The sequence below is a fragment of the Bombus vancouverensis genome, chromosome 1 (assembly GCF_051014615.1).
Source record: "Bombus vancouverensis nearcticus chromosome 1, iyBomVanc1_principal, whole genome shotgun sequence".
NCBI classification, from domain to species: Eukaryota; Metazoa; Arthropoda; class Insecta; order Hymenoptera; family Apidae; genus Bombus; species Bombus vancouverensis.
Genome location: NC_134911.1, coordinates 1,625,693 through 1,686,599, shown reverse-complemented (window position 1 = coordinate 1,686,599; position 60,907 = coordinate 1,625,693). Strand labels below are relative to the sequence as shown.

Genomic DNA, 60,907 nt, shown 5'->3' with positions numbered 1-60,907 from the left:
AAAATACTCCAACACTTCCAATCGAAAACGCTAAGATCCTTAATAGACGCACCTTGGTATGTTACCAACGAAACCATCCATCGCGACCTCAAGATACCTACAGTCAAAGAGGAAATAGCAAAATATAGCGACAGATATAGCAAAAGAGTCAACAAACACCGAAACCCCCTAATCACTGGACTACTCGATACGACGGACCAGATTCGCAGGCTGAAGAGGCACTACCCGCTAGACCTAAACGTTAGACTCATTTAATTATCCAAATTAAGCATATGCACTTACTTATAATACTTATAAATTATACCTATCTATAATAAGTATTAACTTATTGTAAATAAACAGCCATGTCACTGCGCCACGCCAGAAAAATTACTGTAAATTCTCAACGCGAGAATTGATTGTAATTTCAACAAATAAATAAAAAAAAAAAAAAAAACTTCATAAGGGATGGTGTGAAGTGGCAATTCGTAACAGCTGTTAATTGTTTGGCGAGTTCGTTTTACTTGGCGAGTTTAATTTGCTTAGTGAGTTTTTAGGTTAGTTTTCCTTTTTATGTAATAATTCATAGTAATGAGTGGTTTCGATTGTTCAATATTTTGTATGTTTGGTAGTGTCGATTTTCTTTACTGCATTTCCATGTTTTCTTTTTTATGAATGCAGGTTATGTTAGATCATGGATACTGATGTATCTGAAGTATGTATTATTTTGATTTGTTTTGACTTCATCCTGTTTCATATTGTTGTTCATTTCCTTAAACTTGTGTGTTTTATTTTAGTGTGAGAGGAAGAAAAGAAATAGAGGGAGGCGTAGACCATTCATACCTCCTTTGAAACGTTTAAGAAAACCTGGTCGTCGTGGCGGCGCAAAAGGTCGTAGTCGGATGTTAAAGAGGTTGGGGAAATCATTTTCTATGGAGGGTAGCAATAGTGTGGCTCCAACCCCATTGTCGAGTCTTGAGGATCCTTCCGTTGTCGACCTAACTTTCTCCGATGAGGATACCCTTGAGTTGCCGCCAGGTTCTTCTATGGTCGAAGTGGTCGATACAGATACCTGTGCGAAGGTTCGTTTTCCAGAGGAGATCCCTGATCAAGTGTTGGTGGCTTATCTACGCCACCATTCCTCAGGTCAGGGTGGTACTTGCCTGGACATACTCTCATGGTGTTTAGATAGGTTTCGTGAGATGTATCCGGATGCTCCGTATGTGACTTCTGAGTTTATTTAATAACAGTGCTTTATATGCCTACGTGTATTTTGAACAGGTGTTGTTTTATTAGAGTGATTTTATTTATATGTAATTTTTTTTATAAGGTGTATTTTATTTGTTATTTTCCTCCCTTGCATTGGCGCGTTGTGAGTAGTGTCGACTCTGGATGGTGGTTTGTGCTTCTTGATTGTTACTTTGGTAAATTATAATTACGTAGATTTTGATTTTTATTTCCATTGCCTCCGCTGTTTAGTTTGATTTACTGTTGTAGGTTTCGGTGATTTTGGTATTAGCGTTGGATAATTGTTAAACAATTAGCGTCCTAGTGTGTATCCTATTTGTTTTCTTGTATTTAATTTAATTTTTTCCTTTTTGGTTTATCTTTATTCGCTGCATATGGTGTTTCAGTGCAAGAAGAAGAAGTGTTGTCAAGAATCCGTGAGTGGCCCCAGAAGACGCAGTCATCGTGTGTGAGCAGGAACGAAGAGTCGAGTTTACTGAGGGTGGCGTGTGACATTTGTGTTGTGTTTTGTTGTGTACAATATGTATTTATATATGTCGGGTTTACATTAGAATTAGGGTTAGGGGCGTGAAACGAATCTTCGTTTGGGTTACACGTTGTCATCATGCAATAGAGAAGACATTGACTAGTGCAAATACGATTATTATAGAACCGGACAAGTAACCGTGGTAGTTAGGTACTCGAGAAACTAATGACAATGATCCTAGGTTCAATAACGAATCCGCGGCCGACGGGATGATAGATGAACGTACTCACAAAATCTAAGTCGGACGCGTAATATTCACTGGTCGTAAAGGGTTACTCCTTTCATCGATGAGATCGCGAGCGAGGATGCCTTTCCCGTCCCGATGATGCCACAGAGGAAAACTATAATGGGGTGTGTCTAAGGACACGAGATCATCGGATTCGTCGAGAAAAGCTTTCGTTCAGAAAGTAAGAGAAATTGGCGTTGCTGCTAATTGGTCAATCTCCATATCGGTGGTTAGAAAAAGGTGCTAGCCGCCCTCGAGGGAAAGTTGCTAGTGGGAGACGCCGCTCGTTGAAAAATAGGTCTCCCCTATTTTCCCGTAGTTGGGACAAAGACTGTTTGTCTGTTTGAAGAACTTTAGTTGACTAAATCTTAAGATTTATAACGGGCTCTCGGGCTAGCCGGACATGTACTGCGGAGACGCATCGACATCTAGCAATCATCTTACTCGAAGAATAGGGTCTGCACGTGGCGAGCCACGGGACAGAGACCGTTGGAATGTTTACTGTCGAGTGTTACAACTATTTCCTTTTTAAGGAGAGCTATAGAATTATTCCATGCCTTTGTTAGACAAAGCGTTCATCCCGTGATCGCGGCTACGTTCGGCGACTGGCTGTCGCCTCGAGCCCAAGCTCATTATCACAATTCTCGAATAGTTACAATCGGGTTGAATAACTACAATTGTTTGATTACAGCTATAGTAGACTCTAGGTTACAATGTTGCGAGATTATCCAAAATTCCAAAGGCTCCGGTGTTCTTTTCATCTCCGACATATATATGAGGTGGTATAGTGATAGGTGCGTAAGGAACTACTCTTAGTGTTTTTACGAATTACAGTTTATTAGAACTAATCAACAATCAGAGTTAACAATTAATAATCAACAATTACACTTAACAGACAACAGGTAACAACTAAAATATAATAACATGTGGATTGTGTTATTGTTAATTTTTATAATTTATCAATAGCACTATTTTATTGTTATGTTTCGAGTGGTTTATTTTTATAGAGTGTTCGCTTAATTAATTTAATACTAATATGTGCATAGTGTGTTATTTTAATATAATAGCATGTGGCTTATGTTATTGTTAAATTTTATAATTTATCAATAGCACTGTTTTATTGTTGTGTTACGAGTGGTTTATTTTTATAGAGTGTTCGCTTAATTAATTTGATAGTAATATGTGCATAGTTTGTTATTACCAGTTCTACTGCGTAAAATAACCTTATTTCTCTACGCTAGACTTAATACAATTATGCTATATTAACTTAGTACAATATAATAATTTTTTATCTTAATCGCGTTTGTCGTTGATACTCAGTTAATCAGTTTTAATTAATTCATAACCTATTCCTATATTATTGGCTATTTTCTGTTTCTTTGTTATGAAGTTGTCGTTACCTTGTGCGTGTAATTTGCCGCCTTTACATAGAATTTAGGAGCTAATCTTATACATTGCTAGTTAAAATCTTTATTGTTTATAGGTTCTACAATTCTAATCCTTCATCGCTGTGTCCTTTACTTGGAACGGTTACATGGTGTGCGTTTGGTATCTTCTGATTCTTCGTTACATGTCTAACACTTGTCAAGACTACTTTTACTTATCCTGGAATTGTAAGTATATATATAAATATATATAAAACACTGTATTTTGTAAATATCTGTATAGTAAAATAGTCCGTCCACTATCTTGTTTGCTAAGACCGCGTCGCTAACATCGAATTGTTTTGTTATAATGTCAGAATATTTCCTTGGTTTTCCAGTTTCTTGTTGCTGCCTTGACTGTTTCAGTAGTATCTGGTTCAGTATTCCGTAAGTATTCACTTAAGTTTGGTAGTAGGCTTCTTGTAACTGCGTCGGTTTTAATGTATATCTTCCGATGTGAGTAACGAGCTTTTTATTATTATCAATTCCTATTCCAATATGGTTTACAACATTCTTCCCCTTTTTAGGTTATGATTGGTTACGTCGGTATTTATTACTTTCGATATCTTCATACCGTCGTATATTATGTTTTGCAAAGTTGGATCCGTAGCCAATTCTCGTGGAGTTCCTGCATGCACACTTCCTTCTACGATGATTGGTTGCATACAAATCTCGTTAACTTATAAAGTACCTTTTCTTGTTTGCTAAGACCATTCGGTCGGTGTTGAATCGTTTGTTATGTCACTAATTTTTGACTTTCCTATTTTCTCACGTCTTCTTGATCATTCCAGTAATATCAACTTCGATTCTTCGTACACGTTTACTCCAATTTGGTAGTTGGTTTCTCATAACTGTGTTGACCCTTGTATAAATTTCTTCAATGTGAATAGTAAATTATCGTTGTCACTGACTTAACCTATCCTAGTTATTTCTTAACTCTTCCTGCGCTTACTAATTAATTTTATTTCTTCTTATTAAAGACCGCTATGTCAACGCTGAGTTATTTCATTATAATGTCACTAACTTTCTTGATTTTTTCGGTTTTATTTTCCATTAGCGAACTGTAAGTTTGTTGTCGAGCATCAATTATTGATTGTTGTGCTTCGTTTAGTTTAATTGAAATATAATTGTAAATTTTTAATAGTATTATTTTCTTCCATATATATTAAGGCAATTGAGGTTAATTTATTTATTCGTTTCTGCTGACAGTCATATACTATGTTCTACGGAGTGGGTCCACAACTTGTTTCTGCGAAATTCCTGCATGTACTTTTTACTTCTACGATGATTAATTGTGCACTACGTGCTTTTAACTTTCACTGCTTTTAATTATTTTATTGAATTAACATGTTGTGTATTTAAATGATGGTTAGAACACACACATAATAATTTTCCTTTTTCTTTTACGTTTCTACTATCTGCATGATTCGATAAGCACTGTCACACTTCCTTAGGCACAATATTGTTATAGACATTTAGTAATATTATGTTTTGTATTGAAACAATTGAAGTTAATTCTTCCATTTGTTTCAGTTAGCTGTCATACCTTGTGTTCTACGGATATGGACAAATAACCTGTCTTCGCATATACACTTCCTTCTACGATGAGTAATTGTTCACGAGGTATTTTCCACTTCCTCTGTTTTGTAATTATTTTATTGAATTACACATTTTATATTTAAGTAATAGTTAGAGCACGCATAGTAATTTTCCTTTTTCCTTTTAGGTTACCACTATCTGCAGTATTCGACAAGCAGTGTTGTTCCATATACTACCGTACTACGTTGTCTCTTGAAATCGTTCTTGTGGTCTGTTTCGATTCTGTTAGTTTTAACTTGTTCGAGTGTATTGTTCGTGGAATCCCTTTTACTTTAATCTTGACGTTTCGTGTGTGGATTCTGACAATAGTGCCTGGTTTATTGAAGTGTGTTAATATGCCTAGGTGTTTTATATATTTTATATCTAGTTGTATATAAGATATATTTTGTTTATTGTGGTTTTGTATGTCCATATTTGCTGTATATTAAATTGCTTGATATTTCCTGTTTGTTATAAAGGTGTGTATTCCTATCGTTCCATTCCTTTTTCCTTTCCTTTGAATTATTCATGAAGTTATTACGAGATTTGATTAAATTGTCAAATTGTAGGTTATCCTGATTGAATATAATATTATGTCGTGATTTATTAATTAATTTGCGAGTCACTTTTGGTTAATTGGTTCTTCATAGTTTATCCTTAGTCGAATTATGAAATTATAGGTTATGTTGTACTCTATATTTACTATTTCGTTAGAGTACCTATTTTAACTTTATTATCTCTTATTTGCCCTCGTATACTAATTCTCTATATATGACAACACTTAATTAATCTTTTATTAAAAATTACCATTTCGTTGTATCGTTCGTTTGTTTTTAATATTTGAATTGTCGCTCGCGTTATTTGTATATTGCGGTTTTCCGTTTTTTCGTTACGGCACGTGCGTAGCGCGGGACGTGACACCCTCCCTCTTGGGGTTCAAATTTCCTTCGGAAATTTGACTGATCGCATCCCTGAACTCGGTCGGAGTGGATGTAGTGGCTGTTGGTATTTGGTTTACTGTACTGGTCGGTGTGATTGATATTCCTTGTAATGCTAATAATATCGAATTCATCAATCGTTGGAACGTGCTGGTGCGTTTTTCAATATATCTGTACCCTCCAGCGTCTCGCTTGGAAGATGAAATCTGTCTTGATTTTTCTGTATCGGTGCTTCAACGTTTCTTCTTTCTTTTATGTTTAAATGTTCCAGTCGCAACAATTCCATTATTTTGTCGAACCTTGTTTCTTTAGATACTGAAATATTGTTGCACGTAGTTTGAGAGAGCGAAGTGGGAATTATAAATTCTTTAATTACCATTGTAGGTATGGTAAATTCGTAATCCCTCAATGTGGTATTAATTACTTTTAGATAACCCCGTCCCTTATGGTTTCTCACAACCGCGTTTCCGTAATAGACTCCCTTAATCGGTTCGATTTTGGGAATAAATCCCTCGTTTGCCTCCGGATTTGCAATATTTATTGTACATGGTACTGAACTTCGTTTCGACACTATTATTGTATCGAACGGGATGTAAATACTTCCCATTTAATATTTTTGCTCGTAATGCAGACGAGCTTTGCATCTTGCAAAAATTCGGATCCTAAGATTCCGTCTTGATCGATCAGCAATGATTCATCAACTACATGAAAAGTAACTGAATGGCCCGCAACCTGTATTATTGTCTGCGCTAGGGTGACCAGGCTCGTTGCCGTAATTCCTCGAACTTCAATTGATTTTTGCTCGTTGATGATTGCTGAATCGGGTAAGGCAGGTTTCTTGATGATATTGATTTCTGATCCGGAGTCTAAAAGTAAATTTGTTTTAGTTTTAAAATCTGGGGAGACTATTCGTGCAATTGGAGTATTTGGGGAATCGTTTGGGTTTATATATATTCGTTTCCCTTACAAGCTACTAAACTTTGTAATATTGGCTTCAGGACTTCCATGTATCCAATTACTATTTCCTTCCTTTTCTTCATTTTAGTTTTTATTTTGCGCCAAGACGCAAGTTTAATGACACCGATCCAATTATCCAATTGCTTGCCAATAGCATTCAAAATACAAATTTTTGAAAATGCCGCAGCCATATTAACTCAAAAATATTTTGTATATAGTATAGTGTGATACCATCTATATGTCGGAGATGAAAGAACACCGGAGCCTTTGGAATTTTGGATAATCCCGCAACATTGTAACCTAGAGTCTACTATAGCTGTAATTGAACAATTGTAGTTATTCAATCCGATTGTAATTGTTCGAGAGTTGTGATAATGAGCTTGGGCTCGAGGCGACAGTCAGTCGCCGAACGTAGCCGCGGTCACGGGATGAACGCTTTGTCTAACAAAGGTATGGAGTAATTCTATAGCTCTCCTTAAAAGAAATATTCGTGGCGACACGCGACAGTAAACATTCCAATGGTTTCTGTCCCGTGGCTCGCCACACGCAGACCCTATTCTTCGAGTAAGATGATTGCCAGATGTCGATGCGTCTCCGCAGTACATGTTCAGCTAGCTCGAGGGCCCGTTATAAATCTTAAGATTTAGTCAACTAAAGTCCTTCAAACAGACAAACGGTCTTTGTCCCAACTACGGGAAGATAGGGGAGACCTATTTTTCAACGAGCGGCGTCTCCCACTAGCAACTTTCCCTCGAGGGCGGCTAGCATCTTTTTCTAACCACCGATATGAAGATTGACCAATTAGCAGCAACGCCAATTTCCCTTACTTTCTGAACGAAGGCTTTTCTCGACGAATCCGATGATCTCGTGTCCTTAGACACACCCCGTCATAGTTTTCCTCTGGGGTATCACCGGGACGGAAAGTCATTCTCTCTTGCGGTCTCATCGACAAAAAAAGAGATTAACGCCAGCGACTATTAACACAGAATCTGACTTAGATCTTTGCGAGTGCGTACGGCTACCGTCCCGTTGTCCGCGGGTTCGTTATTGAGCCTAGGATCATTGTCATTAGTTTCTCGAGTATCTAATTACCACAGTTACTTGTCCGGTTCTATAATAATCGTATTTGCACTAGTCAATGTTTTCTCTATTGCATAACGACAACGTGTAACCCAAACGAAGGTTCGTTTCACGCCCCTAACCCTAATTCTAATGTAAACCAGACATATATTTTCCTGGGGGAATCATAAGATTAGCACTACCTACTATGTTACCTATGTCAAAGACTAGATGTAGTAACCAATGAAGTATTTTTAATCCAATTATAATCCAATGGCTAGCGTATTTATTCAAGTTTTTATGTATATCTTCGACTGGTGATTCCCTCTTTTCTCCCTTTTGATTTCTTTGAGCTCGTTGAACTTGCGTTTCTTCAGCTTGAAAATGTTTAGAATCCTTTTCCTTAATTACCCTTTTTTCTTCTTTATTTACTTTATTCACAACACCTTGATTTTTCTCTACCTTTTCAGGATGAATAGTTTCACTGGAAGTGCTTATTATAATTAAATTATTATTTATTTGTATGGAACGTTTAGAAATATTTTCGGTAGATTTAGAATTATTCTTTGAATTTTTATTACAAACCTTTTTGCTTATAGATTCTGTTTTGGATTTAGGGATAGCTATATTTTTATTCTCTATAGTGTGATCTTCCTTGCAATTTAATGATTTGGCTTTGAGTTCGATAAAGTTACCTTCTGATGGTTTTATAGAAGTTTTTGAGTGAGATACATTCGCTATCTCTTTTCCTATTATGGTTGAGTCATTCACGAAATTCGTGGAGTCTTGCTTTTGTATCTTTGCCAAGTCGAACGTGGAGAGGCACTTCGCACTTCCCAGCGGGTCCAATATCTCCGTGATATTAGGCAGTGGATAAGCGTTGCCTATCGTCTCGTCGTTCAATTTCCTAGTTTCTGCTTCATTGTTTAACGTGACATTATCCCTTATCACAGCAACGGAATGGTGTTTGCATTGAAAAGTTGATTGGTTGAAATGATCAGCATCTCTCTTTTGATTTAGATCTCTATCGAGGTATTTATTTATGCATCTTTCTTCCCAGGTTATTGCTCTTGCTTCTTTCCTGACATCTTCTTCTATTCCCGGGTTGTTTAGATATTTCCACGACGGCGGTACAAATCTCCAGTCCTGGCGGTTGTTTCCGATGTAGATATTATTGTATGGTGGATGAACGTTGTTTCGGTTATAATTATTCGAAGGTGTCGGATGTTGGTATCGAATTCTATTGTTCGCTTGTTTTAATTCTCGTGTTGCTTTCACGGCTTGGCGGTACGCATCGTCCAGTCCAAGGATTGGTATCCTGCTATCTTTACTCGTAAATACACCTCGTTTGGGAGCCCCTTAACGAAAGCTTCCCTCGTGTCTCGATCTATCCTATCTTGAAATACGGTGCCGTACTCGTATCTTTCCCCGTTCATTATCGCCAGTCTGAGATCTTTGACGCGATCTATGTAGTCCAAAATATCTTCTCCCGGTCGTTGAAATACTGTAGCTAATTCCCCTTTATATTCGTTAACCGTTTTTCCCGGACCGAACATATCTTTTAATTTATTCCCGAAATCGTTTAAACTTATTACTTCTGTGTCTTCTACGGCGAGAAACGCGTGTCCGCGAAGCTTATTCGTTAATAATTTTACTAACTGAGATTCTTAATGCCTAGGAACCATGTTTCGTGCGCGCTCGCATGCTCTTAAAAATCGAAATACCGAGGGTCGATGTCCGTCGAACACCGGTACTGTCTCTATTGCATCTTTTAACTTAATTGGTTGGGGATTAACTTCTGTCGGTATTGTCGCTTGGGAAATTATCGGCGATGATACGGGTGTCTTGATTTCTTTTTTTGTTTTCAGTGAACGCACATCGTCTTGTAATTTATTCATTTTTGTACTCATGTCGCGAAAATTCGCATCCCATGCTTTAAGTTTTTCCGATAACATCAAGATCATGTCTTTGTCCAATGATTCTAATTTAGTCGCCATTATTTCTTAGGTATATATTTTATCGATAATCGTAACAACTTTAATCCTCCGTGGAACCTATCCCACCGTCTAAACCAACTTTAATCCTCCGTGGAGCGCATCCCATGCTTTAAGTTTTTCCGACAATGTCAAAACCATTTCTTCGTCCAACGATTCCAATTTAGTCGCCATTATTTCTTAAATATATATTTTATCGACAAGCGTGACAACTTTAATCCTCTGTGGAGCGTATTCCACCGCTGCCACCAAAAATTAATCTCTGTTACGTATTTATTTGTTTAAATCGATCAAATTTTAAATTTAAATTTTATTAAATTTATTTTCCGTTTGAGTTGAATTTAATCGGAAGGGAAATATTGAAATGATATGATTGCGTATGAAATATTAATTTAGATTTCTGATTAATACGGTAGTTGCTGCCACCAGAAATAGTCTAAGGACTATTTCGAAAATTTTTTTTATTATTATTATTATTATTATTTTCTTTAAGCTAGAAGTGTTAGTGTGTGATGGGTATTGTTCGTCTGTCGTGTCTTTTGGTAACTACTAGATTGAATTCCCAGGCTGGAAGTGCCTCTGTAAGCACCTTCTTGGCTGTAGGAAAACAAATATTTGTACCTTCGTTTTTTGGTAACTATTAGATTGAATTCCCAGTCTGGAAGTGCCTTTGTAAGCACCTTCTTGGCTGTAGGAAAACAAATCTTTGTACCTTCGTTTTTTGGTAACTATTGGATTGAATTCCCAGTCTGGTGTCACGTCCCGCGCTCCGCGCGTGCCGTAACGAAAAATAGAAAATTGCAATATACAAACAACGCGAGTGACAGTTCGAACACTCCAAAACAAACGCACGGTATAACGAAAATGGAAATTCCTTGATAAAAGACTAATTAAACGTAGTTATATATAGAAAACTAACATACGAGCGTAAATGATAAAATAGAAATAAATACTCTAACGAAGTAATAAATATGAAAAATATAACATAACCTATACCAACTAACAACCCGAGCGAGGTGCGAATCAATCTGGAACAAGAACAATTATATCCGACGACAGGAAAATATACTACAATTAATTAACGAAGATGGAATACGCAAATGCAAAACAAACTATTAAATAAAACCAACTAGTAAATCGAAGGAACAGGTAAAATCTAGAAGTTAAAATAATTATATACCACATAATAGCAAAAGAGAATAAGTGGAAGACACATTTTAATTAATCAACAAGAAAAGGAGAAATTATAAAACAATTAACTAATAAACTGAGTGAACTGCGAACTCACCTGATGAATCCGAAATAAAATAATAACAAGGAAATAATTAGGAAAAGGGACAAGAATACATGTTATATTTTATTAAATAACAAAAGATAAATGGATAAATAAAATAACTAAATAAACCTGTTAACAAACCAAGTAATTATACATAGTTAACATTCTAATAAAAAATTTTTATTATCACATTACAAGTTATATATGTATGTATGAGATCAATATTTTAATAAATAAATAAAAAAAATTTAAAAATGCATTGTTTATCCCATTGGAAGATTACGTCGTGAAAATATATATATGTGTGTTTTACATTATTAATTAAATATTAAAATATACAATATTAAAACTAGTTAACACATCAATAAAATCTAGCGAAACATAACCTATGCCACGAAACATATATGTATATTCCAAACAATATTAAAAAAAAGTAGAATTGCTCATAACTTGGTGCTGGATCATCTGAAGTAAAAAAATCAGGTAGGTAACAGTTTCGCCCAGGTAACGCTAGGAGGGTTTTTCGAAATTTCAATTTTTCACTTTTTTGGAACACTTTGAGTTAGCCGATTTTGCGAAAATTTGCGGCTAATTTTCCCTTCAAAGTGTTCCAAAAAAGTGAAAAATTGAAATTTCGAAAAACCCTCCTAGCGTTACCTGGAGAAAACTATTACCTAACGAATGAACTTTGATTTTTTGATTTCGGATGATCCAGCACCAAGTTATGAGGGGCACGGCAATTATACTTTTTTCCGATACACGTCCTAATAATTGCTGCCATTGCCGTATTTTTTAATATTTTTCCGTGAAAATTTTATACAATATTCTTCGAATGTCATACTTTAATGTACTATTGGTTTTAATAAAGAGATTTTTAACTGTGTCGTCACAAATAATTCACAAAAACATGCCTTTTTTTGTATGAATTAACCTTACCCCCCTTAAAAAAAAAATAATTTTTTTCCATTTTTTTCACATTTTATGTCCTAAACAGGCGCATTAAAATAAAATCAATTGTCACTCGTTGACACGTTTCGACTAGCGTCTAATCCGTCGCTTGTTTAGCTTTGGTTTTTGCGAGCAGATTATTTCGAAGAGAGGCTACGCAGAAACGAGTAGACATTTTAAAGCAAGAATGTGGCATCGGTGAATTGGCGTTATGCTGTCCCATCGCGAAATCGTGAGGGCTGTCATCCAGAATTGGTCCCCTGTTGCACCTTCCAGAGTTTGGATATGGATATTAAATTTCACAGCGGGACCTCTACGTGATGTTTCTATCTTTGACGTTGCACCCTGCTTGCTCGACAAATAGAGGACATAAAGAGAAACTCTTAGGTCCTCATTTTTTTTCTTCTTCTTCTTTTTGCATATTTAATGAACTTTTATCTTTACTTAAGGATAAATATTAAATATGGTGGGAATGGAATACCATGCATATTTTATTACGTTTTATGCTTTCGTTTTATAAGGGAATAATAGTCGCACAATGTTTTTTGTTTTATATTAGTTTATTGAATTGTGCACGAACATAATAATAGGAATAGAACGAAATGGATCATACCTAATTCAATAAAATAATATTTTTATTTATTATTGCTTAGTCCGTGCCTTTCGGCTTTGGACGAACTTTCGGTTTTACATCTCTTATGTCCATTTCTCTTCTTATATTCTATTGTTCCTCCCGTTATTTCGCATTCTTCTATTACATGTCTCAGGTCTTCTTCTTTCCTTCTACATAGTCTGCATCTTTTTTCTCCATTTTCTTTCCAGTATTCCCCTGCTTTATAAAATAATATAAAACAGAAATTGTTGTTCATCTATAATCACCTTATCAAACGAAAGAAACTTTTCGGACAACCTAATGCATGTGTCGGGGTAGCGTTGTGGATAGGGTTGTGGGTGTTTGATGAATCTTTATTGAAATTAGCCATCGTTATGGTATAACAAAGGTACGGTTTATCAACACAAGTATGGATACCACAGACTTGACAATCAACCACGGCGATTAGGCGCTCGCTACACTAGTGACAATGGCCTTAGGTTCGATAACGAATCCGCGGTCAGCGGGATGATAGATGTACGTGCTCACAAAATCTAAGTCTCACTCTTTGTTAATAAAACGCTTAATATTTAGTGATCGTAAGGCGTTACTCTTTTCGTGGATGAGATCGCAAGAGGGAGCGACTTTCCGTGCCGATGATGCCACAGAGGAAAACTATATGGGGTGTGTCTAAGGACACGAGATCCTCGGATTCGTGGAGGAAAGCCTTCGTTCGGAAGGTGAGGGAAATTGACGTTGCTGTCAATTGGTCAATCTCCATATCGGTGATTAGAAAAAGATGCTAGCCGCTCTCGAGGGAAAGCTGCACATGTACTGCGGAAACGCATCGACATCTGGCAATCATCTTACTCGAAGAATAGGGTCAAGCTCACTATCACAAGTCTCGAACAACTACAATCGAATTGAATAACTACAATTGTTTCATTACAGCTATGGTAGACTCTAGATTACAATGTTGCGGGATTATCCAAAATTCCAAAGGCACCGGTGTTCTTTCATCTCCGACATATGTTTAATTACATTTTTTTGTATTTCTATAATATATTCCTTTGCTACTGTTTTATATGTATTTAAATGAATATATTTTTTATTTTTTTAGACATGCTTCGTTATATTAGTTACTCCAATGCTAATCCTCTCTAGTAAATTTGTTTACATTTAGATTGGAAGCAGAATGTTGGAAATCATATACAACGAACAATGTAAAATAATTTATACGTATTTTACATACAATATTCTGCATTTTAATTACTATTTGTGAAATATATTAAAATATTATTAGAAAAAATATTGCAACAAGTTTATTGCGACGGACAACATTTCAAACAAGGATATTTAGAAATACATAAATTATACTTTTTATCGTGTATCTAGTATAAGCATAATATGTACTTCATTTATATCTATTGTAGAAAAAAGTATTAAATTATTCTAATTCAAATATATTTTTCATACTCAATTACTTGAAACTTAACTCAATTACTTGAAATATTTTCATTTTTCTAAACTCAATTTTTATATAATAATCTACGTTAATAAAAAATGGTAAAATTTATTAAACATTGCAAATTGCTAAGGTCTCGTTGAATAAAAGTAATCATATAACGGATAAATTCCCATGACTATTCGTTGAAGAAGATTATTGTTCGGATTTATGGCATGAGTTTACGTCGACATTACGCTACCCTCCATATTGGCATGCAGCCAAATTCACGAACCCAAATTATATTGTCCTAATGCTCGTAAATGCAAGATTAACAGATTAGCTACGCAAATACGTTAAACGGGTGGTATAAAATGTAGGGATAAACTGTATCCTTCAGGACTCTTTTATTTACAAACTTTATTTATTTTCCATATAATCCATAGCTTCATTCATTTTAACAGTATACAATTAAGCAACATTAAATAAATCAATCAAATAAACTATAGAAAATAGAAAATTTATGAAGACAATTATGATTTATGACACCAGCTTTCAGAAACTAGATATTATCTCTGAGTCGAGATATTAGCACTTAGGACGGTTCTAGTAATGTTAACGATGCCTCTAATGCTCCATATGCCCTTTCGCTGGCGTCACAGAACCCGTGTAACTCAATTTCCGCTGCGGGTTTGATTATCGTTTTACGTGGAAACTCCACGTTATTCAATAATGGCAGCTGTGCGTAATATTTGCTCCATTCCGTGTGCACGTCAGCCGGTAGGGATTCGTTCCAATCAATTTTTAGTGTCCAGAGTCGCTGGAGCAGCATCTTAGCTCGAACAATTACTGGTGCCAGCAATCCGAGAGGGTCGTAGATCTTGGCGATTTCGTAGCTGATTGTTCTCTTCGTAATTCGAGAGTCGGCATTATTGATTTTGACGGAGTATAGGATCGAATCGTCGAAGGAATTCCAAACACCCAGTGTCTTGAAGGTTTGCGATTCGCCGAGTAGCAGCTTATCGTTTATGTCCTGCTCGGGAAGTCCTCGTAGCAGCTCCCGGTCGTTCGATGCCCATTTTCGAATGTTTAAGCCGGCTAGCTTGAGCAGTTCTGTGAGCTCCGTTCTCAATGATCGTGCCTCGACCCTTGTATCGACTCCTGTGAGAACATCGTCGACGTAGAAGTCTCGCTGTAAGACCGTCGCCGCTCGTGGATATCGATGCCCCTCGTCGTCCGCCAGTTGCTTGAGGCAGCGGATGGCTAGATAAGGGGCCGCTGAGAGCCCGAATGTCACTGTGTTGAGTTGATAAGTGTCGACTTCTCCATCGGCATTGCGCCACAAAATTTGTTGAAATTTCCGATCCTCCGGGCGCACAAGAAATTGGCGATACATTTTTTCGACATCGCCTGTAATGACGTATTGACGAGATTGAAATCTTAGAAGGATGAAAAATAAATCATCTTGTAGTTTCGGTCCCGTATGAAGTACGTCGTTTAATGAAACTCCGGTGGTGGTTGGGGCCGATCCGTCAAACACGACTCGGAGTTTCGTGGTTTGGCTGGACTCCTTGATCACGCCATGATGTGGCAGAAAATATCCGTCGTTCGTGCAGTGGCCCGTGGTAACTTTCGTCATGTGCCCTAATGCCAAGTATTCCTGTATTACGGCGTGATTATCTCGTTGGAACCGACGGCAGAGAGATGTTAGTCGCTTCATCGCCATGGCTCTGGAGGATCCAAGCGAAGGAGTTGTCTCGTTGAATGGGAGAGCGACCATGTATCGCCCTTCGTGGGTGCGTTGAACGTGATTCCGGAAATGTTCCTCGCACTGTCGTTCCGCTTCCGAAATGTGCGCAGTGGGCGGTCCTTCGTCGATTTCCCAAAAACGGGCGAGATCCGCCTGCAAGGCCGTCGTGGACGCGTGAAATGCGTGTGCGGGTGGTTGCGAGGCTGGGCTCCCCCCGATGACCCATCCGAACCGCGTTTTTTGCAGACGCAAGTCGGGCCCGTTTGCTTGACTGATATCAAGTTGGCCGACACACAGTGACGCTGGTGTTGGCCCGGCGCTCAATAGCACGTCGATCGGAGCAGGTCTGTGGAATCTTGGATCGGCTAGTCGTAGATTTCTGGGTATCTGTATCGTTGACCGATCCACGGGTTGATCTGGGATCGAAGTCGATATGGTCGGTATGATTAGAAATGTCCAGGTGCGTTCGTATGTGCCGTCAACGGAGGAGATTGTGGCCGTGATGTAACGTTTCGAGGTCGTCGACAACGTGTTAAGTGTTCCGATTGGGACCGAACATTTCCGTTGGTTGAGTCTTAACGAATTGGCGAGTCTCCCGGTGATGAAGTTCATGCTAGCGCCGGTGTCTAGCAGAGCTCTACAGCGGAACGGTTGAGTTCTATTGTCCAGTATGTTGACCTGCGCTGTGACTAACAAATCGCGGTGGAGTGGTCCGGAAGGAGGCGAGGTCAATGAGTCTGTTTTCGGTGGTTCGGTCCCTAGCAAAGCCGTTTGAGGACGTCAGGGTTCCCCTAGCTGTTTAGAACTGGGGGAGATATTTGATCCCGATGCCGTCGTTCGCGATGACCGAGATTCGCGTTTTGGGGATGTTCGCGGCGATGTTCGGGGAGACGTTCGGGGAGACGTTCGTGGAGACGCGGATGCGCGTCTCGATCGGTGTGACGACCGCGCGGTCGGTGAACTAGGCGGAGATCGACCGTTGGATGATCGGTCTCTCGACGATCGACCGCTCGATGTGCGGCTTGCACGTGTTCGTAATCTACTGTGACCATGATCTTGATGTAAATAAGTATGGTGTCGCTGTCTACAGATGCGATATGACCCGGCGGAGCATTGATTAAGAGCGTGTCCCTTGCTTAAATAATTCGTACAGAGCGACGCCCGTTTGACAGTGTCGAGGCGCTCCTTGGGCGATTTCGCTTTGAAGACGTCACAATTCCGTAGTTCGTGTTGTCTTTGGCAGTCCGGACATACCAGCATCTTGTGTGTCGTGGTGAATGCATGACTTCGCGGCGCGCTCGGTCGCTGACGGTTGGGTTGTTCGGACGCCCCTTTCGTCGCGATAGATGCTGAACTTGTTCTATCGCCGTTCGTCCGTGTTTGTAAAAAGTCTATTAGGTGCGTGTATGCCGGCATTTTCTTGTCTGGTAATGTGCATTACCATTTGCGAATGATGGCTGGGGGTAGCTTCGATGTAAATAGTTTGATAAGGACGGCGTTTGATGTGATCGGCTCACCGAGGTTCTCTAACGCTTGGAGATTTATCTTGACCGTCTCGAGAAAATCATCTATGGCTTCGGGTGTCTCCTTAACTATTTTTGGATAGTCGAAAATCAAGTCTAGGTGGCGCATGCAGATTTGACGGTGGCAGTCGAATTTTTCCTTAAGCACGTCGACGGCGATTGCATAGTTTGACTCGGTGATGGCTAGCGATTGTATACTTCGCGCGGCCTTTCCGGTCAAAGAGGATCGTAGGTAATGAAATTTCTGCACGGATGTAAGTCGCTCGCTTCGATCGATAGTGGATAAGAAGGAGTCGTAAAATGAGTGCCAATTTTCGATGGCACCGTCGAAAGTAGGCAGGTGAATTTCCGGCAGTTTAACTGATGTCGGCTCGGCGACATTAGATGACTCGGAGCCTTGTGATTTCGACGACGATGCTGGTGTATCACCCAGGAAGGTGTGTATTCGGACTACAAGATCGTAATATGTGTCGGTTACTTTGGAAACGCGCGCGTCGTCTATCTCGCCTAAATCTTCTAATTCCTCTTGTAACAATCGATATTGTTTCCACGCGTCGTCGAGTAGTGTCATATAGGCCGTTAACTGGGTCTTAATCGGTTGTGTAGATTTTTTGTATTCATCGAGTCGTTTCGATAGAGAGGTAAATCGACCGATTTGAAAGCCTCGTCTCCGATGCAAGGAGGTAATTTTCTCTGTGTTTTCCATTGGTATAGCAGGTTGTGAGGAAAATGCAATGAACGAGCTTACCTTGTGGTTGTGAGTTTGAATGTTACTCGTCACCGTGTGTGTCTCGTTTGATGTGTAAGACGTGTTCTTACTGAAGTCGACCCTCCAGTTGTTGGCGTGAGGCTGCGTGGTTGCATTTCAACCACCGAATTATGCCTCTTCAACGGTGACGACCCTTGACGTTACTGACCTCGCTGGGGTGGTAACGCTTCCGCTGCTGGTTATGTTGGATGCACGTGGCACTGTATGATAGTGGGTGGCACTGGTATGCACTTTTCACTTGACGCATGATACGGCTTTGAGAATCGAATGTTTCGACCGGATGCGTGTCAAAATTATCCACTGCCACTGATTATCCGGCTCGAAGGACCAAATGTTACGACCGGATGCGTGTCAAAACTATCCACTGCCACTGATGATCCGGCTCGAAGGACCAAATGTTACGACCGTTCGCGGGGAGACGCGGTCGCGAGGAAAACGCGTCAGCGAGAGGCGTAAATTCTCGCTACGATTCGGTGAATCGACGTCGCGAAGTAGTCGTCGGGCCGCGTTTCGGTTAAGATAACAGAGGTGGTTAAATGAATATGACACAGTAGTAAGTTATATTTCACCGTTTATTCCAACAACTTATAACGAAGGTAGTTACGCTGGTGCGTATGTACGAGATGAATGAGTGACTGATCTGCGGATGTGTATATATCCGGTTAAAGGATGTTGACCGTTCGAAGGATGTAAAATCAGTACTGTCTTGGGAGACGATGCTGTGGCGGAGGAAAGCTAAGGATGGGTGTGTCTAGCGCACGGGACCATCGGATTTGTTCGTGACGATTTGAGTTAGGAGAGTGAGGGAGTAGGCTTCGTCGTTAATTGGTTAGACGAAGGGTCTTAACCGCCCTCAAGAGAAAGTGGTTAGTGGGAGGAAAGTTGCAGCGTACGTGAGAAAAACTAACTTTCCCTTTTTCGCCGTGGTAGACAATAGTCTCTAGAAATTCCTCGGAAACAGATGTTTGTTTGAAGGACCTTTTCTAGGAAATCTATGAGATTTATGGAAGGTACTTGAAACTATGGAGGATACGCTGTGAGTATCCGAAGACATCTGGTTGCCATATTGCCCGCGGTGTGTGGCCTCGGCTAGGTAGAGTGTTACGCGACGTAACAGACTGATCTACGGGTGTGTGTACCCGGTTAAAGGATGTTGACCGTTGGAAGGATGTAAAATCAGTACTGTCTTGGGAGACGATGCTGTCTCGGAGGAAAGCTAAGAATGCGCACCGGAGCATCGGATTTGTTGGTGACGATTTTAGTTAGGAGAGTGAGGGAATAGGCTTCGTTGTTAATTGGTTAAACGAAGGGTCTTAACCGCCCTCGAGAGAAAGTGGTTAGTGGGAGGAAAGTTGCATCATACGTGAGAAAAACTAACTTTCCCTTGTCAAGCCGTGGTAGACAATAGTCTAGAAATTCTTCGGAAACAGACGTTTGTTTGGTTTGAAGGACCTTTACTAGGAAATCTATGAGATTTATGGAAGATACTTGAAACTATCCAGGATACGCTGTGAGTATCCGAAGACATCTGGTTGCCATATTGCCCGCGGTGTGTGGCCTGAGCTAGGTAGAGTGTTACGCGACGTAACAATCACTATTCAGGTTATCATAGGTATCAAGTCCTGTAACCGTGATATATGACAAATAATCAATATTTATTTTCTATAAAAAGTCAAAAGTGCTGTATATATTTTTTTGTATCTGATACCAATAATGTAGGAAACATTCAGATTAAACAGATTATTAATCTCTAAATCATTGATGTAAGAATTGAATATAACCGCGTCAAAGGTGTCAAGCATCTGTAAGGTGCTGACAGTGAAGTCCAGATCGGGTGTGACTGTCAACGCCCTGGCCGCGCTGAATGCACTCGTTCCCGTTAGATTTTCCCGTAAAATTTTCACGGAGAAATATTAAAAAATACGGCAATGACAGCAATTATTCGGACGTGTCTCGGAAAAAAGTATAATTGCCGTGCCCCTCATAACTTGGTGCTGGATCATCTGAAATCAAAAAGTTAAAGTTTATTCGTTAGGTAACAGTTTGCCCCAGGTAACGCTGCGAGGGTTTTTCGAAATTTCAATTTTTCACTTTTTTGGAACACTTTGAAGGGAAAATTAGCCGCAAATTTTCGCAATATCGGCTAACTTAAAGTGTTCCAAAAAAGTGAAAAATTGAAATTTCGAAAAACCCTCCTAGCGTTACCTGGGCGAAACTGTTACCTACCTGATTTTTTTACTTCAGATGATCCAGCACCAAGTTATGAGCAATTCTACTTTTTTCCGAGACACGTCCGAATAATTGCTGCCATTGCCGTATTTTTTAATATTTCTCCGTGAAAATTTTATACAATATTCTTCGAATGTCATAAGTTAATGTACCATTGGTTTTAATAAAGAGATTTTAACTGTGTCGTCACAAATAATTCACAAAAACATGCCTTATTTTGTACGAATTAACCTTACCCCCCCCCCTCTTAATTCTTTTGTCCTAAGCCTCTCCATATTTTCGCCTTCATCTCGATCACGCTTTGTTTTTGGTATGATCCCCGAACCTCGCTTCTCCGTGGACCTTTCACCATTTGCTGACTCTTTGAGATTTGGTTGTCCAGCATTACACGCTCGATTTAGCCTGACAACCAATACTGACCTTGCACCAGATATTGGTAGATTCATGTGCGTAAGCTTGTTTCTTAATTCTTCCAGCGTTAGATTTTCCTCACTTGAAAATTGTTCCTCTTTACAATTTGCCATCTTAGTCTTTTCAATAATGTCCTTTGAATACACACGATATTATTATCAATGGCTAACGATATTGTCTTTTATCCCACCGCTCACCGATAAAAAACAATAAAAAATTTTAGAATAATAGAATAATAGAAATAATAAAAGAATAATAGAAATAGAACAAAATGGATCATACAAAATATGGACAAAACAAAAAATGTTGTGCATCTATTATTTCTTTATAAAACGAAAGAAACTTCTGGGACAACCTAATAACAGAGAATGAAATTTCAGAAAATGGATTCAGAAAATCGAGTAAATAAGTCATTTAAAATTTTATAGTATTTTATTAACAAAGCTTAACAACCAATAAACAAGTGAAGTTTTATAGCGGTAACAAAGATGTATTACAGGGAAATTAAAATCGTACATTCGATATGTACTATAGCATAAAATTCTGTTCAAATCAATGGACTAAGATCGTTTTTAAAACTACTTGTACACGTAACTACTCGCTATTTTCCACCAGGAAACACAGAACGCATAAATAGGAAGATGTAAACACTAGTACAACACTATAACATCTAGCATACATTACATTTTAACTAATCCAGCATGATGTCTATTAGTTAGTCGTGTACTAGTGAACACCAGTTCATACATAAAAGCATTTTCTTTAAATGTTATCTATAAGGGCCAGTCCGTTTAAGGAACGCTATTACAAACACACAATTTCCTTGTAACATTTTACTTGCTTATTAACATACGTCACATTCATCGGATATCTAGTTACATGAATTGCAAACTAATAGTTTTACTTACACACATCAACATCATGCGATTCGTCGGCTATTCTCGTTTTTTCTAACTCTACCTTTTTTCAAGAATCTTAACGTCCTTTACAGTATTAAAAGTTTTTTTTTTTTTTGGAAAAGTAATATATATATATATTAATGTATATATTTAAATGTATATAAATATATATACATTTGTATTAAATGCCATTAATAACTATAATTTTTATTAATAAATATATATATATACGTATATCAATATATTAGAAATAATATATCAAAATTTGACACGCAAAGATTTAATGCAAAATTGTGTTTAAATGAAAAGATTTTTGACTATTTTTTTATAATAGTTTGTATTCTGTACATTAAAGTTTAACAACGATTAGCAGCATTATAATTTGACGTTAAGATTCTGTTTTTTTTAACGAAGCGGTTATTAAAACATCAAAAACTTTAGTTCTCAACACGAAACAGTCAGGACATCGACGTTTTTCTTTAACGAGAAGTAGTATATATATAGTTTGCATTAAACGCATCATTTATGCATATATTGATAATGAACGTTGATTTCCTTAATTCTTTAAACATAATTTGTGTACAGTCAGATATTTCATGTTCATATATTATGATCAGACATAAAGAATTTTAATAGAAATAAAAGCCAGTGTTAAATAAGAACAGACGCGTGTGTGTATAAATTCATCAAGTACATGACATAATTTACAATTGATCAACGTGAGCATTGTACTCTAACTGTACTTCAATAAATTACCATACACATAATAATGGAACTGGTAAAAATCTAAACGATATCATACATGATTATGGTATAGCTATACACTATGCATTCCTAAATAATTCCACTTTGCAATTCTACCATAACGAACATACAAACATCACAACAGCTTATCTCCCTTTTTCATGTTACCACAAGTGATTATATGTATATTATAAATTCTACACGGACTAGCGATTAATGATATCAATGATCGAAGTTCGAGAAACATTTGTGAATTGCTTGCGACGTTGAAACGTACGCGCTTAATGAACTTCACATATTGATCTGAAAATCTATATTTCGTTAACTATTGACTGCGAAGATTGCACGATATAAATCATAACAGACGACCTATGTGTATAATCTTATATGTATAATGTGTTCTCTCAGTCGATCTAGCCTGGTGATTGAGTTATTAATTTACGTGTAGTCTGTTCATTAAATCGCACATTTTACAATGAAGTACACAATGCTGGCTGTACTAATAATACCTTGACATCTCTTGCTCTACGCTAGTATGTATTCTAATAGTGCGTAAAACGAATTATTTTGTTTAGGGCAACTTATCATAGTTATAATATAATTGTGAGTAAAAATACGAAAACCTATGATCACGTACTAATGATTATGAAATTATAAAATACTATATCTTCAAATTCTTTACGACTCCTTTTTGTTTTTTGAGATGGACTGTGACTCCACAATTTCGTTCAGAATACGAAAGTATTTAAAGACATTCACACAATCGGATCTAAAACGTGCGAAATAATTCAATTCGCGGCATCGTACATTATATCAGAAAATATCACGAAGATGTTAAAATTCTTTTATAGGGACATACGATGATCGTTCAATATTGAACGTTCAGCAATGAATCGTTTGCTTGTAAATGTTTGCATCGTTTCACAGCTTGTACGCTAAACGAATAGTCTCAGTGAAGGTCCTCCTCAAGATTTTCGCTAACTTCCTTATGAAGTTCCTGTCAAAATATATATATTTATATTTATTTTTTTTATCCGTAAAAATTTACGTCTATGTAACTTATCGATATGCACCCAGAAGCTTATCGTAATAAAGCGAATATGTATACATACTCTATCCACTTACAGAAATACATCGTTTAGATGCGTACATGAAACGTGTGTCATAGAGCGTACGATTACTGGTTATAGACATACAGATTGGTCGAATTTTCATTGATAGATTCCATAAACATACACTTATCAAGAACGCGAGATAAAGTTTCGAAAATTGAATTCTTACTCAAAGCCATAAATTTCATTTGCCATTCGATTATTGTACACTTATGTATATTGAATCAGTGGATAATGGTCCTTTGATTTCGTAATTGATCTTCATGTACCTTATTGATCTTAAACTTGCCGATGTTATTTTTGGAATAAACTTAGTATTTTTACAATATGACATGTGCTGAACATTTTCAATCATTATGTGCCGATTTGTATAAAAACATGTACATACATAGATTGATGCAAATCTAGTTTCTTTTAGATCGTACAAATTTTATTACTTTACGGCCATATTGCTATTAGAGTAGGAGGGATAAAGATTAAAAAGGTGCTCCTTTGTATATTTATCGTCTTTTATACGTATAGAAATATCGTATCTTTAAAGGTTTAAAGACCTCTCTTAATAGCATTCCATGAGAAACCAAAGCACCATTGAATGTTATATATTTCTATAGGACATTAACACGGTTATTACGTCTACCATGTACACACTCTTAAACACATTAGGTAGATCTCTCGTATCAGACATCCGTATGTGTATGTTCATAGTAATTATACTTATATCATTGATAGTTTTTTTCGCTGGAGTGAGTCCCGGTTTTCGCACACTTCAATAACTTATTTTCAATATCTTTTCCAATAAATAACGAATTTTACTAAATATCTTCATTACTGAAAATAGATTTAATTACTGAAATTAAAATAGATTTTATTTTATACAGGGTGGTTGGTAACTGGTGGTGCAAACGGAAAGAGGGTGATTTTACGCGAAAAAAGAAGTCGAAAATATAGAATAACAATTTTTCGTTTGAGGCTTTGTTTTCGAGAAAATCGACTTTGAATTTTCGCTTGGTACGCGTGCACTTTATCGCGTCTCGTTATAACGGATCTCACTGTAGATCGTTGTCTCGATGGAAAAATTAAAAAAAAAAAAAAAATTAAAAAAAAAATTTTCATTCTATATTTTCGACTTCTTTTTTCGCGTAGAATCACTCCCTTTCCGCTTGTACTACCAGTTACCAACCACCCTGTATACAACAAATAATTTAATTTATATGCATTATGCATAGGTAAAAGTTTCTGTTTTATATAGTCATAAAAAAATTTTACGCACAATTAACGATCAGTCCAGCAAAATAAAACTACGTCAACATTATTACGTACAATACACTATATAAAAATTTTACAGTAACACTCGCAAATATATATGTATACGCCATTGCATAACGTCATATTCGCACTTACGCACACGTATAAACTTTCAAAATCTATTTGGCACTCTCCTAGTTTCATTAAAAAGGCGAGCGCACTTGCTATATTCATCAATTCAAAGACATTGCATCGAGTATAGCTTTACTCCTTCGCTACATGTAGTTCCGCTTTATACTATACCTTAAGTTCTCCTTAATATTATGCGATCATTGGTCTAAGAAGGTATTTTGTTTTACATAAAAGATATGAATTATGTCGCGATTATATTATCTCAAGGTAATCGTAGATGCATCTGAATATACATAGAGTAATTATAAATATAATTTAACCAGTCAACGTTTCAGAAACAAAGTTTAATAATGAACTTGTATAGACTATGTAACGTGTACATTTCGTGGTGATTCTTCAGTTAACTTTGGTCTTTATATTAACGTCAAGAATATAATATAGTCAATTAACATTGCATAAATAATGTTCGCGATTTTTTCTAAATTTTGATCTTTAAGTACTTAGGTTCTTTTTTGATTTATAGCACAAATAAATATTTGATTATGTGCTAATGTATTTGCAAGAATAACTAAATAATTTAAAGAAAGGGTTAAGTATATATGCTAGATAACGAAATTAAGAAATATTAATGGAAAATAAATTGGAAATTATTAAGCTGCAGCGTAGTTTTTTGTGTCGAAATTTCTTCAAATATTGTACGTTTCTTTATACATATACATAGATCATAGAAGAAGATAAATATCTACGACAAAAGCGCTATTCTAGAAACTCAATAGCTACAGTATGTATGTATTCCTCTTTTACGTAGATTTGCTGAATGCAGACAAATAAATTTCAATCCGTCTTCTTTATAGTTTTATACGATATGATCTTGCGCATGATTGATATTTGATATAATTTTTGAAATTTCCATTTCCAATATACCTTAATATTAATATTTGTATAAATTTCATTCGAAGCTTCTCAAGTTTGATTCATTGCAAAATTTCTTGTGCATTTCGGCGAAAAAAAAAGTATATTACAATGCAAAATTATCATGAAATTTGTAAAAATTAAAGTACTGTTCGTGTAAGCTCATTATTTAGGGTTGCTTAAATTTTATTTTGTACGTGTTACTTTTGATATCAATAAACTGAAGGCGATCGGTGTGATAGAAAAGAACACCGTTCGAAAAATATTTTATTCCCTGCAAAATTTGATTCGCATAAGTATCGTAAGTTTCATTTTGTTTTCAGATATGAATCAATTTGAAGAGGAATGCGCATTACGAGATCATAAATTACCTTTTCGATATTAATCATCAAGTATGTCATTTGACCGCTTAATCATCATTTTAGTTTCTGTATATGCCTGTACCCAGCATTTCTCTGAACTGATCCGTTATTTTCTTTGTTTGTAACAGGCTTTTGATTGGGATATAAGAATCATTTTAAACATACAAGGGAAGGGATTATGGGTCACTAGGCATCGACATACATTGAAAAGGATCCACGTTTTGATAATAGATCGTCTTGTCGTCTCAATGTCTGTCGTGCATTACATATACGTGCATTTTGATTTCGAGCTGTCAGCCATTGGTTTTTTTCTTACACATTACTTACGTAGTAGATGATTCGTATTTTTGTTTCTTTTACGACTAGATTTTAACGATTTAAACGCTCAGTATAGATTTTTCCAAGGCTGTTATGTGTTCCACTTGAAATGTAAATCAATATCACAATAATGTGTATTAAAATAAATATTCCATTCCGAGAAGTACTTATTTTAAATATTATGCAAACTATGATTATTTATATATATGAAATATTGCAGATGTTCGTCGGAGAGTTTTGATAAATTTAAGTAATTGAAATTTTGATATCAAATTATGATATATTCCGCGAATTTTTTTCGTAAACGGACGTTTACAGAAATTCGTTTGATTATCTAGTTTATAATTTATACATTCAAATCGTAAGTCCGCCATAATTCATTATTAGATTTTTAAATATTAAGATAACGTAGCAAAACTTTTTATAGTTTATATATTCGTATTATATTAATTTTTACTATCATTTCATGCACCGTTGCTTATTCTAATAGCGTGATAGATGAATCGATTAATTATATTCCACAATCAATTTAAGCTTTCATAAGCTTTCATGAAGCAAGCGAATGAAAAATAAATAACGTCATAGAATTTATGGTATTTTATTAACTATGTACGCCGAAACTTCTCAGTTTTTCAGGTCTATTCATTTTTTTTCAATTTATTAAAATTTATTTTTTAATTAAAAATTGAAAAATTTGGTGGAAAGTTAATCTTTTCAGCCGAGTTAATTCATATAACGTTCGTGTCAAGTTATGTTAATACACGAACTCGAATATTTTTCATGAATTATAGCGAATACGATATTTTATTGATTTAACAGTTTTTATAAAAACTATAGTGCATCATATAATTATGTTAGTAGATAAACATATCTTGCTTACATACATACATATGTACTTCGCTACCAAAGAAATATAAGATGAATCGACGTTACGTAGAACAATGGATAATTTTATAATTTCTGAAGATGTAGAGGTTGACTAAAGTGAAATATTTTATTTCAATTTGTTGTAAAAGTACGCACGTGTGTCTGTTTATATCATGTAGGTGCTTTTATATTTATATTGTATATATGTAAATGTGATAATGATGAGATATGTTTATTACGTCAAATTTCTTAAAGAATACATCCTCTTCTTTCTGCGTTATTATACAATAACGTAAATGTGTATGATCTATGGTTAGCACTGTTTCAACCAAGATATACAAAGCAGTCATTGCGTTTTAATTGGAGTCGAATGTGAATACAGCACATACATCGTGTAGTTTTTCAACTGATGATGAAAAGAAGTTCGTACAGGATATTATAAGTGAACTGCTTTCTGCACGAAGTAAAGATATTGATAGCAATTTTTCCACTTTCACTAGACGGAAAAATTATGTTTTTATATCAAGTATATGTTTCAAGATACATAAATTTTAACTCTGTTAGGCATTTTTCTTTTAGGAGTTTAAGAAATATTTTATGTGTATAATGTTACATATCTAAACAATTGATAAATAAAGCATAGATACAACAAAATACAAAGGTATAGAATCATTTGTTTCATAAAATAGAAAAGATTATTCCTGCAGAATTTAAAATTTTACGAAAGAAAAAGACGAGAAGAAATTTGAGAACCATGATAGAAGTGAAAGACAAATCCTTTGTATTGAACTTTTAATGACTTATTCTTTTTCAAATGACTTCCAGTATGAGATTTAAAAAATCGCTATTTAAGTGTTGAATATGCACGAATAAAGCGAAATCAAGTTTGTTAATATCTATCGAGGATACAAAATTACTTGATAAATTAGTGCAAATTAATATCTCGCACTATGATATATCCTCCTATAGTACCGCTAATAATTTTATAGTTGGTACGATATTAAACTTCAATAAACTCTATAGAAAAAATTATAACATAAAATAATGGATACAATAAATTTTTCTCTGTGCAACATCACCATCAACATCATCCTGTGTTACATCGGTTGCGGTTACACCATCGCGTACGACAACGATTATTAATGAGTTAATGATGTTATACCTAAATATCTAGTTCCCACCGTAGTCGAAGCAAAATGTTTCTGTATTACGAAAAAGAGTGTCATCATTCGCAAAGCGATATTTGACGCAGAATAAATATATTATCTTACTAAATTGCTACCGTTTGTCCTGTTCGTAGGTAAAGAGAGGTCTTCTTTGTTCAACAAACTCTTATTAAGTTGACAATGCTTAATGACGGCATCACGTATTACGACCATCGAGTAGCAGAAAGCAGAGTGTTGCATTTTACACTTAATCACTTAAATCATTTTTTTATTTTGATAAGCACATGCACGCGCATACGATATAATTTGCATACAAAGATACACAACACTCGACGATGGGGACACATCTTATAAATCTAACATTTCTCAGGATTTTCTCCATTATGAACTGCCTTAACAGAAATTTTACACCACGTTTACACAACGTTTACGTATGAAACGTACTGGTGTAATTTTTGTATTTTGTGTTTCAACGTGCAAGCGGCTATTCCGATCGTAATCAGAAACTAAGATGATCAATTTTATTTCTTCCCTATGTTGGAATTAGTTGTTCTTGTAGTACTTGGCGCTCCTGTCGAAATATATCTTTATTTCTTTCTATATTTTGATGAATTTTCACATTAAAGAATCCTTTTGATAATTATCTTATTTTTCAGATCGAAAAGACGAAATTTTAGAATCACAACAAGCAAATAATTTTACATAATTTCATTTTTGATGAATTATCCTCTTTTCTCTTGAAATACTAATAAGTTATTTTATAATTCTAAAAATTCTTTATTCAATAAAAATGCAACAAAAATTAATTTCTGCATTTGTATTGTTATTTATTGTCGCCAAGTAGCAGATCTCTCGTGATACCATAAAATACCACGAAAAATACTATACTAAAAGCATCATTCCAACATACGGAGAATCTTCAAAGGAATGTTCGTTTAATTATATATTTTTTTATAAAATCTATCTTCTGTTCCTTTTCCCCTCACAACTCAATGTCATATTTCCTTACTTTGCATTCACGCATATTTTCTTCGGGCATTCAATTAACAAACATGATTCCAATTAGCGTACACACAAGGTGATGTATAGTTTCTTGTAAATATGTACCGGCTGAATATCATCAGACGAAACGTGCTATAAACACAGATATGTAGATTTTTATAGAGACCGTAAGTGTGAAATAAAACAGAATTTGCGGTAATTAGTCACCATGAATGGAGAAGTGAAAGTCTTGCTCAGGCTTGTTTCTGGTACACCCCCTTCACCAACGTCCACGCTAAGATCCTTTTTACAAGGTCATACGTGGCGAGCGGTGGAGGGGGTCTGGCCGCTATGCTTGGTCCACCTCGTGACAAACTTCCATATAGTCTGGATTATGCATTATATCCTTTATCATGTCCTTTAAGATCGGATAACGGGGAAAGATTGGATACACTTTTGAGCTATTGTATTCCTCCTGTGGGAGACAGAGCATTAGTATTATTAACATAAGGTAGGTCATGGTCTATGACAAAATAGTGAGTAATTGTAAATTTGTAAATGAAAAAATTAAAGAATTCATGACAAAAACAATTTCTGTACACGTTTATTTTTCTCCATGACAGCGAAAGATTGCTTTAGCATTTTTAATTTCTGTTCAATACAATTTAATTTTTTAAACAAAATATTCATAATTATACAGGGTGGTTGGTAACTGGTGGTACAAGCGGAAAGGGGGTGATTTTACGCGAAAAAAGAAGTCGAAAATATGGAATGAAAAACTTTTTTTAATTTTTTTTTTTAATTCTTTCATCGAGACAACGATCAAACAGTGAGATCCGTTAAAACGTACCGCACGCGTACCGAGCGAAAATTCACAGTCGATTTTCTCGAAAACAAAGCCTCAAACGAAAAATTGTTATTCTATATTTTCGACTTCTTTTTTCGCGTAGAATCACCTCCTTTCCGCTTGTACCACCAGTTACCAACCACCCTGTATAATAATATGTACAATATACACAATTCCTGAGTGAGTGCATTTATAATCATATCGCAGAAAAACTATACCTATTTAATTATAGCCATAAAGACTTCGTGACGAAGGTTTTTATAGAACTGGTTAATTTTCATTTGATAGTAAAGTATAAATTATTTTTTATAACATTAATTCCACCCTGTTGTGAGTTTGCGTTATTATCTAAGAAGTAAACAAATTTTAGAAGTATTGTTTTTATTATCAATCCTGTAATTGTATTGGATCTGTCATTTGCTTGGTAAGGAAAAGTTCGATAATTTCAATTTGGAAAGAATTAATGAACATTGTGATTATATTTTTATATCTAGAATAACTATTAGATTATTATCAATGTTATCACATTAAATATTTTATTTTATATTATAAAGTGAAAAGGCAGATAAAGGGGCCCTTTACCCCTTTAGTGATAACTAAATTTACATAAGAAATTTATATAAGAAACCTTTCATATGGTTCATAATATTATAATATTGTGGATGTTTATGCATTAGAATCAGTGTAAATATATTAAAAATTGAACAAGGATAGGTACATGAGGTTGCTAATGACTGTGGAAAGCAACATTAAAACGAGAAAAACAAAAAGTAGAGAAAAACAAAAGTCATGAGTTAGAGGTCAATTCAAATCATGTTGTTGTTTTGCCTCGGAGTATCAAGATCGTTAGGATACACGTAATGTAAGAATAAATAAACTCCGATCAAAACAATGTCGCCGTTACGTGCAACCGTCGAACGAAGACGAATGTGAATTTTCCGACTCTCCCCCGAGCAGTATAAACAAGCGAATGCGATCGCAAGGAAATGAGTTACAGTCAGCTGTCGATCAGTTATCAACCAGTTATCAACGAATTATCCGCGATCTAATTAACGAGTCATTAGCGATCCTATTTTACGACTTATACACTGTCTTAGCGAATCGGTTAGTACGAGCGTCTTTGTGAACATGGTCTGTATACTAATCTATCATTTTAAATATATTCGACGGTTTCAACAACGAGTAATCTCGTCCATTAAACCCCACCTCTACAGACGTTTAATTGTATTTGTAAATTATGATATACTTGGATATAAATATACAATTTTTTTATTCTAAAAAGTACGTTCCACATTTTTCTATTTTTCTAGAAGCTTTAGACTAATAAGATGTAGATTAGAATTTGTTTCAAGCAATACGTTACGGAACTGTCTGTCTAAGAAAAGCAACGCGAGAAAATCTTGATCAATCAGTGCCAGGAACTATTATTTCTTTACGAACTTTGTCAGGTTTGAAGTGAGCACTGTGGATAATGATAAATCTATGTGGGCCGCGCAGCGCTAAGTTATTCCTACTTTATTCATCTCGGTCGTACCATTTCTTCTTAAACGAAGTATCGGTATTGTGGGTACGTCATATAAAAATCTCTGACCGGCATTTTTGCATTTATAAGACAACGTGAAGAAACGTTTTTGACTTTGAACAATAGCTCCGTTGACGCAAATAAATTGTCATAATTTTACGAACAGTCATTTCTTTTCTCTGTTGAATAACTTCTTTTATAGTTACTCTGTTTGGATAATGAAGGACGAAGAAATAAAGTGGGATTTACGTATAAGATATGTATATATGTGTATTTGCATGCTAAAAACATAAGGAAGGTTCTCAAGCGAGCATGTTTTCGAACATGTTTTTCAGGAATTATTTACCAACTTATTCAGTTTCGATACATGTAAAAGAAAGAAAAAAAGACATGTGAAGCAAAGAATAATTTGGTTTACTTAGTTTATAAATACCTTTAAGTCTCGAATGAGATTTCTCAGTCCCGTGTACTTTTTCAATAATCTGTACAGGTCGTTAGTCATTTGAGTGTTCTCTGCTTCAATTTGAGCTGTTGTCATACCTATACATACAAATAAATATGATATATATGATATATATATATATATATTACCACTTATATATATATATATATATTATATATTATATATATATTATATATATATAAGAATATATACAGAGGAATAAATCGATAGAGAACAAATGTAAAACCTATTACGTTCAATGAAAAACGTATATAACGTATATGCTATTTGATGCAATGCGTAATTGACTTAATCAGTAATTTATTTTAAAGTCATATCGGGCTTTATCTTTTTATGACACGTTTAATATTTTCTATAAGAAGTTGAATCTCAATGTTTTACACATTATATGACATTTCATTCCAGTTATATTTATTTTCTTTCTATTCGCTTTATTCTACAGAATCGACTATAAGATAGATAATTTTTAACACTAAAATTGTCTTAACAATTCATGTTAAATTAATTAACAATTAAAATGACCAATTTGCAATTTTTCATAGTAATTTTTGTAGCACTATATGTATGTATGTTTATGCATTCACAACTGGGGAACTCGTGTGATTTTTTGTAAAATATATAAATAAAAACTTGCATTTTCTTGAATTGTACATAAATTTTTACACACCTTCCATTTTGATCTCTTTGGTGCAAGTTTTGCATTGTAGACGTCGGTAATAGTAGCGTTAATGGCTTTGAAAAGTATGTCGTAATTAACCATAATTTGTAATAGGTGTATTTATATTATATAGATAGTAAAAAAAAGCAATATATGTATAGTTACATACGTATAGATCTTAGGTAAGAACAGCGAAGAACTTAATTGTTTTAAAACTGTTATTCATCTATTATACTTTATTAAAATTTTATTTTAAAAACATATATTTAACAACAGAACTAAGTTAGTAAATTATTTTACTATTACCAAATGATCATGTTTGTCTTCAAATTGTAGTGTCAATTCTGATGAAATGGATGTTTGAAATGGTTTCAAGGGGGACATAATTTGACGTGATTAGTTTTTGTAAAAATATGCGTAGTGGACATATGTAGGTCAAGTTTGTTTTTTTAGATGAAATCATATATTTTTCATTACGTTAGCCGATCCAGCTCGTAATTTTGCGTAAAAAAAATAAATCTATCATAACATAGGACTATTAATTTAGCAGATAGTTTAATTTCAATTCGAATTCAATTCATAACTGGAATCACTGCGATAACTTCTCAGATATATTTTATTTATTTTTATTTTCGTAATATTTTCTAATAATCGCTACAACTTATTTTCGTAACATTTTTATTGAACTATGTTATGATATATCCAACGATATCATTGAAATCATATACATTCCGTAATTCTTTCGTGATCAGTTATCTCTTTAAAATATTTATAAATCTTTCATATAAGCATTTCGTATGATATTATATATAGATAGTAACATTATAATATAATATTATAAATTAACAATATTATTTTTATTATTAACACGTTGACCGCCACGACACCCGTATTCGGGTGTCGCTTATTTGACTACTTGCGAAGGATCGCCGTAGGTATTTGAAAAGATATTCCATAATAATAAATGGTTAATTAATAATTAATTGTAATAATAGTTGAATTGTTATAAAATAAAAATACGAAAATGGTTTATTAGAAAAATTATTTAGAATGTAAAACTTTAAAGCATTCTATACACAGCTGAGGTTGGTCGGGACAATTTGGACAATAAGTTATTGTTTTCTTCAAATTCTTTTGTGCCTTTGTTCGATCCATTCGACGTCTTTTATTTGCATAACATAGTTTGCATGCGCGTCTAATGCTTCTTCCGGAGTCATTCTTCCGAACGGCGATATTATGCTGACTCCGTCGAAGACAAGGATATTTTGTATTTTCAGAAAAACCCTAATAATTTTGCAACTAATAATTGTCTAAATATTCTAATATTTATATTTTTTCTTGTTGCAATTTTGCAAACCGTCAAAGCGTTTACAACAGAAATTCCCAAAAAGAATCGAATGGCAAGTTTTCTGTATCATTTGATCCCTTTTCTAATTGTGGTAGCATAAGAAACCATTTGGTCGGAATAATCTATACCACACTTTCCTTCGTTATATTCAACAACAGCTAGTGGTTTGAATGTTGCGAACAAATGAAACGAAAGATCATTCTTGAGACCACCACTTGAGCAATTCGCATTATTAAAATATCGATGGGAGCACCTAGCAGGGAACGCAGGGATCACTGGTATCGACGGGGATTTCTTTGAAAACACGCGTGGCAGTCAACGTGCTAAAATAGATACATTCTCGAAAAGCAAACATATGTATGTTTAGCAATTGTTCTCTAATCTATTGATTTTCAACTTTATATTTAAACACCTTATACATTGGAACAATCCATATTTGGAAAATTGATCTTCTGTAATAGAATTTCAACTCACTTTCGAGTCTTTCAATGCGTTCTCTTTTGGTATCAGCTTCCTCGGCCAGACGGGCCGAAGTTTTCACACCCTCCCCGCTTTTGTGGGTCTTTTCCATAATGGAACATGCGCGTAGAACAAAGGCAGGCACTGTTTCCTGTTTTTCCTGTTTAGGTATATCCACCAGTGTCCAGTATTGAGTCTCCAACTTGATGACGTCCTAGAAAGATAAAGTCATAGATGCCCTTGTATATTTACAAATATAGATCATTTGACATATTTTTGCGCCAACTTGTTTACTGTGACATTTAAGCATTAACTAGTTAGATAGAAACATATTAGATTTTTTATTTTAAATAAATATTTTAATATCTTAATCTGAATTAACTTCACTAACTTCATTATTACGATATTTAGTAATTAATTAGTAAAATAAAAACATATTGAATTTTCTGTTTTTGAAAAATATTATATCTTGGTTTAAAAACATTTTAATATTTTAAACTCAGTCAAAACTATTTATACATGTCGGAGATGAAAGGAAAGCCGAAGCCCTTCCTTGGAAATTTTGGGAACATCCTCTAGTACCTTAGCCTAGATTTTATTATAGTTGTAATTGCTTAAGATTTGTAATAAGCGAGATTGGGTTCGAGGTGACAATCGGTCGCTGAACGTAGCCACGGTCACGGGATGGATGTTTTATCTAACGGAGGTCTGGAGTGGTTGTATGTGTTTTCCGAGAAATGTGGTTGTGGCGGCATGCGGCCTCGAGAGCGGGCCGAGCCACGTGTGATATTGCCTCGGAGGTGCCGATGCAATGGGACATACATTGTATTAGTAATCAAAACTCCAGGCAGAAACTGCCTAGCAACGGCGTTTGGAACTTTCTCGATGCTTCCAACGAGTGTGCCTAGCAACGGCGTTTGGAACCTTCTCGATGCTTCCAAACGGGTATAGAAAAAAAATGCAATCGTACAGGGAGAAAAATCTCCACGAGGCTGGCATTCTTGCGATTGCCTTGGAGAGTGATACATCGAGCGTTTTCGAGGATCGCATTTGCGTCTAAGTTAGTTTCGCTTAGTAAGGAGTTATCCCGGTGACCGTGGATTCGTTTGAACTCAAACATTGCTAATAGTATTATTTAATTTAATTATTCGTAGATCGTATTATTCATTAGGCTTAGTGTTTGTTAGACTTATTATTAGTTGTACTTATTATTTGTTAAGCTTAGTGATAGACCTGTATATACGTGTAAATAAAATCTCGGCTTTGTGAAACGATGGCTAGTCCACATGAAGAGTCGTCGCGCGCCCAAAATTCGAATCCTGATCCGACATACATTAATACAAATATTTCTACATCAACCTCTTTATTTTGACGTTTAAAGATTAATTAACCATATATAAATGTATTACAGAAATTTTGTTTTTGAAGCATATTATACCTTAAATTTAAAAAATGTTCCAATATTTTCAGTTTGGTGGATCTCCTACTCAACATTTTTTAATAAGAAACTTTTCCATAAAATTAAAAGTTAGTAACCAAAAAATAATTTCAATTCGATGGATTTTACTTACATAAATAGAAATATATATAATATAAAATACATAATCGACAAGAGAAGCCGGGAAGTCTTTGTAAAAGATTGTAAAGAGCAAATAAAATAAGTATGGAACACGTCCAAAAAATATCTAGAAATAAAACGATAGGACGAACTAAAGATTCTTAAAGAGGAAAGGGTGAGGGTGATAAAGGAAAAGAAGGAGGAAAAACAAGAAAAAGTGGAAAGAGGATGGAAAAGCAAATTCATGAGCGATTCCTGGGGGACGAAAGAAAGAAAGAAAAGGGAGAAGCAAAGGAATGAGAAACGGGTAAGGGAAACACAGGAGGATAAAGGAAGAAAAGTGGTAGGAAATGAAGAAACACTAAACAAAGACATAGAAGAGGAAGAAGCACGGAAATCTCTGAAATTGACGAAAAAGAATAAAGCAGCAGAACAAGATGAACTTAAAGTTGAATTTTTAGGAAACCTACTCAGCAAATGGATGCCAAAATTGAGAGGACTTCTTAATGAAATAGCTAGCGAAAAACTGAGGAGAGATAAGGATTTTTCCAATAATATACATATCAAGTAAGGGACGAGGAAGTAGCTTCCAATTACAGAGGAGTCATCCTCCCGATCGTTGAATATGAGTTAATGACGATTTTAAGTTATCAACAAAGATTTTGGGAGGGAGAATCAGAAGATGACAAGATACTAAAGGAAAGTCAGGCAATCTTTTGATAAAAGAGAAGTATGCTAGATCATACATTTGTCTTAAATGGCCTAATCGATAACAAATTAAAAAAAAAAGGCAGAAAACTATATATTGCATTTAAAGATTTTAAGGTTTTCGATTTATCTGAGACAGGGAACTGATATTCAAAATGAATGGAAGTAATCAATAGGTATAAATACTTGGGGCATTGGTTATCAACGGGTAACACGTTGCATTTAAGCATTTAAGGATCACCGTATCGCAGCGAAAGTCTGAAAAACCGCGAATACAGTAGGGAGCTTGGCGAGAAGAACAGAAATTGGAGGCTTGAAAAAAAAGTTGTACTTAATAGATACACCAGTACAGGGTTCATGTATGGAGTGGAAGTACGCAGTTGGAAGAGAAGGAAGAAGAGGAAATAGAAAGGGCACAGAGAAGATGCCTGAAAATAATTCCAGGATCAAATACCAACATTCCAGAATACATATGGAGAATGGAGTCTGACGTTAGGAGAATTAAGGTATAAGTATGTAAAAGGGCAGCGAGCTATATCCTCGAGATATTACAGATAGGAGCAGGCAGATGAGCCACAATTCATCAAATTGCAGACCTCCGCAGAATTGAAAATGAAGCGCTATCAGTATAGAAAAGAGAAGTAATTGATGTAATGGAAGAAGTAGAAACTGAAACAACATAGGAGATGACAAGAAAGCAGGAAAGATTTGAAGAAGAAAAAAGAGAGCTTAAAAGAGGGTTAAAAATAAAAGAACAGGGAAGGATGATTGGAGCAAACCTGACGAGTCAAGCTATTGTGATTGGTGCAAGATAGGAATGGAAATTGAAGAATATCTGGAGGACAAAATGGTGGAAGAGAAACATAAGGAGCGGTAGCCGAGAATAAAATGTGACAATGTGGAAAGAGCAGGGAAAAAGACGTTTAGAGAGAAAAAATGTAAGGTATACAGAGAATATGGAGCACATACACAGTTGCTTGGGAATCTTAAAGAATTTCTATTAAACTACATAATACTTCTAATAGATAGATAGTACAAAATGCATAATATGGTATTGAAAAACAAAGTTTCTTGAAAAAATAAAAATAATCTTTTTTTGAAAATTTATCTACTAAATTCAAGAATTTTGGTTTAATTAAAGAAACATAATATAATTTACATTTATATAGTTTTAATAAAATATCAAAAAATATCATTTGTTTATCTACTGCAAATTGTACTTTTGTTGACATATTGATAGAAAGAAATATTTCTTTGGAAAGTGTAGATAAACACTTTCATTATTATAGTATTGCGTAAATTCTGAGAAAAGAAATACAAGGAAAAGAGTTCAGAATGAATTAGTGTCCAAAGTAATTGGCTGTTACAGAATATCCCGTCTTTTCATCTACGTATATTGACACGTTACATGAAACGAATAAAAGCAAAGAAAACCATAGCTTCTATTCGGTTCGGAAAGGTTCGGAAAAGTTCGGAAAGAAAGCTATATATATATGTATTGATTCAGACCAACTATTTTATTAGGATTCTTTCCTAATTTCAAACATAGAAATCCTTCGAATGATTCATGTCTTTTTTATCTATAAGAATATTTGTTAAAAGATTTATCGTTTCGAGTATTAGTTAGTTATCTAAATTAAGTAATATTTATTTATTTATAATACTTACTTATAAATTATACTTATCTATAATAAGTATTAACTTATTATAAATAATCAGCCATGTCACTGCGCCACGCCAGAAAAATTACTGAAAATTCTCAACACGAGAATTGATTGTAATTTTAATAAATAAAATAAATAAAAAAAAGTATTATTTGTATTTAAAAATGATTTATCGATGATGTTTTGATGATATTGTCTGTATATACATTTGTAATTGTAGGTATCAAATTATTAGGGCCGAAAGTGAATTTACATAATTAGTTGTTTAATAATTAGTACTGATGACGAATTGATTTTTAAAATATTAATTTTATTGTTGGAAATTGAACCTGAAGTTTGTATCTACGATCTTAATCAAAGTGAACTTTACACCTTTCAACTCACTTAACATATACCAGTGTTATTAGCATTCGATTGTAACGTCACTAGACAAAAAGATGTACGGAAGAGAATACGGTCAGTGGATTTCACTGGACAATTGTAGACAAAGATGTGCAACTGTGTTAGGAACGAAGTTACTTTTTGTTCGCTATATTTTCACGTACCTATATTCGTATATTATTCATATTAACGGAACCACGAAAATAATTTATTATCTCTCATAAATGTCTGGATTGCATTCGTGGTATGTACCTGTTATGAAACTAAAGATAATCCTATTAAAATGTAATGCAATCTAGATTACTAGACTTTAATAATACACTGGAAAAGTTTACTTACATTTTCTTTCATAGAAATCCTGTTTAGTCTAGTATTAATGAATAAAATCAATATTATCTAATATATGCCATTTAATAAAATTAATATTTTTTATTTAAATATTAACACTCCAACGATTCACTTCATGTCAAAAATTGATAAAATATGGTTTTTATAGTATAAATGAATATAGAAGTATCGTTAATGTTAATTATACTGATATTTGAAATCTATTAAGTAATGTTTCACGTTGAAGAGTATGTTATAAATTACGTAGAATTCATGAATACGTTAGATAACTTTGAATACTAATTTATTAATCTTTAAGAATACAATATTATAATTACCTTAATCATTAGTTTTAACAGGTTGTAACGTTGAAATACGTTACGAACTTGCTTGCTATCAGTATATTTGCACATGAGTTCAACAAGGGCACGTTTAGCGATCTCGTAGCTTCCGTCGAGGCGTATCCTTACGATTCTTAATCTTTCGTTTGTTTCAATCACCTCTTCTTTAGTTTGTCCACCTACATTAACAAATATAACAGAATATTTTTGCACATTACGTACATTCTATATATTCTTAAACCTTCAAGTTTCTTATAAATGCATAAACATCCGCAGTTTACTAATAATCCAGAAGTAATTCTACCAGTGTGAATGAAGTTCCTTAATTTTAAAATGTTTTAGTAGGCTAGTTTAATTTAACATAATTTTGCAGATATTTTTTAATGTATTCTTATTGTGTAAAATATAGGATACAAAATAAGATCAGGTTCTAAAAATTATATAACCTAATCCAAACTACTGAGTATTTCTTATAAGTCGATTATGAATGTTTATGCAAATTCATATTCTTATAAATATAATTAAATAAGTGGAGTCTAACTAGAAATCTGTATCGTTTATTAGATATTATTACAGTATTGTATTTCAAATATCTTTCCATATATAAACACTCGCAGTCTATTTATCACTTATGATTCAATTATAATAACCTTTTTTGAGGTTATACATTCCAATATATGCATGTTTTATCGAAGGAATAAGCAAGACATTAAGCCTTGCACTTTTTGAACTGTGGTCAAATATTCTTTTTCATTAATTATTAATAATAAAAACATCTTACTCTGATTTTTTGAGAAGCCATAATGCATCAGAACTACAATCAGCATTCTTAAGAATAATATTTATTATTTTGTGAGTTAATAATTTGCCCAAGTGCTATTTTGAATTTGGAAATTAATAATATTCTATAATTTTGTAATGAATAATACTTCTAAAAGTGATGATTAAACAAATATGAATATATGTTTCATTTTCGCTAAATATGACTAGTTTACAAAAATGTAAACTATTAATTTTAATATTTATTAAACAATGTATGTATGACATACATATATCTATGAGGACATACATACAATAAATAAAGCTGAAATATACAATAACACTAGTACTAGTTTAATTAAATTTCATTGATATTTACTTCCATACCTGTCCATTTATTTTTGGCCATGACTCTATATATTTGATTAATTAAAAATGTAGTAAGGGGAAATCTTATAACCTTTACTATTTCTAATTAACAATATTTTTTTATCATGTATACAATTTTTCAATTATTACTATTCATAATTTCACCTTCATACACATTAGATCTTTTGAGAAAAATCTATACGTTTAATGAATTACAAATGTAGTAAAGGAGATCTAAACAAATTTTACTATTTTTAATTAACAATATCTTATTGGTATACATAGATATATCTGATTTTGTTTTCTTAGAAAATATTGTTCTTCAAGAATGGGAACGTATATTATTCTATCACATACGTATTCTAGAAAAGTAAAGAAATCGTAGGTTTGACTTTAATGAAGTTGTTCCGTAAAAAACAATATAAATAGTACTTCTGACGCGTCGTTATACCAACTGTGGATGTAAAAGTTCCTACTTTAATTCATTCTATTCATGATCTAATAACCGACCATTTGGCACATGGCCAATACCTTATATCTAGCAGTTGGTATGAACATCTTTATCCCAATTCTCCGGCATTACTATACCGCAAACAAGTATAAGTTTTAGGAAATCGACATTTAAGATCGTGTAACTTTCCCTAGGAGTTTAAATTGTCTGGATATTAAAATTATTTGTTACTGCTGGAAGGTTACTTACTTTTAGAAAATGTTAAGGCATTACGCAGAATTAAATTTCAATTAATTTCAGAGATATGTAACGAACCATCGTATCGATACGAGATACATATCGATATAGTGCATATAAATGGAAATTAAATTTTCGTATAATAACGTAAGAACATCAAGAAAAGAAAAGTTAAAAGTAGTACATGTATTTAAAATTAATGTGAAATAATATATATGTCGGAGATGAAAGGACATCGAAGCTTCCCCTTTGGAACTTTGGAACAATCCCCTAACACGGTAATCTAGATTCTATCATAGGCGTAATTAAACAATTGTCGTCTTTCGATCCGATTATATTTGTTCGAGATTTGTGATAGTGAGCTTGGGCTCGAGGCGACAGCCAGTCGCCGAACGTAGCCGCGGTCACGGGATGAACGGTTTGTCTAACAAAGGTACGGAGTAATTCTATAGCTGTCCTTAAAAGAAATATTTGTAGCGGCACGCGACAGTAAACATTCCAACGGTTTCTGTCCCGTGGCTCGCCACACGCAGATCCTATTCTTCGGGTATGATGGTTACCAGATGCCGACGCGTCTCTACAGTACGTGATCAGCTAGCCCGAGGGCCCTTATAAATATTAAGATTTAGTTATCTAAAGTCCTTCGAACAGACAAACAGTCTTTGTCCCAACTACGGGAAGATAGGGGAGACCTATTTTTCAACGAACGGCGTCTCCCACTAGCAAATTTCCCTCGAGGGCGGCTAGCATCTTTTTCTAACCATCGATATGGAGATTGACCAATTAGCAGCAACGCCAATTTCCCTCGCCTAGCCTCGAACGAAGGCTATCCTCGACGAATCCGATGATCTCGTGTCCTTAGACACACCCCATCATAGTTTTCCTCCGCAGCATCATCGCGACGGAAAGTCATTCTCTCGTGAGGTCGTATTAGCGAGTTACTTAGTGTCTGTACGCTCGGTGGATATTCCACGTTTTAACAAAGAGCCCGACTTAGATATTGTGAGCATGTTCATCTATCATCCCGTTGACCGCGGATTCGTTATTGAACCTAGGATCATTGTCATTAGTTTCTCGAGCATCTAATTACCACGGTTACTTGTCCAATTCTATAATAATCGTATTTGCACTAGTCAATGTCTTCTCTATTGCATAACGACACCGTGTAATCCGAACGAAGATTCGTTTCACGCTCCTAACTCTAATTCTAATGTAAACCCGACATATACATAGAACGGTAACACACAATAACTGCCTTAATCCTTTGACAATGCAGTAAAATGACAAGGAGTTCAGGAATAATGTAAGAATAATCGGTACTCTATGTTTGTTCTTCTCACACGCCAATCGAAGACTGTCTTCCGTCTTTTTGTTGACATTCGCACTCACGTACATACATACACACACTCACACCCGTTCAGGAATCAACCATCGGTCGCATCTCAGCATCGATATCGGTACCTCAAAGATACTTTATATTTTTGCCGCAGTTATATTCCATTCTTAAACTCGGTATTTTCTAACACATTTTCGTCCTCGAATGCTACGCATCGCTGTCACTATTTCAATTAAACGATTTCATATGATCTTCGGCCGTGGTGATTACCGAAATTCCTTCACAATCACTCACATGAACTATCTCATACAGATCACTACGTTTAACTCTATTTATCCTATATGTCTTAAACATTTCTGTTTCAATTTGAGCTTCGGTCGAAACTGTATTCGTTCAGTAAACACTAGGTCACTTCTTTTGTATTTCCTCACTATCAAACATTTCCGATTGTACGTTTTCTTATTGTCTTCCTGCATTTTTAATAGATTTTGCTTTGCCATTACTCTCAGTTTGTCACGATTTTCCTGAAACTCTTGGATCGTCTCTTGCTCAATGTGCGTAATAATTTCCTGATCTCGTTTTTATCGCATCCGCGTACAGAATATAACCTCGGAGAACTCCGTCATACCTATACCGCGTTAGTAAATACTATTGCCACATCGTTATATCTCAGTTCTGCCCGAGCAGCCGAGCTAAACGGGCGTGTAAAACAGTGCTTCAGAGAAAGTGCGGCAAGTGGGGAAGAGAAATTTAAGAACGGTTACGCCTATAGCCAAACGGTGGAAACCCGTGTCTTCTATTAAGAAGACTAGCAAACCTACCATGGAGAATGTTGTACCAATAAAAATTATTAACAAACAAGATCAATACTACATATACAAAACAACAGATACATCAAAAACAAGTCAACCAACAAACCAAGGACAGGACTGCTCAGCCACAATTGAAGTTGACATGGAAATCAATAAAGTAACAACTCAACAGGACGAAAGCTGGAAGGTAGCCAGCTATAACAAAAAAAGAAAGATAACAGGTAATCTAGATACGGAAAAGCAGCGATGGCTGCAAGAATTACCGCTAAGAAACTCCTTCAGCTCGCTAAGAGAAGAATTAGACGACGACCCAACAAGCAATACCACAACTCAACCAACACACATTACAAAACCTCCACCAATATTTGTTGTGGCGCAAATAATAGACCCGCTTATTGATCAACTTAACAATATTGTTGGAAAGGATAATTACACAATAAAACAAACAAAATTAGAATAGGTAAAAATCCAAACAAACACACCAGAAAATTATAGGAAAGTTATAAAAGAATTAAGGGGAAAAAATGCTATATACCACACGTACCAGCTCAAAACGGAAAGGAGCTACAAAGTAGTTAGAAGAGGACTGCATCCAAAAATTAACACAAAAAAACTAAGTGACGAATTAGCAAATATTGGCCACCAAACAAGAACTATAAACAATATTACAAGGTACGATACGAAGCAACCACTACCGCTATTCTTAATAGAATTAGAACCTAAAAATAACAACAAGGAAATTTTCGATATTAAAAAAATTTTAAACACATTAATTACAGTCGAGCCATCTAAGCACAAAAAAGACATACCACAATGCATGAGGCGTCAACAATATGGACACACTAAAAATTACTGCAACAGGAACTCGGTGTGTGTCAAATGCGCAGGGAAGCACCTTACAGTGAACTGCTCACACACGGGAAAAATAAATGATGTAAAATGTTACAATTGCGGTGGAAATCACCCAGCTAGTTACAAAGGCTGTTTAGTAAGAAAACAACTTCAAGGTAAACTTTTTCCGCCGCTTCATAACAGGATATACACTAACTCTCACACACATTAGGATAGCACAGTAACTGAAACATCAACAAACATACAGCATGTAATGAACACCAACCATAATAATACCAATAACTTTGGTAGTCGAAGCTACGCGCAAGTAGCCAAACAGTCAACACCCTTAGATAATCAAATCCAGAACAATAACATCGACGACGCTACAGAAATCAAAGAACTGATAAAGCTATCCATTAAAAACACGGAAATGTTAGCAAAAATGATAAGTGAACAAAACGCAATCCTTAAACAGCAAACGCAACAAATCACACACATGCTACAGCTACTCATAAACACGCTAAGCAAAAAATAAAAATGTACACGTTTAAAATAGCAGCCTGGAACTCTAACAGCCTACAACAAAGGGCCTTAGAAACTAAAACATTCCTGTACAACAATAATATCGATATACTACTTGTTTCAGAAACACACTTCGCTATAAAATACTATTTAAAAATACCGTACTACACTATATATGATACCAAGCATCCCTCAGGAAAAGCACACGGAGGGACCGCAGTAATAATAAGAAACGATATTAAACATCATTTATACAGTCAAGTTTGTAAGGAATATATCCAAGCAACCACCGTTACAGTACAAACTAGTAGCAACTATTTACAGTTATCAGCAATATATATACCACCGCGACACAAAATTACATCGCAAATATGGGAAGAGTACTTGCAACATTTAGGTGACAAGTATATTGCAGCGGGAGACTATAATTGGAAGCACACACTATGGGGATCAAGAATCACTACACCTCGAGGTAGAACCTTGGAAAAATACATTAGAAACAATAACCTCAATATATTATCCACAGGAAGACCGACATACTGGCCGACAGACCTGAGCAAAATACCTGACCTACTTGATTTTGCAGTTACAAAGGGACTAAATGCAAATAAACTATATATAGCACCCAGTCTTGAGCTTAGCTCCGATCATACACCCATAATTATTACATACAGAAACAAACCAATACTTTATAACAATTCAGAGACACTATGCAATAATACCACCAAATGGCAAACATTTAAAGAAATAATTGAGAACAAAATCAATTGTAACATCCCATTGAAAACACCTGAACACACCGAACAAGCAGTAACAACACTTACTGAAACTATCCAAGAAGCAGCATGGGCAACCACTATACCTGAACCAACCAATAGACAAACAAAAATAATTCCGCCAGACATCCTCGAAATAATTAGAGAAAAAAGAAAAGCAAAAGCAAAATAGCAAAAACATAGATCAAAAGAAAATAAAAAATACCTAAATAAACTTGGAAAGGAAATTAAAAACAAAATAAAAGAACACAATAACAATGAGTTCACAAAATTCATAGAGTCACTATCTGCGCACGAGAACTCCAACTACTCCCTATGGAAAGCCACAAAGAAAATAAAGAAGCCAATAAAACTAGTCCCAGCAATCAGAAAAGCAGATAACACATGGGTAAGAAGCAACGAAGAACAAGCTGAAGAATTTTCCAACCATCTAAGCTACATATTTACACCACATATAATCAATAATAGCAACCACAATTGTCATACCGATGAGGATGCGTTAACCACTAGTACCTCAACTGACAAACACTATATCATACATAAAACAACAGCACAAGAAATTAGAAACATAATCGAGAAAACAAAAAACAATAAAGCACCAGGGATCGACCTAATCAATGGTAAAATTTTAAAAAACCTTCCTCCAAAAGCGATACGACTAATCACAATAATTTACAACGCAATATTAAGAATCCAATACTATCCTAAACTATGGAAACTAGCACAGATCATAATGTTACCTAAACCAGGCAAAGACCCACACCAAACAACATCTTATAGACCAATATCACTACTTTCCGTGTTTTCCAAAATACTAGAAAAAATAATTTACGCCCGCTTAAAACCAATAATAGAGAAGGAAAAATTAATACCAGATCACCAATTTGGATTCATAAACAAACACTCCACGATAGAGCAAATGCACAGACTTACAAATGAAATAATTCTAGCATTAGAAAACAAACAATACTGCACAGCCCTCTTTATGGACATCGAGAAAGCATTTGACAAAATAAACCACGAAAGTCTACTTCAATTAATCGGAAAACAATTCCCGGAGCAGATATACCATTTAATTAAATCCTACTTAAGCAGCAGAACCTTCGTAGTAAAAATTAAAGACACATACTCTGAAGTCAAAGACATCAAGGCAGGGGTTCCGCAAGGTAGCGTCTTAGGACCAATTCTATACACACTTTACACGGCCAACATACCAACAACTTCTAATAGCAAGATACTGACATTCGCGGACGACACAGCGGTACTAGTCAGGCACACTGACCCTGCAACAGCAGTCACATCACTACAAGAACATATCACAAAAATAGAAAAGTGGCTTCAAGTTAAACAAATTAACCCCAATTAAGCAGGTAAGGTATTAAATTTTTGTTTTGCATTTTTTTTATTTTTTTAATTGAATGCATAATATCTTAAGAATATTGTGTCAAAATTTCCAGTCGATTGGAGCAAAATTGACACATGTCGGATTTTATTACCTACCCGACCCGAGCGCCCTATTGTTACCTGGCAGACGTCTTTCTCTCTATATAATACCTAATTTTACCCCCCAGATCTATTTATAGAAATTTCGACTTAAGTACAAACCTCCTTATACCTATACTGTACATTTTGTCAGTGTAGAGTATGAAATTTAGTGTAGGGGTATTCTATCGAGCAGATATACAGGTGCGTTTTGGCACCGGCGTACAATGATTACGTGAAAGAAATGTGCTCGACTGTAAGAGAAGTAGCGAATCGATTTTTTTAATCTGCTATAAAAGAAGAAAAAGCAGCAACAGCCGAAGAGCTATCATGGATGATAGCAACATCCTTTATGGACCTGGCATTGATGATTCAGTGTGAAGTAAGATTTCGGTGAGATTGGTTTGTTTTTTTGTAACATTTTTTATCCTACGATGATCCAATTCTACGGGGTTCCGCGAAAAGAAGTTTACGTGGGCCATTTTTTTGCCTTCTCGAAACATAATGTCAAAGGTAAAAGCTTGTAGGAAAGCCCACCATCTGTGAACCTTTTCAATTAAATATACTCTACTAATGCTTTCCTTCAGGGAACTACAATCAGTGACGACAAGAAATTGTCGTCCACGTAGATAGTGCCGAAAATGTTTGACGGCGTTTACAACCGCCAACGTCTCTAATTCATACGAGGAATACATAGATTCCTCAGGGCTAGTTCTTTTACTGTAATATTCTATCACTCTATTTGTACCTTTAACTTTGTGCATCAAAATGGCCCCATATCCCTTCGAACTAGCGTCAGTATGTAGTTCGATCGGGTATTTGGGATCGAATGTTATTAACGCCGACGCGCCAGTCAGGACGGAAATTACTTTTTGCCATATTTTTTCATGCTTTTCCGTCCAAGTTATGTTTTTATTATTCGAAATAAGGTCATACAGGGGTTTCATTATCCGTTTATATTTAGGGATGAAATCTTGAAAGTAAGAGACTAAACCTATGAACTGCTTCAGCTGTGCGACGGTCGTTGGCGCGGGTAAAAAACTCAAGGCTTGTGTTTTACCCAGGCTGGGACGAACTTCTCCGTTACCAATTACATATCCGCAATAGTGTAACGACGTCTTTAGAAAAGAGCATTTAAAAAAACTAAAAGAAAATCCGGCTTTTACGAGGATACTTAATACGGTGTCCAATCTTTCTAAAGCTTGATCTATCGAGTCGGCAATGATTAAGACTTCATCAAAGTAAACAACAACGTATGAATAAGCGAGGTCACCTAAGGCATTGAGGATGGCCCTCTGAAAAACGGACGATGCATTTTTCAATCCAAACGGCATCATCATGTACTTATATTGTCCGTCGAGCGTAACGAACGCTGTATACTGCATCGAATTAGGATGAATGGGAATTTGGTGAAACCCGCCGGCCATATCTAGGGTAATAAAGTATCTCGCCTTTTGCAGCCTCGCGATCTGATCCGCTTCAAGAGGGAGATGGTACTGATCCGCGACCGTATTTCTAGTTAGCTCTCGAAAATCTGCACACAATCTATCTGAGCCGTCCTCTTTCGTCACGAATAACATAGGGCTCGCGAATGGTGAACTACTAGGCCTTATAATTTTAGCTTCAATTAGTTCGTTTATCCTTTCACGCACTATTCTCCACCCTTCCTCGCTAAGATTATAAGGGTTTCTTTGGACGGTAATGTTAGAATCTATTAAACTTATTTCTAACTCTCCCGTACTTATGCGAATACGTGGGGACCCTGCAATGAACGAATCTTTGAATTTTTTGAGAATAGAAATTAATCGATCTTTATCATTACCGATTACATCTGTGTCGACCTCGTTAATATCGATCTCGTCGTCCGCGGTTTTGCTACAGTCATTAATTGTCTTTGACTTATAAATAACGAGGCAGTTTCGCGTAATATTTACATCAACACCTTGACTTAAAATTTCACGACCAATGATGATATCGTATCTTAAGTAGGTATCAAGAAGTACATGAAAAGTTATCTCTAATTCAAAACCGTTAATACATACTATAATATCGTAGAATAGCTTTGATTGGAGATCGGCTGAAATTAGAAAACACCGTGTACGTCGTCTTTCGTGGTTTGTTTACATCCAAGAGCGCCTAGTAACAGTGACGCGAGAAAAGATAAGCAGCGTCAAAACAGAAGTACGGTTCCATATTTCAAGGAGTGGCAATCGAGAGGCCAGAGTATGTGAGCCGAAAAGTGTGTGTGTGTGTGTGAGAGGACGAGAGCAAGAGCGAGCACGACCGAGCAGGAGTGTATTGGCGAAGATCAGAGCGAATTGAGTCGTTGAAGAGTAGAGTCGTTAGAGGTTTCGAGTTGTCGAAGAGTAGAGTCGTTAGAGGTTTCGAGTCGTCGAAGAGTAGAGTCGTGAGAATTGATAGAGTTGTTAGAGAGAGAGAGTGTGTGTGTTAGATTCGTTGTGACGAGAGTGATCAAATAACTGTAAAGTTATTTGATATAGTTACGAGTATTGCATTTAGTTTCCGTTAAATATCGTTCTCTGTCCAATTTATATTTGTATATTCAATTTAATATTAATAAGTTGTAAGTAATCGAAAAAAAAAATTTCTATCCTTATTTTTCGATATTACAATACAGTGGACAATATTTGAGATGTACTTTCAACACAAGTATTTCCTATTCCTCGCATTGCTACTATATTAGTAGCTTTTTTGCCAGAAAATTTCGGGGCTACAGACTCTTTAATTAATGAGCATTCGGCTCCAGAATCGAAATGGAATGAGAACGACTCACCCAGGTGACTTAATTTACCAGTAGGAAACTCCACCATTCAGGAGTCGGCTCGATGTTCGTTATTGGAATCATAGTTTTTTTCCCGCAGTAACGGACAATTAAGCGAGATATGACCTACCCTACGACACTTGAAGCACAACATCCTGGCCGATGTAGCTGGTTCGCTTCTTTCTAGGCGCCGCCATTTCCATTTCCATTTCTCGGTCTTTACTCTCCCACAGTAAAGGCACTTATTCCGCGAGTCAGGTAGCCTGTATCGTTTGGCTTCGGGACCAATTGATGTATTATTTAGAAATTCGTCCTCGGTCTCGATATCCTTTTCAAGTGCTATTTGTTCAATGGGCTGATCTTGTGCGCTCACTTGACAATGAATCTTAGCGTTGAGTACTTCTTCTTTCGTTAAATTTCCACACTTCGCCTGCTCGTGGGAGCGGAGACGAGCGATGTAAGCTGCCATGTTTTCGTCCTTCTGTGGTTTTTCTCTGGATATACTCATTACCGCCGAGGTTGCTGTTTCTTTACCACCAAAACGCGTAGTAAAAAATTCCATAAACGTCGGCCAGGTTTGCTCTTCGCCATTCACTATCTGCGTAAACCAATACGCTGAAGAACCCTTTAGAGCATTTTTTAAAGCAGAAATTAACGCGCTGTCTTGTAGAGGGTTGTCCTTCATAAACTGATTAACAGCTGCGCACCATGCGGCTGGATCGGCGCCCGTGATTTCGGGGTGAAAACGTGGTAGCACTAGATTTATAAGTTCCGCACTCGGTTTCCGAGTTAAATGGCGCGTGATTATCATATGCTCTCGCATTGTTATAACCGGCACTGGTCTCTCTTCTGATGTCGGGTTGGCGTTGGGATTAGAGCTATGGGCGCTTGATGAATCTCCACTGGAACTAGCCATCGTTGTGTTACAATGAAGATAGAGTTTATTAACACAAGTATGGACACAACCGATTTGACAACTAACTGCTAAGTTAGACAGTCTAAGTTGGACTATATGTTAAGACGTGAAATATTCACGGATCGCAAAGACGTCACTTAACTCGTTGATGAGAGCGTACGCGAGAGAGTGTCCCTCCGTCACGGTGACGTTGAAAAGGAAAATTACGATGGGGTGTGTCCAAGAGCACGAAATCGTCGGATTGGTGGAGAAAAATCTTCGTTCGGAAAGTGAGGGATGTTGTCATTGCTGCTAATTGGTCAATTTCCATTGTGGTGGTTAGAGGAGGGTGCTAGCCGCCCTTGAGTGAAAGTTGCTAGTGGAAAGCGTCGTTTGTGAGAAAAATAGATTTCCCCTACCTCCCCGTAGTCAGAACAAAGACTATTTGTTTGTTTGAAAGACCTTCTGTCAAGTGCCGTTACAACTATTTCTTCTTAATTCTTACTTTCTCTTTAAGGAGAGCCTATTTACCCTATACCTTTATTAGCCTTTATTAACCTATACCTTTGTTGGACAAAGCGTTCATCCCTTCGGTGACTGGTTGTCGCCTCGACTCTGGGCTCATTATCATTAATCTCGAACAAACACAACCGGATTGTATGACGCGAAAAAAGAAGTCGAAAATATAGAATGAAAATTTTTTTTTAATCTTTTTTTTTTTTTAATTTTTCCATCGAGACAACGATTTACAGAGATCCGTTATAACGAGACGTGATAAAGTGCACGCGAATAAGAGATGAGTAAGGCAGATTAGATTAAGTTAGGATGAGTAATTTCGCCTAAAACATCGAACGGAAGATCTGTTAAATATAATATATATATAGGGGCTTATATCTTCCAAACGCATGATTTCCCGAAGTTTAAATTTCATATTTCAGATACAGCCAAAAAATTCTACCAAATGTCCAAATCGGGCAAATTGTGAATGTGAACAACTAAGTAAAAAAAAAAAAAAAAATATTTCAGATCTATTGCCTCGTCCAACGATGCTCACCAAATTTCATCTCGGTCGGTCAGCGGTACCTTTAGGAATAATATTCTTTTTTGTATATTCTATACTTTTCAAGAATAAAGTAGTTCATAATTTGAAAAAAGATATTTTGAGAGATACAAACGTAAGGAAAATATGAAGAAAATAGCAGATATAATAATGAAATTCATAGCTTTAAATCTTCTTTGAGTTACACTGTTAAAGGATTAAGTAATAGTCGAATTGATTTTGACTAGATAGTCATGATTAAATATAAATAATTGTGATTAAATAAATTGTCATATGAGAGAACATTTTATAATTTGCTAAATTTAGTACAAATAGATTTAGCACAATAGATTTATTCTACAGTAAAATACAGTGAATTATTGAAATAAATTATATAGTTCTTAGAAATCAATTACAGATGATAATTTACAAATCTATATGTACATATATACATGTAATATCGTGATATAATATATTTACAAGGAATGGATGATACAGATGTTAATCGGACAGAAAAAGACGATTGTTGTTTAACCTGAACTATTCACACCAAACGTACAGAAGAGAGCACAACTAAATAATTAGCTAACGACTCGACTTTCACAAAATGCATTCAACACTCTCTCGGCAACGCCACTCGCAAACTCTGCTTCTCGACTGACACTCTGCTCCTCGACTGACTCTCTCGCCGTTGTCGCATTCTATTGTCTTTTCCTAAGCCCATCGCACACGTGTTCTGCAGACGCTCGTAGCCAGGGTCACGTAGGTCTTTTCTACGAAACTATGCACTTGAAAAGACCGATGACACATTGATGGACCCGACGGCGCCTCGGCTCTCGCGACATTGTTCATGGTTCGCCCGATATCTCTTAGGCTTTTCGTCCACGATACTACACTCGGCCATCCTGCAATAACATCTGCCCTCAGATGTTACCTTCTATCTCGCTGTCATCAGATGCGTCACTTTCGGCGTTTATGATCCAAGGTTTCATGAAATCGAGGTGTGCGCGGGTCCTTCCTTCGGTACTGCTTCGCACGCTTTCTTCTTTTCTTGTAATTTCGCAGGTTCCCTTCTAGCTTACCTATGTTTCGTTCGGTTAGGATACAGTCAAGGCAGTTGGATACCACGTGTTCGACCTTTTCGCGTAACCCCTTGAACCAGAAGTCCTTCTTGACCATAGCTTCTGTTTTGGTAACCCCGAAATGCCCACGCTCGTGCGCTTGCTTGACTACTTGAGCCCGCATCGCCTTCGGTACTACTATTAGCACATCGTCCTTACACTCCTTATACAAAATATTGTTTCTTATTACATACCCATCGGCCTGACTGCACGTTGCATTGTCCAAAATCCTACGGACTTCAATGTCCTTGCTCTGTGCCCTTCTCAACAGTGCAATCAGCCCGTCTTCACTCTCCGTTACATACATAGTGCTCGGCAGGGGGTTCCTACTCGGAGCATCTACATGCTGCATACTTTTCCCCGGCCGATGACACACCTGATACTTAAACTCGCCTAGTAACAAGGCCCATCTAGCCACACGCACACACAAGTCTTTCTTTCTCATCGTCATGGCGAATGCTTGACAATCCGTAACAATAGAGGTATACTTCTGGCTATCCTTGTCTAGACTTACGTGGAAAAACCCATTTTTTAGGTCTATCGTCGTAAAAAGCTGGGCGCCCTGCAACGCGTCTAAGACGTTTTCAATTAAAGGTAACGGAAAATGTGGACACTCGATGAGTTCGTTAAGCTCACGAAAATCGACGCAAACCCTGATGGAGCCATCTTTCTTTCGGACTATCATTATCGGACTCGCATACTCCGAGTCTGACGATTTGATGACACCCTCGTTTGTCCACGCTTCCATCAGATCATCTACTTCCTTTCTTTCCGACGGCGCCAGTCTTCGCGGTCTTCGCGCTACCGGCTTGTCGCTTTTCAAAACTATTTTTGCGGTTATTCTGATGTCTCGCTTCTTCTCCGGCCTATACCCCCTAACGATATCGCGAATCGCTCCACGATAATGCGGTTCCTGTACGTGTGTTAGGTCTGTTTCGTCAGTCTGTTCTACCACGTTAATTCTAAACATATCCGGCACGTCTTTGTTAGTCTGTTCGTCAAGCCGCAAGAAAGTCACTTCGCCTCGTTTAACCCGTAACTCTACCTGATCCAGAAAATCAGTGCCTAACAACAGGCCGTGCTTCGTCAATATTTTGTTTGAAACAACGTGTAAAGTGATTGGCAGTTTATACCCATCAACCATCATTACCTTGGTGAATTCACCCCAGGTCTCATTGCCAGCGGAACTAAGACCGTCGAACTTAAGCTTGCATTTACCTAGCGGTGGTGACCCTAACCTCGCATACTCGTCTGATCGAATGAACGTGAGATCACTACCCGTATCCACTAATGCCACAAACCTACAATCATCTATCGCCACTTCCTTCATATACTTCCTCTTTTCGGATCTTGACACTACGCAAGTCTCTTTCGGTCGTGCCGTACACCTCGCTGCAATATGTCCAATCCCGCTGCACTCGAAACACCTAACACCTTTTCCCCTCTCCGGACACTTAACATTTAGATGATCCTCACTACCGCAAATGAAGCATCTTCTTTTCTTCATTGCATCTACAGATTGACTGGGCTTCCCGTTCTTCTGAGTTTTAGCCGGCTTCACAATCGACTTTGCTCTGCGACTCTTCTGCTCTTCGTACATCACTAACCTCTTCCTCAACTCTTTGATTGACGTAGCGCCGTACAATATAGCCTTATTGTTCTCGTCGTCTATTATTCCATCCACTATGTATTCCACCTTTGCTTCCTCCTCTATGTCCACATGGCTGGCTATTTTGAGCATGCGGTACATGTAAGCCAAACATGCTTCATCACTCTCCTTTTTTGTTTCTTCAAGTTTCCGATGTACTTGCCTACTGTTGACTTTCCTCGAAAATTCTTTCACTAGCCCCCTCTTCAACTCATGCCAAGTCCTGGCATGACACTCGAAGCTCGCAAATATTTTCGCTGATCCCTTCAGCAGCTTCCTCGCGTAGACTGCCTTCTGCCCATCCGACCACATGCACGTATCAGCGACTTCCTCGAACGACTCGAACCATCGTTCGACATTTTCACCTTTGTCGCCACTAAACGACTCTAATGCATCTTCGACGTCTCTAAAACTCAGTGTCGAACCAACACATGCCCTTCGACAACATTCGTCACGGTCCTGATACACCCTTCGCGTACCTCTCTTGTATCCTCTTGCGTTTTTTTTGTCATCTTCATCCTCTCTTTCGTCGTCCCTTTCTTCTTCCGACGATATGTCATTACCATCCATGGCCGCTTGTAGCCGTGCGCGTAATTCTACTTTTCTTCCCGTCGTTTTTAAACCCAAACTAGCGAGGCGCTCCTTCAACTCCTTCGTATTCATTTTCACAAAATTTTCATCTTCGTTACAATCACGCTCAGCTCTCTGTACATTTCTTAAATCTCGCTGACCGGTTAGCTCTTCACCGCCCGTCGATCCCTTAGGATACGATTGTCCAGCCCTACACGCCCGATTCAGCCTTGCAATCAGCACTGACCTCGCACCAGATATAGGGAGGTTCATTCGCGCGAGCTTACTCCTCAGCTCCTCTAGCGTCGAACCCTCTTCACCCGACAATCGTTCGTCCCCAACGTTTGCCATTTTTCACACTACACAAACTTAAACAGTAAACGACATCGTCCTTTATCGCACCGCGTACCGGTAAATTCACAACTAGCTTGAATAGCTCTGTTACACCGTTTCGTTTTCTGTCTTGTCCAATCCCGGCTGAGCCCCCAAAATATGTAATATCGTGATATAATATATTTACAAGGAATGGATGATACAGATGTTAATCGGACAGAAAAAGACGATTGTTGTTTAACCTGAACTATTCACACCAAACGTACAGAAGAGAGCACAACTAAATAATTAGCTAACGACTCGACTTTCACAAAATGCATTCAACACTCTCTCGGCAACGCCACTCGCAAACTCTGCTTCTCGACTGACACTCTGCTCCTCGACTGACTCTCTCGCCGTTGTCGCATTCTATTGTCTTTTCCTAAGCCCATCGCACACGTGTTCTGCAAACGCTCGTAGCCAGGGTCACGTAGGTCTTTTCTACGAAACTATGCACTTGAAAAGACCGATGACACATTGATGGACCCGACGGCGCCTCGGCTCTCGCGACATTGTTCATGGTTCGCCCGATATCTCTTAGGCTTTTCGTCCACGATACTACATACATCTATATATTCTTTTAAAAATACTATGTATATATTTTACAGCAACTTACTTGATGTTCCTTCATCCTTTACATCCTGAACGATTCTCCGGACACTCTGTGTGAATTTGCCCATGAGATTCGTGCCTGCTAAAAAATATTAACAAACAATTACTTAGAGAAGTATAAATAAAGATGTTAGAAAATTTATCGATGCTGCTTTAGTAAGTTATTAATTAATAGAACAATAAATGTATTTATTATCAGTGAAACTGATCTCAGTGCATTGTGACTTCTTTATAATATTTATGAATATGAGTACCATTAATGAGTGATGAAGGAAGAATTTCTTTTATAGAATAAAAGAGATTTGATCTTGGAAGGATTAAAAGAAAGATGAGGTATATCTATTAATTATTAATTTATTAATTATTAATTTTTAAATATCAATCTATATGGTTGTTACATTTATTTTGATTCTATATATTAGAGTTGGTTTTTATATCAGTGTTAGCATTAGAAAGACAAATGGTTTATTTTTTGCTTATTGCGCTATTTGCATATTGCATATTCAGAAGGTAAACGTTTTCGTCAGAAGCAAAAATGTGTGTCGATGTATGTTTATGTTGGATGCCATAAAATGCGATAGGACAAGAGAGTGAATAGAGCTTCTTATACAATACAATAGAGAATATACAATAGAGAAGGATCGCCAAGCTGGACCCTTAAAGGCAATTACAGCTCTCCCGGCAGGTAATCTATTGTGTGTAGGACAATATTTAAGGGGGGGGGGCTAAGGTTAATTAGTACACAAATAAGGCATGTTTTTGTGAATTATCTATGATGAAACTGTTAAAATCTCTTTATTAAAACCAATAGTGCATTAAAGTATGGCATTCGAAGAATATTGTATAAAATTTTCACGGAGAAATATTAAAAAATACGGCAATGACAGCAATTATTCGGACGTGTCTCGGAAAAAAGTATAATTGCCGTGCCCCTCATAACTTGGTGCTGGATCATCTGAAATCAAAAAGTTAAAGTTCATTCGTTAGGTAACAGTTTGCCCCAGGTAACGCTGCGAGGGTTTTTCGAAATTTCAATTTTTCACTTTTTTGGAACACTGAAGGAAAAACGCGATTTTGTGCGAAAATTTGCGGCTAATTTGTTATTGTAAAATACAAATAATTAACAAATTTGAAAACCTCTCCAACGTTATCTCGTAAATTATGTACAGAAATAGTGTTCAAAATTTCGAAAGGATCGGTGCAGTAGTTATAAAGTTATGAGGGGCGCCGACTTTGAAAACGTGAGTTGTGGGGAAAACGCTTTAAAGTTCTGAACACTAAAAAATCTGGTATAAAACGTTCATAAGCGAATTTTATCGGCTTACCTCACACTGAATCATCAATGCCAGGTCCATAAAGGATGTTGCTATCATCCATGATAGCTCTTCGGCTGTTGCTGCTTTTTCTTCTTTTATAGCAGATTAAAAAAATCGATTCGCTACTTCTCTTACAGTCGAGCACATTTCTTTCACGTAATCATTGTACGTCGGTTTTGATAAGAACCTACTAGACAAATCCATCAAGCCGCAGAACTTTTCACAGCCAACTAATCCAAGGCCTAATATCCTCATCACGAAAACAAACCGATAATTAACATCGAAAGTACCAGAGTTTATTCTTGCACTAGACGGAACATTTGTAATCTGTTTACAGCATTCGCACGACACTTTGATGTTAAATCCAAGGCCTTCTTTCTTAGTCGAATGAAAATTTACTTTTCCATCACATTTCACACACTTCACTAGCGTAGCAATTGTTGAAAAGACTAATAAAAAATCAATTATCCTATAATGTTCTTCAAGATCCTTCGTAACTTGATCTTCAACGGTCACTTTTATTTTTTTAGCTGACGCGCTACTTGTTGAAATGCCTTCGTTTTTACGTTTATGCGGAGGTACAATTTTTCTAGGTCGATATAATCTCGAACCAGTTGTTTGTCTATCAGATCTTCTAATTTTTTTTAGGCATTTTAGTAATAATTTAACACAAAACTTAATGAAAATGGAATATTTACTCCGGCACTAAATTTAATACTCTACACTGACAAAATATACAGTACAGGTATAAGGAGGTTTGTACTTAAGTCGTTAAATACTATAAGTAGATCTGGGGGGTAAGATTAGGTATTATATAGAGAGAAGAACGTCTGCCGGGTAGGTAATAAAATCCGATATGTATACAAATACTCGTAACTTCGTCAATTTTGCTCCAATCGATTTGAAATTTTGACACAATATTCATGCATTATGCATTCAATTAAAAAAATAAAAAAGAATGCAAAAAAAAATTTAAACCTTACCTCCCCCCATAATTAAAAGCTTTTTCTTGAAGTTCATCTATTTTATTTTTATCTTAAATATATGTGAAAATTAAGTTTTTGCAAAAATAAAAATGGAATAATGATAACCAACATAGAGGAAATAGAAGGCTGTAATAAGATCATAGGATGTATACTGCTGATTATTATAGGTACTAGAACACCTAGTTATATTTATTCAAAACTCTAGCAAATTTTACTTCATTTACTATTTTACAGATTTAACATTGTTATGGAAGTAACAGATTTAGAATATAATAATTGGGAAATAAAAATAACGAAAAATATTCTATCCATGCTAAACATTAATAGATATTCGAATACGCAATTTGAAATGATATATTCTATAAGATACAAAAGTTAATACACATATTCCAACGTACAAATTCATTTACATTCTATTCGAATTCTATGTTATATGCCACAAATACAGCATAGAATCAAAAATTATGTTAGATTTCTTTAAAAAATTTTCTAATAAAAAATTTATTGAAATTGAAGAAATTTGTCTTTTTAAATATAAGCATAAATCAACAAACAAATATATTTTTTCATACTTTTAATATAATTTTCACCATTCATTTCTTTAAAGAAGAAATTTTTGTTTTTGTCATTTGTGTTGTGATATTGATAAATATTATGTATATTTTATTCGTTTCTTTGGTTATTCATTTTTTGGGTTAGATGCCAAATACTCATTTAATTGCTTGTAAATAAAACACGTTTATGTTAATTATTTACGTTGAATTTATTTGAAAAGTTCTTCCTTCTTTTTTTCGTCAGATAATTTGAATCTTTATAGAGAGAAGTGCATTGTACATTCTTCATTACAAAAAAATTGCAATTTTTTATTTGATTTCGGGGTGTGTGTAAGAAATTTGTATAAACATTTTTTATGTGTGCTTTATTTATTAATTATTTATGGAGGCAAAGGATTTAGAGGAAACATCAATCCTCTCTACTCGAAAATTCCGTGAGACGGTTTTCGATATGCTGTTGTGGATTTTAATGACTAGGCAGATATAATGTTTAATCTACGATTTTTCTTACAAAAAACGTCACGCAGAATGATTTATATCTTCAAATGTCATAATCTTTTCTACAACTTGTACGAGGTAAGCTACTGTCCATGTATCATTCAATTTGAAAATCCCTGTACACCCCGCTGCTTAGGTTAATCAACTTTCGCTCGTGTAAGGAGGTTTTCTTGCGCACAAGGATATTTCAGCTAATTTTTAATCATCAATAACTAAAAAACAAAGCCAAAAACGCAATCTTTTAATTCCTGAGTTTGGTCTTATTTCAGCTTCAGAAATCAAGCCCTAAATTTTCTGACACTTGTAGCCGAATACCATGTATATGTCGGAGATGAAAGGACAATCGGGACCTTTCTTTAGAATGTTCGGAAAAACCCAATACTCCAATCCAGATGATTACGACAACGACACTTAAGCAATAAGCGAAGGAATAGTTATGCGGGCACTTAAGGTTTATGACGATGGGTTTAGGCTCGAGGTGAGATAATGAGTCACCGAACGTACCCACGGTGACGGGAGGGACGTGTAATAACGGAAGTAGGAAATAGTTGTGCAGTTCTCCTCAAAAACAGACATTGACCCAAGGAGTAGGAAAAGGACTATATAAGGGCAGTTTCATTTGGATTACGGGTTAGTTAATTAGTTAGTTAGTTAGTCGGGGGGGGGGGGGCGAATTGCAGATTGAGTTATCGAGAGAGTTATCCGAATCGTGTATTACGTTGACACTCGTCATCTCGTGGACCGTGGATTCGTTATCGAACCTGAATTCGTTGTCATCAACATCTCGACCATCCTATCGCCGCTATTACTTATAGCCTCTTGTAGTACCCACATTTGTACCAATAAACATCGGCTATATCCGCGATGGTAAATTTGAGTGAAGGTTCATCGAACGCCCGAAAATCCAACCTTAAACTTAAAAAAATTCTATTGGCTCACGGGTCGACGCTCCAAACTAAACATACAGAATAAAATTACCCTCTACAAGACCGTAATAAAACCTGTCTGGACCTACGGAATCCAACTAAGGGGGACAGCAAGTAACTCCAAC

General features: G+C 35.9%; 2 protein-coding genes, 1 long non-coding RNA gene and 1 pseudogene across 3 annotated transcripts; 1 reads left to right on the top strand and 3 right to left on the bottom strand.

The window, feature by feature from the left end:
* The first annotated feature begins 3,047 nt into the window (after window positions 1–3,047).
* On the top strand, window positions 3,048–5,459 carry LOC143302448 (uncharacterized). Its single transcript, XR_013057968.1, has 4 exons — window positions 3,048–3,592; window positions 3,742–3,790; window positions 4,937–5,026; window positions 5,130–5,459. It is a non-coding gene; the product is annotated as an uncharacterized LOC143302448 (long non-coding RNA).
* Window positions 5,460–14,784: 9,325 nt separating this feature from the next.
* LOC143303082 (uncharacterized) lies at window positions 14,785–16,551 on the bottom strand. The gene has a single exon (XM_076621086.1). The coding sequence runs from the start codon at window positions 16,549–16,551 to the stop codon at window positions 14,785–14,787; it is 1,767 nt and encodes a 588-aa protein (XP_076477201.1).
* Window positions 16,552–16,719: 168 nt separating this feature from the next.
* On the bottom strand, window positions 16,720–18,033 carry LOC117165500 (uncharacterized; annotated as a pseudogene).
* An 11,872-nt stretch (window positions 18,034–29,905) lies between these two features.
* LOC117160539 (uncharacterized) lies at window positions 29,906–59,401 on the bottom strand. Its single transcript, XM_076621077.1, has 9 exons — window positions 59,377–59,401; window positions 58,802–58,853; window positions 58,218–58,452; window positions 58,010–58,145; window positions 56,507–56,584; window positions 39,883–40,064; window positions 34,922–35,120; window positions 32,412–32,518; window positions 29,906–30,084 (listed from the first exon to the last, which is right to left on the bottom strand). The coding sequence occupies exons 1-9, from the start codon at window positions 59,399–59,401 to the stop codon at window positions 29,959–29,961; spliced, it is 1,140 nt and encodes a 379-aa protein (XP_076477192.1). The 3' UTR covers window positions 29,906–29,958.
* Window positions 59,402–60,907: the final 1,506 nt, after the last annotated feature.

Coding starts and splice junctions, on each gene's coding strand:
- LOC143303082 (XM_076621086.1), bottom strand. CDS start 16,551: ATGAACTTCATCACCGGGAGACTCGCCAATTCGTTAAGACTCAACCAA.
- LOC117160539 (XM_076621077.1), bottom strand. CDS start 59,401: ATGAATGGTGAAAATTATATTAAAA. Junction 56,585..58,009: donor CGGCTTGATGGATTTGTCTA/GTAGGTTCTTAT, acceptor AATATTTTTTAG/CAGGCACGAATCTCATGGGC. Junction 40,065..56,506: donor AAAGGATGAAGGAACATCAA/GTAAGTTGCTGT, acceptor TTGTTAATGTAG/GTGGACAAACTAAAGAAGAG.